Source organism: Malania oleifera, chromosome 6, assembly GCF_029873635.1.
Source record: "Malania oleifera isolate guangnan ecotype guangnan chromosome 6, ASM2987363v1, whole genome shotgun sequence".
Classification (NCBI taxonomy): domain Eukaryota; kingdom Viridiplantae; phylum Streptophyta; class Magnoliopsida; order Santalales; family Ximeniaceae; genus Malania; species Malania oleifera.
Genome location: NC_080422.1, coordinates 79518989 through 79591077, shown reverse-complemented (window position 1 = coordinate 79591077; position 72089 = coordinate 79518989). Strand labels below are relative to the sequence as shown.

The following is a 72089-nucleotide window of genomic DNA, read 5'->3' as shown; positions in this document are numbered from 1 at the left end:
AATGAGTGTTGAATGGATAACTATTGCTGCCTCTAGGAACAAATTTTGTCTCACATACAATGCCCCATTACTCATTGATTTTGAATGATTAAAGGGTATTGATGTTGAAGTGGGAGTCTTGACTTAATTTGCTTTAGCAAAATTGCTGGATGGTACCTATATGAAATTTGTATAAGATTTTTTTTTTTAAATCTTATTTGCAATATATGCATGCAACTATAATATGACATAATATGCATCATGCAATATATGTGTGCAACTATAATATAACATAATATGCATCATATGATGCATCCCTAACGGTTGATCTTTGTGGGTTTGATATGGATTATAGACAAATTTATAGTAAGCAAGCTACTCCATAAAGGGTTTTCTAAAATTTTTGGCCAAGATATGCAAAGGCCTTGTTGTTGTTGTAAGCTTATATCGTGCATTTTATGATTTATGCTTTTTTTGCTTACTGGTTAAATTATGCTTATCTTTATTTAAGGTTTGTTGTGTTTGGTTGCTAGAATTTTTTTTTCTTTCCTTGATTTGTGAACTTTACTTTGTTAAATTATTTGACACGGGGCTATGATCACTTGTGTTGATATGTTTGTTTGTTTCTCAATCTGCAGGGCAGCTGATGGTCAGGTATTGCAGGAAAAAACTCTACATTTTGTACCATGTTTGGGTTGCAAGCACAAGAGCTTTTTTTGTAATGTTGCTACACTGATATTTTAAGAAGTGCAGATTACACGTGTTGTCCTGGGACGTCAATTTGAATGGCCATTTATTCAAACTGCTTTTGATTGTCAAAATGAGCAAGTCATCTAATTTCTGTGTTGTGAATGATAAGTACCATATAGCTCAATTAAATTGGTGGAAGAGAGAGAGAGAGGAGGGGGGGATGGGGGACAATATTTCTCAGCACTTATTGTGCTGCTAAAGTCAATAAATCTTCTGAACTTAATATATAGTCTTCTGGGAAATGATTATGTTTTGGCTTTCAAAATGACCATTTTTATCTGTTATAGTGTAATCAATGTGTTATCAATAAAAGTACTTTCTCTTTCTCTCTAAACTCCTTCTAATGAAAGTTCCACATTGTTTGTTGGGGAAAATTGACAGTTGTACGTGGCAACATGTTCACCTGCACGAGATTCTGGCGCTGGTTATGTTGCTTGGGGACATTCTACCCTCGTTGGGCCTGTGAGTCTAACCAATGTCTTTGATGCTCCTTTTGTGTGTGTTGGATGTGTCTTTTTATTTTTCCAGTCACGGTCTAGATGATTTTAATTGCTGGTGTAGTTATTGTTTGCATTAATAAAAAAAAAAATAACATTCCAAAAGACAATTCTTTTTGGTTTAAAATTTTAGTTGTTTCTCCTTATTTCCGTATTGTGGAAGCTTCAGCTGCTTATCTTATATGGCTCAAGTGTGGAAGAACCGAAGAACTAACTAAATTGAGCATGGCAGTTTGGGGAAATACTTGCAACAACAGAGCATGACGAGACCATAGTCATAGCAGAGATTGATTATTCACTAATTGAGCTCCGAAGGTGACATGCTTACCACTTTATTAGAGAATTGATTTTGAGTGCTTTCAATTTGTCCTCAAAAGTTTTATTTGTTTCATGGAAGTGTCATTAAACTTGAAAGTCCATCTCTGTTCTTAACAATGTCGAACTGTTGTATCTGGTGCCGTGTGATTTTTACTTTTTATGCCTTTTCCCTCGCTTGTCATTCAAAACTTCTCATATTTCATGCGCGTTACCCTTTTTTAAGAAAAGGGGGCAGCATACTTGGTTGCACGGTTCTTTTGGTGCCCTGTAATAAGCAAATGCCTCCCGTAGGCTTTCAATTTGTAGCCACCCTCACATTGTGTTTGTTTCTTGGCTGGATTTGGTTAAAAAAAAAAATAAAGAAGACTTAATATTTGTATTTCTGTTTTTCTTAACACACCCTTTCTTAACTTGAATGTGCAGATCTAATCTCCCATTTCAGAAGCAAAGGCGAGGGGATTTGTACCAGTTGGTAGATGTTCAGAGGCTGGATTCTTAATTATTCGAGCGAGGATGATTTAGGAATTTGCCATAGAGTTTTGAAGGGTAAGTTGGAGGAGATCGATATTGCCAAAAACCTCAAATTCTTACTGCAAATGCTAGTCTGAAATCTTCACCCAATAAACAATGCTTGTTGGGGCGCTTGGATAATGTGATTAGAACAGTTGATACCATAAAGAAGTGTGCTTTGTTGGCATTGTCAGGTAACTGCTGCCCTAATTTAGCCTCCTAGACGAAGAACAATTTGGTTTCCTGCATGTGTGTGTTTGAGGAACATGTTTTGGTTTGGAATCCTCTTAATCAAAATATCTATTTAGTGCAAGGTGATGTTGAGCAGCGGTTTAGTAGGGCATGGACGGGGCATCACTCTAAAATTCACATAAAAATTAAATAAATAAAAAAAAATTATCTATTGAGGCACTTTGGAGCTTTCTTGCATTGTTAGCTATTTTTAGGATCCATTTGAAACTCAAGAAAATATCAAGAAATTTTCACGTTTAAAATAAATTTTTTATTTTTATTAATATTTAATAGAGAAAAAAAATATGAAAGAAAATATGTTTTTTTCTTATTTCTCTTTCCATTCATTTTCTCAAGTAAAATCTTTGATCCAAACATAGGCTCTGATTGGAATCTCGAAAATTTTAGAGAGGAAAGGAAAGGAAAATGTGCAGGAATTTACTTTTCATGTTTGGTTATGGACGAAAGTAAAAAAGTAAAAAATAAAAAATATATTAAATTAAGAAATGAAAATATAATTTTGCACACTATTGACATTGCTTTTTTTTTTAAAACAAAAAAAAAAAAATAATAATTATATTAAAATAAATTGCAAATTTTTAATAATATTTGATATAGAGGGAAAAAATAATGAAAAATTATTTTCCTTTCCTTTTCTTAACTAAACGCCTTGATTTAAAATTTTTAGGGTGGAATTGAATCAAGAAAAGGAAAGGGAAAATAAGAAGAAAATTTATTTTTCATTATATATATTTTTTATATGAAATACTACTAAATATAAAAATTTATTTTAATATGATTAAAATTTAGAAAAAATCAAATATTAATGATTTATAAAATTAATATTTCGGATTTGATATATTTTTTATTTATTTTTTATTTTTTTCAGTAATCAAACATGAAAATGTAGATTCTTTGTTATTTTCATTTCCTTTTTCTAATATATTTTAAATTCTAAGTGGGGCCTTAGTCAACAAGAATTTTCTTTGGGATTATGTTTACGTTGATGATTTCTTAATTTTCTATATAGATTTAAATAAAATTTAATATAATAGTAATAACAACAATTCAAGCCCAAAATCCTATTAGGTGAGGTGGATTATATCAATCTTTTCTTTGGGATTATGTTTATGTTGATGCTTTCCGAAATTTTCTATATAAATTTGAAAAAAAAATTAATATAACAATAATAATATCAAATCAAGCCCTTAATCTTATTAGGTGAGGGTGATTATATCGATCATGATAATTTCATTTAACAAATTCAAGATTATTAAATCCTTATTATCTAATTTCAAATTAGTTTACGAGTTTACTTTTATTGCCCTTGGCAATAACTATCTCACTTATCTTCACTGGTGTATTATTAGCCTTACGATACAAATGTCCAAACTATTTGAGTTGTTTATTATCTTCTATGGGTTTATGCTCGATTTACTACAAATATGTTCAATTTTGAGTTTATCTTTAAATGTTATACCACTCATTCACCTTAGCATCCCCATCTCGATAATTTGTATATTATGTATAAATAATTTAATACAACTTAATAAGTATTTTTTTTTAATTCATCCAAATTCAAATTTAAAGTCTGAATTACAAGCCTTTAAACAAGAGTTAAGATTGTATTTGGGGCATAAATATTTAATTTTTAATTTTTTTTATAAATTTAAAGATAATTTGGTATGATTTTGCATCGCATTATATTAAAATTTATACAAATTTAAATTTAAGGTACAAAGTTGGGGTAATGTTATGTTTGGAATAGATCTGGACAAGATTTCATATAAATTTGCATTGTATTTTTATTCAAACTCACATATTTAAAGTTTAGGTTAGAATTTCAATTTTTTTAATATGGGATAACAATGTTAAGCTTGAAATTCGAATTTGACTCCACTTGAAATTATCGACTTGGAAATTTGACCCGTACTCGATGGATCATAAAATTCTTGAACTTAAACTCAATTAGAAATTCTTAAAATTCAAGTTCATCTCGATTATGTGCGATTTGATTATAAAATAATATAAAATATGTTAAATAATATAATGTATGTATAATACTAACTATATGAAAATATATATGTATTATATGATTATAAAATACAGAACTAATAAAAAAATAAATTTAAAAAAAAAGTTTGATTACCCTTGATTACACTCACATTGTATCACAAAACTTGAAGTTGATTTATTTTTTTATTATGTTGTAAAATTTAATTAATTTATTTATTTTGATTATACATGTAGGTCAAGCTTGTCTCGAACTCAATTCTCAACTGTAATTGAATTGAGTCAAATTCAAGTAGAATTAAGTTGAGCTTCATGAGTGAACTTTCGCTCACACCTTAGATGCCAAGGATTATTATTATTATTTTTTTTGAAACAATGATGTTCTACACTCTTAAACGCTCGACTAATCTATTGAAATAAAGGTTTTTTAATTTTTTTTTTACTTCAAAAGTTTGGTCTCTTTTTATAGTAGGAAAAAAATGAAAATATGTCTACAATTTCACTCACTTTGAAAAAATAAAAATAAAAATTGCTTATTAATGTGGATTATTATAACTAATTTTTTTTTTTCACTTACCTAAAAGAGAGGGAAAGATAAGTCTACTTTTTATTTTCCTTCCTTGTATAATTTATTTTATCTCATATTAATTTGTTAATTTATTTTATCTCATATTGATTTGTTAAGTACATAAGAATCAAATGAAATAAAATAGAATTAATTGTTATATATTTTTATTTCATTGCACACCTCCATTTTAACGAATTAAATATTAGGTTTTTTTTTTTTTTTGATTACATAGGAACTCCAGCCACCAACGAGCCTTTCGGACCACCTAATGCGACACCAAACCAACATATTAGCGTCCTCCGCCCCCAAGTCTCACTGATCAGGGTAAAGTTCGGATGCGAACACGGTTTCTGTGCATCAGTTAGACGTTCAGCCAACCCGACTCTCGGGACACATCTCCATTACCATCCACGGTCCCCGCTGGCTCACAGAGAACTCTCACCATCCACGATCTCAGCTGACTCACAAAGCGAATTCTCCCCATCCATGGTCCCCGCTGGCTCATAGAGTAAACTCTCATCATCCGCAGGTACTGCTGACTCCGTGAGTATATCTACTTGGAATTGAACCCCCGATACTCCTTCTTACTTGCTTATATCTTTCCACCGCATCATGTTGTGAGGGAAAATTGAATGTAAGCAAGTTTTCAGTTTCATTTTTAGACCAATTAACTTGGAAAAATTACATATTTTACGAGATGATTGAAAAATACTTTTTAGAATGTAAAATGCCTTAATTTTCCTCCCCTTTCATTCATTATTATTTTAATTTTGATATGAAAAAAAAAATTAGTAACATATATTAACATCGACAATTCTCTAACTTAGCTCTTACTTGAAACGTTTTAAAAAATAAGCACTTTTTTTGAAAAAAATGTTTTTTGTAAATACTTGTTCAATAAATAGTATTTGATTTACATTAAATAAGTACTTAGTTGAAAAATTATTTTTTTATAATTACTTTTTTTAAAAGAAAACAAGTATTTTCTGGAAAAAAAAATATTTATCACAAAAAGTACTTATAGTAAGTAATTCTAAAGTATTGTTTAATAAGTCTTTTTTTTAATAAGTAATTTTTCCCAAAAAAAAAGCCTTTTTTATAAGTGGATGTAATAATTCACGTGCCATTAATAATAACAAGGACAAAAAATAAAAAAAGAAAAGACATTGAACAACTTCCAGGTTTGGTCAAAAAATATGAACATTTATTAAGATTTAAAAAATTTTATACATCTCTTATGGTTTGAATATTTTTTTTTAAAAAAAGTATTAATTTTTCTTAAAATTTTAAAAATCCTACTAACCTCCTTTGGGTGCTAAAGAGACTTGATGTTTAGGGGTGGTTAAACAGGTTAACAATTTGTGCAGGTTGTAAATGCATAGAGATTAAACAGATTTGGATTTGAATTGACCCGTTTACTAATGGATGACTAACATATAAATCTAAATCCAGACGTTTAATAAACAGATACCCCATTAAGAACCTGTTTAAAAATATAATTTATTTATTTATAATTAAAAGTGACCTAACTTTTTTTTTTTTTTAAAAAAAAAACAGCACTCTTTTTTAAATTTATTAATATCTTAACAATAAATATAAAATGTAAAAAATAGTACATCTCTTTAATTAATATATTTTTTTAAATATACTATATATATATATATGTATATATAGATATATCAAATTAAACGGGTCACCCAACGAATACCCAACCGAAACCTACCAACTCCATTTGTTAAATGGGTTGAGTTTAGGTTGACTCATTTATAAATGGATCATCTTGTATTAAATCCGAATCCGCTTTAAACAGACAGATCACGAATCACCCATCCATTTTGTAACCCCTATTAATGTCGGAGGAGAAGAAATTCGCCAAGGATTGCTTGCTTTTGCCCGAGCAATGCAAAGGGATACAATTTGTGAATGATGTTTTAAAATGTAAATGGTGTGTGTGTGTGTGTGAGAGAGAGAGAGAGAGAGAGAGAGAGAGCAATGCAAACTGAGAAAACTTGTGAGTGACGTTTATAAATGTCAAATTAAACTTATTACCCTTCTGCATGATAACAATAGCGACTTATTAATGGTTCTATGTATACTTATTTCTCCCCAAAAGTATATCCAGAATACTACTTAACTAAGAGAACTTCTTTTGCCTAAAAAAGAAAAAAGAAAGTAGTTTTCAAAAATACTTTTTATTGACACAGTTACTTATACTTTTTATAATAAATAATTAGTTTCAAATAAAAGATTAGTAGGTTTGGATGCATAATCTCACATGCTATCAATAATGATATAAATTAGCCCGTATGGCGCGGTGAAAAGGTATCAGCAAGTAAGAAGGAGCATCGGGGTTCAATTTCAGGTAGATACACTCCTGAAACTAGCGGTACCTGTGGATGGTGAAAGTTTACTCTGTGAACCAGCAGGGACCGTGGATGGTGATAGTTCTCTGTGAGCCAGCAAGGGTCGTGAATAGTAATGGAGATATGTCCCGGGGGTCGGGTTGGTCGAACGTCCAACTGATGCACAGAAGTCATGTCCGCATTCCAGACTTTACCTTAATCAGCAAGACTTGGGGGCGGAAGACGTTGATCCGTGAGTTTGGTGCCGCACTAGGGGGTCCCCGAAGGGCTCGATGGTGGCTAGAGTTCCTCTGTAATCAAATAATAATAATAGTAATAATAATAATAATAATAATAATAACAACAACAACAACAACATAAATAAAAGGCATTGAACTCCTTTTTAGGTCTAATAAAAAAGATATGGACTATTTTTTAAGTTTTAAAATTTTCAGATGTACCCCTTCTAGTTTAATAAAAAGAGATTATCATTTCTTAAAATTTCAAAAATATTATCAACCTCCCTTAGCATTTTATTTTTAAAATACTTACACCTCTCCCCTGATATATTTTATTTTCTCAAAATATCAAGATAGAATTTCTTATTAATTTTGAATTCCTAATAAAGATTCTTGTATTTTTGTCAAATCTTAAATAAAGACCATACAAATTTTAAAAACCCCAGAAAAAATCTATTTTTTTTTTTTTTTGATAATTCGGGAACTTTATCCACCATCGCACCACTTTAAACACTATGTTCCAAAATGCATATTTTATTTTAGCCATATAAATATATATTTTATTTAAAATTTAATGTTATTATATTATTTTATTTCTTGTATGAAACATATTTTTTAGATCCAAATCTTCATCTATTTAATGTAAAATTTTAAAATATAGATTTATCTAACGTTATTTAGACATATTAAATGTATGGGCATGGGTTGAGATTGGTAGGGTCATTAGTAGCCCATTTACCTATTTATGACCTATTTATATAAAATAGATTGACCAATTTATAATTTTATCATATTCAAATCAATTCGTATTATGTACATGTATTCATATCAATTGGTTTGGATAATCAAACAAACCAATTATATATATATATATATATATATATATGAATTAAGATGTCCATAATTACAAAATATGTATGGTATTGATTACGTAATTATGTAATTAATTTCAACGGATAGTTATGGTCAGTGATATAATTACATACCACATATTTAAATTAAAGCAAGTGCGTAATTACGTATTTGCATATGTATTAATTGGTATGATTCGGCTTCGACAAACGATAAAATAATTTTTATTATTTATATTTTTATATATTATATAGATTTAATAAAAAGTTAACGTTTTTGTTCTAATCACAATGCCTCTTTCAATTAATAGCATTGGCGAAAAATTCTTCTTTTCATTCTTTTCTTCTTCTTCTACTTCATTGTTTTTTTCTTTTTTCCCTGCTTGATTAGCGGCTTTTGTGAGGCAGTGAATGAGCAATGATGGCATTGCCTCGTGGGGCTTTCTAAGATATATGGTAGCTGAGCACCGCCTCCTCCTCCTCCTCCTCCTTCTTCTTTAATTTTTGAGTTCCATTGAAGTCCACTGGTATACCACAAATATTCAAAACTAGTTCATCTCCTGTCTATATTATTTTCTACTTCCTTAAAAATTGAATTTGAAACTTGGTCCAGCCAAAAAGAAATAAATTTTAGTCACTTCCAACTATTAGACGTTCTCTAGTTAAGAAACAAAAAATAATAATTCTCATTTTTATTTCTTTAATTTTGTTGTGAAATGTGCAACAATTATGATGGATAGTACAAAAAAAAAAAAAAAAAATGCAAATAAATCAACAAAAAATATACGAATTTAACGTGGTATGGCAATATTGTTAAAACTAAGAAACTCTGTATTATTCTTTTTGTGTGTGTAAAATTGTACAAGAACCATCATTTTATAGGTGAAGGAGGCATACTACAAGGGTAACTCAGTAAATACACAAATGTGCCTAAATGAGGGAGATATATAATTAGGGAGATATGCTAACATCCCCCCCTCAAACTCAAGATGGTATCGAAGATGTCAACTAGAGTTTGCAGACTAAAGCACGATGACGACTGAGTGGATGAGCTTTCATGAAGATATCAGCCAACTAATCAGTCGAAGGAACTGACAAGAGACGAAGTATCCCTTCCTGAAGATGATGATGCACAAAATAACAGTCGATCTCGATGTGTTTGGTGAGTTCATGAAAGACTTCGTTATGAGCGATTTAGACAGCACTATGATTGTCAAAATAAAGCAGAGTGCTCAAGGGCTGAGGAACACTCATATCTTGGAGAAGCCAACGAAGCCAAAGAAGCTCAAAAGTAGTATCAACAAGAGCCCGATACTCAGCCTCAGTGCTGGAACGAGCAACAATAGTCTGCTTTTTGCTCTGCCAAGAGATAAGAGAGTGACCAAGTAGAAAAAGAAAACCAGTGGTAGACCAACGATCAGTAGGGTCCCCTGCCCAATCAGCATCTGAATAAACTTACAACGTCAAGGATGAGTGAGAGGAAAAGAAAAACCCATGAAATAATGTTCCCTTCACATATCGTAAGATGTGAAGAACAACTGCAGAGTGAAAAAAACGAGGAGCCAACATAAACTGGCTAACAAGGTGCACTGCATAGGCAATGTCTGATCTAGTGACAGTGAAATAAATCAAGCTCCCAACAAGCTGTCGGTAACGAGTGGCATCGGGAAGGAGCTCCCCATCAGTAGGACAGAGTTTGATTTTGGGCTCCAATGGACTATTAGTTATCTTACAATCTGTGAGACCAGCACGTGTGAGAAGATCATAAGCATATTTGGCTTGGGTCAAAGAGTAGCCATCAAAGGTAAGACACACTTCTAAGCCGAGGAAGTAGCAAAGAGAACCGAGGTCTTTCTGTAAGGACCCAACCCTCTACGTGAGCCCGGAGTGCCACTAATCCATTCATTTACTTGATAATCCACATTCTAATATCACATACGTAGCGAAAAACATAAATATAACATCCACAAATATAATACCAGAATTTACTATTTCTATCTATAATCCAAAATAACTATTCATCGCATGTATTCTCATATATACACATATCTCCAAAAACATTTAGTATTCACAAATACTAGTATATTTCACAACCATCCATATCTCAGAAAACTTAAAACTTAAAACATAAAACATAACTTACATACAACCCAAAATATCAGCTAAATATATATCCTTTCTTTTCTATATCCCAAAAATACTAGAAACGCCTCGAGCTCTCTAAGCTTGATCTCGTGGAGGTCCTGAAAAAGATAAGTTCATATTCGGGTGAGACACATCTCAGTAAAGGAAGAAACAATATATTAAAACAGTGTGTGGTTAACATGAGGTTTGTAAATAACATAAGTATACATTTTCATCATTTGCAAATCATTAGCATAATTTCTGAAATCATTTCTTGTTTCTAATCAAACACATACAAGACATTTTACCCACAAGATTACCCATTACCCGCCCATACAAGTAATACCCCTCTGCTCTGATACTTTAGGTAACCCAAATGTCACAACTGAAGCATACCAAAGCACTCACCTTACTCAGTAAGCCCCTAGATAGTGATGTAATCTCGTACTCACATAATTCATATAAAGGTTTACCAACGAAGGCCCCGAGAATAAGGAAATCTATCCACCCATACAAATAGTTTCCCTCTGCCCTAGCACGTTATGCAGCCTTGTGCCACATCCGATACTTACCAGGGCACTAGCCTTTCTCAGCAAGCCCTCGGGCGAAAAGTTTGTCCCTCCCAAACATAACACGTTCTACTAGCATACATACAAATAATACCATAATACATTATTCTACTTGTCATTATCCTATAATTCTTAACTGTTCATGTTCTTAACTTAACCATTTCATAGCATTTCACTTTATATGGCTCATTCTATTTTACATTGTTCGCATTTCATATTTCCTTGTCATTCTCATTGTCTTTTAATTACAACAGCTCCCTTTTGGCTGTTATTTCTACATCTCCCTTTTGGCTATCATGAGCATAATCCACAACACCCTTTTGGCTTTCATAAATGTGATCCACAACTCCCTTTTGGCTATCATAAATGTGATCCATAGCTCCCTTTTGGCAGTTGTAAACATGGTTTACATTAACAAACACATGCAACATATTCCATATAACATTTCATTTTAGTGCATTTCCTACATAACATGCGTCTCATACATATAACATAGTCCCATACAAGGTTTAATTTACTCATACCACACTATTTAGTAGTAAAATTCATATATATGTATTCCCCATAAAATAAGTCAACCTGCATTTAACATTCATATACTCAAAATATACCTTTCTTATCTTACATAATTATCCTGAAAATATCTTTCACTTTCATCGGTTCATTTTTGCATATATGTATCTAATAAACACCCCTAAGCTTAGAAAACATAATTTAAATGGTCGGCATTTTAAACCCATACCGAAACATATACATGTATATATAACACAATTCATTTTCCATTAAATTCATAAAAAATCTGGTTTAACATATATTTTTCCCCTTAGTTGGTTTCTTGAACTACGCCAACAGGGACCCCGAAAAGTTACTTACGACGCTCACCCAAGTCCTGGATAAAAAATCTTAGTTCCATTAAATCAACCCTAAATAAAATACTATTTTAATATTTCCTAGGCTCATAAATTCCAAATAAATAATTATACCCTCAAATGTAACCAATTTACTTAATTCCCCAAATCCCACTCTTGCTTTGGAGTGGGGTTTAGGAAACCCAAATTGAAAATTTACTCCTGCCAAAATGACGACGATCGCGACTAGGACCTCTTGGTGGTGTCCGATCGTCGATTTAACTGCAGACTTAAGGAAAAATTGAGAAAATAGGGAAAAGTTATCTTTTCCCAGGAGTGGTGCCTAAACCACTCCCACGACAAATCCGCTCTAGTAGAACTGTCGGTGGCGGAGTTAGGACTCAACGGTACCTTCCGTTTCCTGATTGGCCAAATTTCCATCGAGAAATGATGGGAGGGAGAGACGGAGAATGGAGGAGAAAGGGGGCACAATTCTCTCTGTTAAAAAAAAAAAAATTCTTCCTTCTTCTTCCTGAAGAAGTTTACTTAACTATATATATATTCTTATATTATAATATAATATATTATATCATATAATTTAAAAAAAAATAATTATTTAATTAATTTAAATTTTTTATATTTTATTTATTTATTTTAGATCACTACACTTTCATCTCAAACTGCTGACATAAAAATTGTTTAAGCTCATGAATACCAGAAGCATCATCACTAGTAATGATCATATCATCAACATAAAGTAGTAGAATAGTGATGCCAATAGCACTAGGACGGGTAAAAAGGGTTGAATCATAGCGGCTAGAAGCAAACCCAAGTAGTGCAACAGCGGAGTTGAACTTGGCAAACCAAGCACGGGGAGCTTGCTTGAGCCCATATAAAGCACGACGGAGACGACAGACCTTACCAGGAGAATGAGGATACCCTGGAGGGGGTTGCATATATACCTTTTCAGCTAAATCACCATGTAAGAATGCATTCTTGACATCTATCTGAAATAAAGGTCATCGTCGGGCAAAGGCAATGGCAAAAAGGGAGCGAACAAAGGTAATACGAGCAATAGGGGAAAATGTCTCTTCATAATCAATGTCATATTCCTGAGTAAAGTCCTTTGCCACTGAACGAGCTTTATGTCTTACTTCAGAACCGTCGGGTTCGTTTTCTGTTTATACACACATTTGTTCCTAACTACAGTCTTTCCAGGAGGCAGGTCAACCAGGTACTAAGTATGAGTTTTGTGAAGTGCGTCAAGTTCTTCAGACATAGCTTGTCTCCAAATAGGAGCAGAACAAGCTTCACGATAATTGCAAGGCTCGGGAAGAGAGTCAAGAGTAGAAAAACAGTGATAATCACTAACATAGGTAGGAGGTGCCCTTACCCGACTAAAACGACAAACATCCAAATTAGAGGACTCAGGTGGAGTGGATGCGATGGCATGATCATCAGACGGTCTAGGTTCGGGAGAGGCAGATGTGGAGTGATCACCTGATGAGCTGTCATGACTTGCATTAGAGGAAAAGTTGGGAGAGGGATCTATGGCACGGTCAGTGAAAATGGGAGAGTATGAGGGATAATCAGAAGAAAATGGAAAGATACTAGTGAACATTTTGTGTTCCTAAAACTAAACATGCCGAGAGACTCAAAGATGCTTAGCTATGGGGTCGTAGCACCGATAACCCTTGTGTTCAATGTCATAACCCAGAAAGTAACAAAGACGAGAGTGAGGTTCAAGTTTTGTATGTTCATGAGATGGGAGTAAAACAAAGCAAGCATAACCAAATACTTTGAGAAGAGAATAATCAGGTACCTTACCATAGAGAGCCTCATATGGAGATTTATTGGAAAAAGTAGGGGTTGGAACCCAATTAATATTGTAAATAGTTGTAAGAGCAGCTTCACCCCAAAAGGATTTTGGGAGGGAAGTAGAGAAGAGTTGAGAGTGAACAGTGTCAAGAATGTGACGATGCTTACGTTTTGCACGACCATTCTGTTGGGAGGTGGATGGACAGGATCGATGGGATAAGGTGTTGGCCTCTTGAAGTTCTTCAATGAAAGGGGTAGAAGTATATTCCAAGGCATTATCGGACCGAAAGACTTTAATGGTGCGATCAAACTGAGTTTTAATCATCTGCTTAAAGTCACGAAAAACATTAAGTAACCCAGTGCAATCATGCAAAAGATAAATCCATGTATACCAAGAATAATCATTGATCAAAATGACAAAGTAACGAGACTCGCCCTTAGTAAGAACAAGAGCAGGTCCCCAAATACTAGAATGAACCAAATCAAAAGGTGCAGAAGATAAAAGAATTACTTTCATTAAAAGGTAAAGCTTTCTATTTCCTAAGTTGACAAGGCATACAATCAAAAGGTTCAAACTTAACATTTCCTAAGTAACCACTAAAAGCTAAAGACTGAACATGAGACAAAGAGGTATGATCGATATGAGAATGTCAAACACTGGAAGACACTGCAGCAAAAAGAGACAGAGGAGAACACGAACGAGGAAAATGTAGAGATGTAAGCTCGAAAAGTCGACTAACTTTACACCCGGTCCCAACAAGCTGGCCCGTCTTCGGATCCTGCACATCACAACCTTTGTAAGAAAAGGTTAAGATCAAGCCACTTTCAACAAGTTGGCCAATAGAAAGGAGATTGAGAGACAAGTTAGGCACAACATATGTGTTAGGTATAGAAAAAGTAGGAGTGTAGAAACATAACCAAGATGACTAAAAGACATATGTGAACCATCAGCAGTATAAATTAAGTAAACATGATTTAAATACTGCTTTTGTGTCACTAAAGAGGAATCAAAGGTAATATGATTGCAATAGGAAGAACCAATAAACCAAGGTGTAGAGGTACCTGTGGAGACTGATAAGGTAGTAGAAGTGCGGGATAGAACCTAGGTGATAATTGCATCAAGGTCAGTTGTAGAATATTATATTAATCAAAATCAAAAAGCTTTCTTTCAAATATTTAATCACAACCCGACCTTTTTAATATGTAAATATATATACGATATGTAATTCAATGATCAAAATACTGAGTATAAGGTTTTCCAAACAAAATATCCCTCAATAAAATAAATATTTATGAATACCAAGGATATATATTCAAGTGTTTTAATATATCTAAAATATGAATCCTTTAATTGAATACACACTTGAATCAAACTATTCAATCAATGACAAAACCTTAATCAAGTAGTGAGATTATCCAAATAACTATGTGAAAATATACTCACTATCAATCACCCAACTTATTTCAACAATAGATTTGGAATGAGAAGTTCTTTGAAAAATAGATATACTCTTGAATCAAACACTATTCAACCAATAGCTAAAACCTTTCTCGAGTAATGATTTTGTTAAAAAATTATTTATTTGTATATGCACACTCAAGATCAATCTCTCTAATGATTCTTAATAACAAGTGATGAGATGAGAAGCTCTTGAAAATAATAACTTGAATTACCAAACCTCAATACCAAGATGAAATAAAGATATATAATTGAGATCCCTTTTGGTTTTCTGAGTTGATTTGCCCAAGGAGATGAATGTAGGTTGGAGTGCAAGCAATCGTATAGCTTTACGCTTAGATTTCTCAATTCTCTTTCAAACAAAGTTCTCTTCTCTTCTCTTTTGTCTTAGCTTGTCTTGGCTTACGTACTAGGGTTTAGATATTCAGTATTTATTGTGTCTTACCCTTAGAATTGATCTCAACCATTGGATCAAGAAATAGCTTGCGAGTATTTTTCCCGCAAGGGGTGCAGGATTAGTCACGTGGACCGTAAAACGGACACATGGATACCCGGTGCGTAATCCAAAAAAAAGAAAAGAAATAGCTTGCGATTATTTTTAATAAAAATCATATTTTTAAGTTTTCCCGCAAGTTTAGGCAATCGAAGTTACTTTTAGGCTCCTAAAGTGGTGAGTTCAGGCGCCTAAAGTCCAAGTTCAGGCAACCAAAGTGCCTCAGCCTGATTCTGTGTTTCACTATTAAATCTTTAGGCTACCAAACTTAATCTTCAGGTTCCTAAAGAAATTCTTCAGGTGATTGAGGTTGAGTTCAGGCTACCGAAGTGCCCTTTTTCTGAATTTTTCTTTTCTAATTTAAAAATATGCTTTACTCTCTTTTTTGACTCTTTTATAAAAACATTTTCCAAGGTTTTAACAACATTTCTAAGTCCTTGAAAGTCCCCTAATGATGTTCATGAAATGCATGAATCTTAAAGTAATTCTAAGTTTTATGTTGAGCCTCAAATTAAATCATACGAAAATGTAAATACATGAGTTCTAAGTACCTATTCCCAAGATGTTCTTGAATTTTGCCGCTTGCATCGTGATTTTCGTACTCTTTGAGTTCCATGGATCTTACCAAGATATGTATGCTTTACTTTAAGGCTTCCATGACTCGTTATCCTTCTGTGCATGCTTAATATAGATCATGTTCACAAACTCAATGCACAGATCAAATACCAAGTGATTTGTCATTATCAAACCGGATTGGACTCGTAGAGTCAACAATCTCCCCCTTTTTGATGATGACAAATACACGAGCAAAAAATATATAATGGGTTACGCCTAACAAGACTCCCCTTCATTAATGCATCAAATATTCAATGAATGACAATATGCTCATGTTCATACACAAAGTGTTTAGCCTGAATCCAAATGAAATATGAAATATGCTCATAATGAATATGCTCATGATGTTTCAACCATGACATCAACAATAGTTTCTTCCCCTTTATATATCTCACCCTTTACATAACATCAATAACAAGTTTTTGCTCATTCTTTGCTTCTGATTTGTTTTTATTATTTTTGCTCCTGATTTTTCTCCCACTTTTGACATCAACAAAAAGGGTATAATAATAAGACATGAATGTACATACCTTTATGTTCTTCTCCCATTTGAAATCTTGAAGTTTTAATCTTGTTCAACCATTAAATTTTTAACAGACTTTACTTCTCCCCTTTTTACATCAACCATCCCCCTTGCTAATGCATAAGATTCAACGATTATGTGAGGATACCAAATATTGAATAATGTGATATCAAATGTGGGCTAATGTTAAATCAAATGAGAACAAATGTTAATTGATTTGATAGCAAATGTGAATTAATGTGAAACTAAAAGTTGATTGATTTGATACCAAGTGATTACATCTTAAGTGAAGTTGCTCCCCCTGAATTATGTTATCTAATATAATTCTAGGCAGCTATGTTTATTTTAGGTCAGAAAAGCTCTCCCCTATTTTATTTATTTAAGCTCATACACATTGTGGATTATGCAATGAAATATCTCTCCCACTTTAGTTCTCATCAAAGATTTACTCTAGTATATATCTCTCACCTTTTGGATCTTCAAACTAAATTGTGCTATAGATATTTGATTTAAGTACATTCTGAAAAGAATTATAACTAGAGAGACTAACCATACAGAGTCTAATTATCAATGCATTTTAAAACAAGATCATACGGTTAACTCAAGCAATTTTTGGCAAAGCAATATATTTTTCATTTTGCATATTCAATAGAATCATCATAATTGAGTACATGCTACAGAAAGTTCACTGCATATCTAAGAATAATGAGATAAGAAATCATTTCGAGATGCTTCCCCTATGAATTTTAATACTTGCGTAGATGAAATGAAATGCTTATACTTATCATAATCTTATGTCTTTTCCTTGTAATCATTCTTCATCAGTTTAGCTGAGTGTTCTAAGATTTTGAATGATTTATACTTGACTTTACCAACTTTAGCTTAGAGAACCAAAAAGTCATAAACCATTTCACTTCAGAGTCATAAGCCTATACTGCTTCTTTTCTTATGAATCTCAATGCACAAGTTTCCTAGTCATTTGCATTATCATATAGATTGAAACCTATATCATATAGCTTAGCCATTTGACACATTTAAACTCTTCTAATAGATTTGACTCGAAGTTTAAGAGCTTGTGAAGTGAGATTTTGCAAATACTCTTAACAGTTTAATTATCATTAAGTTCGGAAGAATATTCATTGTGTGTGGACTATTTGTGGGAGTGAATATATCTAACTACATAGACCAAAGAGCAAATTTGGGAGAATATTAACTTTTGAATATTACTCTTTAGGTATTTCGGATTTTCCAATTATTGAACAATACCTTATAAGTATGTCTTTAATTTTACGCAAGGGTACGAGCCTATAATAGATGAATATTTATCGAATCTGGGAATGGTATGATAAAGATATCTTGTGGAGGATACTGCTTAATCACATATCAAACTTAGGGATTTTTACGTTTTAAGCACAACTGAAATATTTATTAAAAATGTCTTGGTAAACGATTTGATTCCCTTAGAGAATGCCCCAGATTTGATTACAATAGGATGTTTTCTAATAAGCACTTGATAGATATGGAATTTATGATTATTAGTGCTTGCGGCTAGAATGATGACTGATTTAAATCCTTTGAGGCTCCAAGAGTGAGTCTAGGATTAGATGATTTTTAATATATGATTTATTCCTAAAGACTCAGTCTTATGCATTGGACATGATCTACTTAACTTAGGATTTTAATATTTAAGCATGGGTTGAGCAATAAGAATTATTTGTTCAACATCAATGCTTTAATCCATTTTTGGAAGTGGATTTATTTTTCAATGTTATGATTTTTGTTGCTCATTGCAAGGATATTAGGTTCTTGATAGTCTAACAATTAATCTCTCAACCTTCACCTTGAATACATCTAGATTTGCCTGCTATTTAATGTTTTAACATTTCACCCCAATCATTTTGATATAAAAGCATTAGGTAATTAGATTGGATATCTTGCTTAGAAAATCATATTGACTTAACTTTCTCGTAGGATTCTTAGTATAATAATAGTGCAGTAGATACACATACTAAGATTAACATTCTAAGCATATACCAATCCCAAGCCTATTAGTCATCACAACCCTCTTTTGGTTATGTGGCTGATTTCACTAAGATCTCAATCCTAAAGTCGAAAGAGGAGTTTTTGGGGTTTTTTTGGTACTCATTTTTCTTTGACTCGCCAAACCTATTTGAGTTTCACACATTTTATTTTAAATAGACAATCAAATTTAATGTGTCCTTTATTTTTACATAATACGCAGGTGATGTGTGCATACGGACCGGAGGAGGTACTAGCATAGAATTTTGACACTTTAACAAAGTACCCCATGTATAAGTTCTTTCTTCTCCTATTTTCAATTACATTATAACCTATACCTTCTTTGTCTAAGGTCATCTTTTGGGAACCTAAGAGCTTGTCAAAATTTTCTTTTGCCTTAGTAAATGTGTGAATGATCTTAGCTTGATCCTCTATCTTTCTTTCTAGGTCTTTAATTTTTGGATTCTTTAAGCCTTTGCAAACAACTTGTAATTTTACCAATTCGTCGGTCACTCTGTTTGCTTTACATTCAAGTTCAGAAATTCTAAGATCTTTTGCATTACCACTCAAAATCTTGGATGTTAACTCTTTTACCTCTTTTTCCATCATATCATTCTTGTTTTCTAATTTCATGATTTTCAAATTCTTTTCTTTTTCAGCACTAATTTTTGATTCCAAATCTTTCAGTGATGCCTCATTCTTGGTTACTAATCTTTTAATCTCTAATTCCTTTTCAATCTTTTCTTTTTCCCAAGAAGTATGTGACTCTCAAAACTCTTCTAACTGTTTTTCTAAGTCTTTATTTTCACTTTCCAACATAATTTTCTTTTTGGTCATCTTTGTTAACATTTTATAAGCCTTAACAAATTCCTTTTGTAATTCCTCATAAGATGGCATGCTATCATTATCAGATTCATCATAATATTCACTACCAGAACTATAAGAAGATGTATCATAATCATTGCATGAATCATTTTGAGAATTTGAATGAGAAGTAGAATGAGTAGAGTGTACCTCTTCATCAAATAAGGCAACTAGGCCACAATTTTCTACTACCTTATCATTTAAGTATGGATCTTCCCAAGTAGAGGACTTCTTTCCTTTGGTCTCTCCAAATCTCCTATCGAATTTTTCCCATATCTCCTTAGCATTTTGACATGACTTGATTTCATGAAAAACATTAGTATCTAAACCAAGCAATAGAATGTTCATAGTACCAAAATTTATTTGCATTAATTTCATGTCATTCTCATTCAACTCATATTCAGATTTAGGGATTTCAACATTATCAATAATTTTGATAGTTACTAGGTTTCCTTGATCAATTACTCTCCAAGTTCTCCAATCCATGGATTTGGTAAAAATAGTCATTCTCATTTTCCACTCGGTGAAATTTTCAGCATAAAACATTGGAGGTCTTGCAGAGATTTGTTTCACACCAAATGAGGATACACCACAAGAATCCATCGGGATCTTTTTACAAATTAACAATTACATCTATGTACACACGCTTTGATACCAAATGTTGATTAAGGTGTAATCCCAAGAAGGGGTGGGGGGGAGTGAATTGGGTATTTTAAAAAATCCTTTGAACCTATTTACCACTTAATCCCTATTTGTATATTTACCAAATCAATTACTAGGATTTGTAACTAAACATCCACATGCAATGCAAATAATATAATGTAATGCGGAAAGTAAAGAGTTAAGGGAAGAGAGAAGACAAATGCAGTTTTTACGAAGTTCAGCCAACTTGACCTACGTCCTCGCCTCGAGCAACCCACTCAAAGATTTCACTAAAATCCCTGCTCCTTAAATTGGGATGGAGCTTCCTTTACAATTCATTACTTACAAGAGGTACAACTTCCTCCTACTCCGCTGCTTACATGAGGTACAACTTCCTCATAATCCGCTGCTTACAAGAGGTATAACTTCCTCCTCACACTCGGTTCACAAACCGAATAGTGAAAACAATGAAAACTGTAAAACACTCAAAATTACTTTCAACAAAAGCTCATGAGTACAATTCAAATTCCTAATACATTAACATATGATGAAACTTGAAGCTCAGAATGTATGAAACGATAAAATCGTTTATCTATGATATGCTTCAACATACAAATCCCTTTTTATCAAAAACTCTCAAGTAAAGATATATTTGAAACGCTTTGGAGTATATTAGGGTTCTAGTTCACTTTACAAAGATGCACAAATATATCTAATGTGAACTTATTAAAAGCTTTATCTTGAATATTATATTAATCAAAATCAAAAAGCTTTCTTTCAAATATTTAATCACAACCCAATCTTTGTAATATGTAAATATATATACGATATGTAATTCAAAGATCAAAATACTGAGTATAAGGTTTTCTAAACAAAATACCCTTCAATAAAATAAATATTTATGAATACGAAGGATATATATTCAAGTGTTTTAATATATCTAAAATATGAATCCTTTAACTGAATACACACTTGAATCAAAGTATTCAATCAATGACAAAACCTTAATCAAGTAGTGAGATTATCCAAATAATCTATGTGAAAATATACCCACTATCAATCACCCAACTTATTTCAACAATAGATTTGGAATGAGAAGTTCTTTGAAAAATAGATATACTCTTGAATCAAACACCATTCAACCAATAGCTAAAACCTTTCTCAACTAATGATCTTGTTAAAAAAATATTTATATGTATATGCACACTCAAGATCAATCTCTCTAATGATTCTCAATAACAAGTGATGAGATGAGAAGCTCTTGAAAATAATAACTCGAATTACCAAACCTCAATACCAAGATGAAATAAAGATGTATAAGTGAGATCCCTTTTGGTTTTCTGAGTTGATTTGCCCAAGGAAAATGAATATAGGCTGGAGTGTAGGCAATCGTATAGCTTTACGCTCAGATTTCTCAATTCTCTTTCAAACAAAGTTCTCTTCTCTTCTCTTTTGTCTTAGCTTGTCTTGGCTTACGTACTAGGGTTTAGATATTCAGTATTTTATTGTGTCTTACCCTTAGAATTAATCTCAACCATTGGATCAAGAAATAGCTCGCGAGTCGTTTTAATAAAAATCATATTTTTAAGTTTTCCCGCAAGTTCAGGCAACCGAAGTTAAGGCTCCTAAAGTGGCGTGTTTAGGCGCTTGAAGCCCAAGTTCAGGCAACCAAAGTGCCTCGGCCTAATTCTGTGTTTCACGATTAAATCTTTAGGCTACCAAACTTAATCTTTGGGCTAATAAAGAAATTCTTTAGGCGACTGAGGTTGAGTTCAGGCTACTGAAGTGTCATTTTTCTGAATTTTTATTTTCTAATTTAAAAATCTACTTTGCTTTCTTTCTTGGCTCTTTTATAAAAACATTTTCTAAGGTTTTAACAAATTTCTAAGTCCATGAATGTCCCCTAATGATGTTCATGAAATGCATGAATCCTAAAGGCATTCTAAGGTATATGTTGAGCCTCAAATTAAATCATATGAAAATATAAATACATGAGTTCTAAGTACCCATTCCCAAGATGTTCTTGAACTTTGCCGCTTGGATCTTGATTTTCATACTCTTTGAGTTCAATGGATCTTGCCAAGATATGTATGCTTTACTTTAAGGCTTCCATGACTCGTTATCCTTCCGTGCATGCTTAATATAGATCCTGTTCACAAACTCAATGCACAGATCAAATACCAAATGATTTGTCATTATCAAAACTGAATTGGACTAGTAGAGTCAACAAAAACAATCTCTATAGGACGAGCAACATCAGTTAAAGACGCCATAAAAATCGATAATACTGACCGATGTAGAGCAAGGAGCAATTTAACGGAATCTGAGAGACGAATCTAGGAGATATGAGCACTTTGGGAGACTATTGTGAGAGATACCATGCCGAAAAACCGGTGCTTCTCCAGAGAAAGAACGCTACTAGAGAGAGCCGAATACGGAACTGAGAGGTAAGGTGGCTCGCTGTAGAGAGCTATCTATACCCTGCACGTGGTGGTCATGTAGAAAAAAAAGAGATGCAAGGACAATATTTAAAATTTGAATCACAGCCCGCTGGTCGTGCAGAGGCACTACCAGATGTTGCAGCAATGTAATCTTCAAAAGCAAACGGGTATGGGTTTAGTTATGGGCTCAGGGTGGGGTGAGTCGGAGACCAAGATGGGGTACTTGTAACAACCCGACCCTCTTTACGGACCCAAACTGCTACTTATCATACATAATACCTGTATATGATAAATAGACATAAACAACCCGTCCTAAATAGGGACATACGGGTGTAACTCATACATAATTGAAATGTAAATGTTGCGGAAAAATATAAACATTCATCGGGATTTCTGTTAGACATATACTAGAGTTTACTTGTCGTATTCTTAATTACATACTTAAGATATAACCAATTCTTACAAGCTCCCAAAAAGGTGCTCCAACTAAGTTTATTACACAAGTAAAACACTTACGTAAACTCAAAAAAAAAAAAAAAAAAAAACCACCTTTCTAGTCCCTCTAGCGACTAGGACCGACATCCTGAAGGACCTGAAAATCAAAGGTTGTATAATGGGGTGAGACACTTCTTAGTAAGGTGGAAGATATTACAACCAGTGTGTGACTACGTATGCTTATTTCAATTTAAAAATTGATACATATAATGAACATTTTCAATACTGTGATGCAACAGGTATATCAACATAAATACCATAAATTTTCCCATATTATCTTTTAAATCATGTATATGAATATTTAGAATGACGACCAGCTTGGTATGACATATTACGCCTATTTGCCCTGTGGCACGGGTTGTGCACCGATAACTCTAACAATGCCATGTTCGTGTAGGCGCTGACAAGTATCTATTATACAGTTCGACTGCCCCCACCTAGTCCATTATTTCACCACTAGTTTCATTATCTTTCAACCCCTTTAACTGAAGTGTGTTTCAACTCCTTTAAACTGAAGTATCTTTCATCTCCTTTGGTAGCAAGCTGTGGTTCCCTTTATCATATATAAAATTTACAATAAATAAATAATCTGTGCAATTCTAGTATTTTCACAAACTCATACAATCACATCTAGTATAAACCGGCACACATCATCTCGGTTTAACCCTTTTTATATATATAGCACGGTATATATTCGGCATCTATTTTCCACATTTTTAGTATAGCAAAATGGAACTCCAGTTCCCATAATTCATACAAATATTATAAGAGAATCTTACATTCCATTTCAATTCATATGTCACACTAGTTTAGTTAAAAGTCTGCTATATGGTATAAAATTCAATAAATATCATTTGAATGAGAAATAAGGGATTCAAGCATCTCCTACAATAATATTAGTGCAAATACAGAAGTTTATAAAGTTTGGAGATCATACGCCAAAATCCTCATTTTTACCAAAAATCGTAAAATCGTAAAACCGATATTTTTACCTAGTGAAATTTAGCAAATATGCAGTCATATTATACATATCAACATAAATGAACTTTTTAGCGGTTTAGTTTTACAAAAATACTGATGTAAACAAATTCCCCTTACCTTAAACTTGAAAATAGAAACACGTACGGATTGGTCCAAACCAACAACCTGGGATCCTCGAAACCGAAAAACCACAGAACATTACTTTACCACAATCTCGATAACTATCCAACTACCCAATCAAAAATGAAATTAGATCCTTACCTCGATCTTTGGGAAAACCCAAAAATCTTCAAAACGATGATCTGATCTGCTATATTTGTAGAGTTTCCTCCTCTGATCCACGTAGGAACCTTCGTTCATAGAAACGAACGACGAATGGCGAAGGATCGTAGAGAAAGAGAGAGGCAACCCATTAGTTCTAGAGAGAGAGAGAGAGAGAGAGAGATTTTTGTGTTTTCTTAACCTTTAAGCAACCAAAAAGGATATTTATAGGGTCTTTGACTGAGTCAAACTCGTTGACGAGGTGGCGCCTTCGTCAACGAGCCAGCCACGTAGTTCGTCAATGAAGCCATACCTTCGTCGACAAACCCACCTGGATATTTCTTTAGCTCGCTCGGCATTCCCTCATCGACGATGCTTTGAATTTTGTCGATGAGGTACTAAAGGAACTTCGTCGATGAACCTTCTGCCTTTGTTAACGAATCCTGAAGTAATACCCCTTTTTCTTATCTATTTTCCTTATTTATGGGTTCAGGTCTCTACAATACTAATATTGCAGAATGAGTAGAGCGCCAAAGAAAACCCACTGTTGCTGCTGCTACCGGAGAGACAAAGACGACACCATGAGATGAAGTAGAGAGACGACGCTGAGAGACAAGAGAAACAAAGTGGCAAAGTGAGACAATGATGCTGAATGATGAACGTCGGAGAATCAAGAACGTTGCCGGAGAATCAAGAAGGACGTCGCCAGAAAATCAAGAAGGCCACCATACCAAAAGTTACAGCAGCAGAGTCCACAATACGTATGAGAAGACAAGAATGCCAAAGAATCAAGAAGAGAGGATATCGAGACTTGCAGCAGCAGAGTCCACGATACGTCTGAGAAGACAAGAACGCCGGAAAATCAAAGAAGGACAGTATATGGCAGATGAGAGCAAGGGGTGGGCTGTGATCAAAGTTTTGCAACAGCGCTGGGATATTAGAAGACTCAAAACCTAGGTTTAGAAGGCCATGATACCATGTTAAAACTAAGACACTCTATATTATTCTTTTTGTGTGTGTAAAACTATACAAGGGTCATCCTTTTATAGGTGAATGAGGCAGACTACAAGGGTAACTCAGTAAATACACAGATGTGCCTAAATGAGGGAGATATATAATTAGGGAGATATGCTAACAACCTACATCCACAGGAGTGAGCGACGATTGGATTTCACTATATGAAATTAGGGTTACATCATATGTATTTATACTAACCCTAGTTATACAAAAGTATTAGAAAATTTTCTTAAATACCCTTGCACTATGCTGTGGGGGCACAACCCCAACCCATTAATAGTCCTAACCAATAAAATAAAAAATTATAAAGCCCAAAATGCTAATGTTGAAAGTAGAGCATAGCGGAACTTTGGGCATTAACCTACTTTCTCTTTACATATGTTCCACTCGATATGAGTCACATATTACAATAATTTTCTACAATTATTTTTATTTATCCATAAGTGTGCCTTGTCTATAAGACCTAAAAGAGTAAGGCTCATAATGCATGCTATCATTCCAAATTTTCAATTTTTTGATAAAAAAATTTATCCAATTCATCTCCTAGTTTGGTAGACAAGGAGATGAGGTTCGACTCTTCGGAGAATTAGGTGGAAATTATTTTGCTTTAAAATATATTTTTAAATTACGATTTACAAAAATTAAACTTATCTTATGCATTATAATTTTAATAATGAAATAATGAAAAAATTCATGTCAAAAATCCTACATTATTGAGATTATATAACTAAGTCAAGTGTCATTGTTGAATAACTTATTATCATATTGTGCGATCCAGTCTCTTTGCAACAAAGTCTCTCAATGATAGCAAAATTGTGTAAAGACTCTAAAAAGGTGAATGTGTAAAGAAAACAAAATAGAAAGTCTACACAAACAAGTTTGGGCGCACATATTTACTTATAAGAAAATATATATTATTGTATGTTTATGAGAAAAATAAAATTAATAATCATGTCTCACTCTACTCTATATTTAAGAAAAATTTAAATCTAAGTAAAAATCGTAAAATATGATAAAAAATAGAGTTAAGAATGACCTTATTAGTAATAATAATAATAACAGTAAAAATGAACTCTCTATTGCCCGTAGGGATGACAAAACGGGTTAGAACGGGTGACCTGTTACTCACCCGTTTAAATCGGGGTTTGGGTTTAGTAAAATGTGACTTATTTATAAACGAATCAACCCGAACCCCACATGTTTAATAAATCGGCTAGGCGGATTTGGGTTGGATACCCACCGGGTGACCCGCTTAATTTGACATAAAATATAGAAAATAGTATATCTCTTTAATTACTATTTTTTTAATATAATATACATATATATATATATATATGTGTGTGTGTGTGTGTGTGTGTGTGTGTGTGTGTATTACATTAAAAAAAAAATAGTAATTAAAGAGACATACTATTTTCTACATTTTATGTTTTTTTTATTGAGATATTAATAAATAAAATAAAAGAGTGATATTTTTTACAAAAAAAAAAAATGTCACTTTATATGAAATATTTTTAAAAAAATTAAAAATAAATAAATTATATTTTTAAACAGATTTTTAAGAGGTACCCATTTATTAAACAGACATGTTTGGATTTATATGTTAGCCACCTGTTAGTAAATGGATCAACCTGAACTCGAACTCATTTAACCTCTATCTGTTTATAACCCGTTTAAACTGAACCCGCTAACTTGTTTTGCCATCCCTAGTTGCCCACACGTAGCAAGGCATGGAAAACAATTTGTATCATGAGATTGCTTCTCAAAGGCTAAATTGAGTCATGCTTCTTTTCTCTATAGTTAAAAATGTAATACTCACTCCATAACATTAGCCCGACATAGAAATTTAGGAATAACAAAACCTAAAAATTAAATCTATTTACATTAATTATAACAATTTTCTAAAATACAATTGCAAAAAGAGATAAATTATTTTCTATTGGATAATAAATAAAAAAATTTAAAAATGTAATACTCAGTCCACAACATTAGCCCACCAATAGGGGTGGCAAAATGGATTAACGGGTCGGGATTCGGGCGGGTCATAAATGGGTCGGGGTTAAATGGATTTGGGTTCGAGTTGACTCGTTTATTAATAGGTGACTATTATGTAAACTCAAATCCACCCATTTAATAAGCGAGTCATAAACAGGTCACCCATTTAAAAAATATCACTTATTTATTTAAATTTTTTTAAATATTTCATGTAAATTGACATTTAAAAAAAACACTTTATTTTATTTTTAAACAGGTCATAAACAGGTCACTTGTCAGGTGACCTGACCTGAACCCGAGTGGGTTCTTACATATAAATTTTTCAACGGACGCACATAAATCTAAATTATTTTTATTACCAGAGCACTAATTAACTTTATTACAAATATATGTCTTAAATATTAAAATAAAAATTTCCGAAATTCTAAAATACACAAAAATATTCTAAATTATATTATGCTAAATTTTTATTCTACTCTGTTTTTTCTACTCCCGCTCATACGCTTGTTATGTCAGATTTCTAGTATACTCTTCAAAATTATCTGAAATATAAAATAACGATTGGGATGAGACGATGCTCAATAAGTAAATAAATTTATTTTTAGTATGTGGTTAAAATGAGCTTTCATAATATTATACTTTCATAAAATAATATTTAATATTATAACTTCAAAACTGCTTTTAAAATAAACGTGAATTTAAAAATTTTTACATAAAACTTTTACCATCAACTACAGCAGTAAAATTTTATAACCATATACTGTAATTATTAAATTAACCTTTTAACTTTAAAACTATAACTATAATATTTAATTATATACATATATACTTTTCCTTACACGTTTCTTTTAGATCATTATTTAGGCACAGAAATGGTCATAATCACATAAACATATACTTTTCCTTCAAATCATCAATAGCTCTATACACATAATTAAATATATATATATATATATATATATATATACATATATTGTAAAAATCACGCTTAGGCCTGTTAGCCGTAAGACATGTTTTTATTAGCCATAAGTCATGTTTCTATTAGCCGTAAGTCATGTTTACCCCATGATTGGGTTGTGCGGTTCGAAAATTGGACTTACCTGGCTGGCGAGCCAAACTAAATCAACATACATCATAATTAAGGCAGATTTTCCTTATTAAGTCCTGGTCTGGAACTAGGTATGCACTCATGAAAAATCCACTATCATATATAACCACTCTATAAACAGTGTGAGTACATTTTGATCCGTTTAAATTTTAAGTTACGGTACCGAATATTTGTAATTTTCTGTATCGTCTCAGCCATAAGGGGTTTTAAAAACATCTTATTATATAATTTATACAATTAAAATAATATCATGAAAATCTCATTTTTACTCATATTTTCTTGAAATACGTAACGTAAAAATTAACTCATGTCATCTTTACTCATATTTTTGTGAAATATGTAACGTAAAAATAAACTAATGCCACACAATTTTTATATTAAAAATATTTTCTTGAATAGAAATTAATCCTGTAAAATACCCGAGGGGTTTAGAACATTTTTTTAACTCAAAAATAAACGCAAGTATATTAAAGATAAAACTGGTGTAATTAAATATGCGTAAAAATAAACTCGAGAGAATTTTATGAAAACAACTAACATAATCAAAATTTACTTACAAATAAATTCGGGTATAAATTTTAAATAAAAATCTAACATAATCAAATTTACTTACTTCTTAGTTAACCTTGTGATACGATCAACGAATATCTCTAAAAAATGAGATCGAAAAAAGTGGGTGAGTGAGAATTTTAATTATAATAAAAATTATCTCTCCACCATTAATTCTTTCACTCACTAATACTTCTTTTCCTTTGGAGTTTTTTGTGAAAAATGAAAGTTGAGAGCTTCCTATTTATAGGAAAATTTTAGGGAAAAAAAAATTTGTAAAAATGTGGGGAGAGGGGTGAAATTATAATTTTTTTAAAATAAAAGAGTGGGCAAAGAATGAGCATAGGATGGACATTGGATGGGCTTGAGATGAGCTTTGGATGGGAGGTATGTGATGGGGATAGGGGTACATGTGGGGAAAATAGGAGTGCTTGCCTACACTCCCATTTAATTAATTTTTAATTAATTAATTAATTAATTAATTTTTTGAAATCATTATTATTATCATTGTTATTATTTTTAAGTTATGTTTTAATATTTTTTTTTTATGAAAAAGAATTAAGTTCAAATTTTAAAAACTCATATGAGGCCCATATGGTCTTGTGGGACCCACATAATTTTGAGACTCAAGTGGGTCCTACGTGTCGCAATGTCCTAGACCCGGCCTAGAATACCACTCTCTGGAGAAAAATGGGTATGACCGCGAACTGGGAAAAATGGATGTATATATTGAAAATGTAATTTTCGTGGAAAAGTAGTGTATAATGGAGTCGCCACTAACATTTTGAAGTGCGGTTAGAATACTTGATTGCTACCTCATTAGGGGTAGAATCAGTTTGCGTCACCAGAGTCGGGCTCGGGAATACGATTATGTGAGGGGAAGGTATTAGCACCCCCTATGCGCCTGTTCTTACGAACGGTACCAGATCAATCAAAAATTATCCCCTAAAATAAATCTAATAAGCCTATCAAAATTACTCCCCTTCGAAAATCAAAAGAAAGAAAATATTATATAGGTATTTCCTCATAACCGAGGCGATCCAGTGCTCCGAAGAGTTCATGCCCTTGGTTGTAATCATCGGGATGGAAAATCAAGAAAATAAGGTACAAAATATGCTCTCGGGGGTTTTGAAATCTGTATGTTTTTCTAAGTAAGAAAATATTATTCCGGGAGGTTTTTGAAGTTTGTTCGGGATGAAAATGATTTTCAAGGTTTGAAAATATTTTTGTGATTTTTCTAAGTGAAAATATTTTTTGTGATTTTCTGTGATTTTTTCCGAACTTCAGAAATAACACAAATGAAATCAATGGAAATCAAAGTACGAAAATATTTTTCAGATTTTCTGAGAATTTTATACTTTTTTTGTAAATTTTCTGGATATCTAGATAATAATATACAAATGAAATGGAGAAAACCGACGTGAACCGGTTCGGGAGAGGAGCTAGTTGAGCATTGATCGGTCTGGGGGAAAAACTAGTTTAAGGTCTTGGTTGATACCATGAGTCAACATGCGTTGCTGTACGCGTGGGTTGTGTGTGTTCAGGTGTATGTTAGCGTGCATGAACTATGCATAATGCATGTATGATCACGAATGCATGACCATGTATATGCATGGATGAGCATGTGTGTGAACGCACGTGCATGCATGAATGAGCATGTGCACGAATGTGCGTGCATGCATAAATGAGCACGTGCATGAATGTGTGCGCATGCGGAGATGTGCACGTGTATGGATGTATGGGCATGAATGCGTGTGCATGCATGAATTAGTATGTGCACGAATGTACATGCGTGCATGATGTGCACATGCATGAATGTGCACGTGTATGAATGAGTACCTGCATGAATGCGTGTGCATGCATGAATGAGGACGTGCACGAATGTGTGTGTGTGTGCTTGATGTGCACGTGTATGAATGTGTACATGCATGAATGTGCACGTGTATGAATGAGTACATGCATGACTTCTGTGCATGCATGAATAAGCACGTGCACGAATGTGTGTGCATGCATGATGTGCACGTGTGTGAATGTGTACGTGCATGAATGTGCACGTGTATGAATGAGTAGATGCATGAATGTGTGTGCATGCATGAATGAGCACGTGCACGAATGTGTGTGCGTTCATAATGTGCACGTGTGTGAATGTGTATGTGCATGAATGTGCACTTGTATGAATGAGTACATGCACGAATGTGTGCGCATGCACGAATGAGCACGTGCACGAATGTGTGTGCGTGCATGATGTGCACATGTATGAATGTGTACGTGCATGAATGTGCGCGTGTATGAATGAGTACATGCATGAATGTGTGTGCATGCACGAATGAGCACGTGCACGGAAGTGTGTGCGTGCATGATTGAGCACGTGCATGAATGCGTGTGCATGAATGCATGGATGTGTGAGCGTGCATGTATGTGCATGCATGCATGAATGAGCACGTGCATGAATGTGCGTGCGTGCATGGATGTGCACGTGTATGAATGCGTGTACGTGCATGAATGAACACATGCATAAATGTGCGCGCACGCGTGAATGAGCACGCGTATAAATGTATATGCATGAATGCGTGTGCATGCGCGAATGAGCACGTGCACGAGCATGTATGCGTGCATGACGTGCATGTGTATGAACGTTGAATGTGCACGCATATGAATGCATGTGCATGCATATGAACAATGACATTGACGTATAAATATGCGTATGCGTGTGAGGCATGAATGGTCATGCATGTATGCATGATATGTGATGGATGGGCGCACACATGGGCATGCATAAGCATGCATGCATGAATAGTGACATGATGTAAGGCCTGGACTAGAATACTTATGCCATGTATGCATGAATGGACAATGACCTACGTGATGATGTCATGGGTGACATCGGAACGCATGAGGTGGGTTGTAAGCACGTAGGTGTATGAGTATGTGATTATGTGCATTACATGCATGTACATGCGTGTGCATGTGAGTGTATATGAATGCGTGCATGCAAGTGTGTGTGAGTGTATATGAATGCTTGCATGCATGTGACTGTGTGAAATTGCATGCGTGTATATGCGTGCATGTGGACGTGGGTGCATGTGAATGCATGCATATATACAACATGTGTAACATGTGTGTGCATTAATGTGTGTAAATAACATGTGCAAAATGTGTGTGCATTAGTGTGTGTAAAGGAAATAATATACAAGTAAGTAAATGTTAGTATGCAAGTTAGCATGTGTTAGTATGCAAGTTAGAATACGAGAAATTAAATGTTAGTATACAAGAAAATAAATGTTAGTATATAGGAAATTAAATGTTAGTATACAGGAATTTAAATGTTAGTATACAAGAATTTAAATGTTAGTATACAGAAAATTAAGAGTCAGTGTGCAGGAAATTAAAATGTTAGCATGAGTTAGTAGATGCATGAGTTAGGGTTAGTATTAATGTAAACAAAAAAATAAAATGTTAGTTAAAGTTAGCAAATTTGCATGTGAGGGTGTGTGAAAAAGTGTGTGAACAGTGGGTGTATATGTGTGTGAACAATGTGTGTTAATATGTGTGAACAGTGTGAAATAATGTGTGAGCAGTGTGTGTCTTCACTCTGGCATTTTCACAAACACCTCACAGTCATGCCAACATAACCTAATGAGAGTAGTGTATGAATGTTGTGCATAGGTGTATGAAAGCATGTGTAATGTGTGTGTAAATGCATGTTAGCAATGCATATGAAAGTGTTCAAACAATGTGTGTATGTGGGTGTCCAAGTGTGTGTATAAAGATGTGCAGTGTGTATTGGTGTGTAGATAGGTGGATGAATGGGGTGTGAGAAGTGTGTATGGTGTGTGATGAACCAAGACATGGTGATGATGTTTGGTTGTAGTGGCACAACCATGGCATTAATTTAGCCCATATAAGCCTTTGAGAAGTCAAACCTTCTGTTGATAATGCAGAAAGCCAGTGGTGTCTTGGGCTTTAGTATCCACAATCGAAACACACTTCCTTTATTAAGACATTTTCACAAAAACCTCACATGCAAAAACAATCCAACAACACATTTTCTTCATTAAAACATTTTCACAAACACCTCACATGCAAACACAATCTACCTACGCACTCATTTCATTTAAACATTTTGACAAACACCTAACATGCAAGCACAATCCACCAACACAATCACTTCAAAAAAAAATTCCACAAGCACCTCACAGGTAAGCACAATCCAACAACACAAGAACTTCATGAAAATATTTTCACAAACATCCCAGATGCAAATATAATCCAACAACACCAGAATCAGAACCTCCCTGTAACCCTATGGAATGTAAGAGAGAGACGGGGAAAGTATACCAACAATGTTGTAATGGCCGTTTGGAGGTGCTGCTATGGGTTGGGAGAGATTCAGAGGGGGAGGCCAGGATGGAGAGAAGGGAGAGAGGTTTGAGAAGAGAGGAGGGCCTGAGGTTGGTGGTTGCAGGTGGTGTTGATGGTGGGTGGTTAAATGGGAGAGGGCAGAGAGTGGGGAGCTGAGGGTGGCCGAGAGTTGTGGTTGTGTGGTGGTTACGGGTGGTGTTGATGGTAGTTTGGGAGGCTGGATCTAGAGTTTCAGGCTGCTGGTTATGTGAGGCTGGTGGCCGTGAATGGAGAAATGAGGGAGAGAATCAGAGGGAGGGCTGGAGGTTGCGACGGCTAGGTTGCTAGATGGTGGTTATAGGCGGTGTTGATGATGGTTGCGGTGGTTCGAAGGGTGTTACAGCTAGGTTCGGAGCAGGGAGATGAGGGAGATGAAGGAGGTTTACAGAGGTTTTGGGCTGCTAGTAAAGATGAAGGAGAGTGAAATATATGGAGGCAGTGGGTCGCGGCTGAGGGCGGCTGTGCGGGAGCGGTTGAGGGTGGTCCGAGTGCTTGCAGGGTGAAGTTGAGAGAGGGGGAGTTGTTGATGGGGCAAAGGTTGTGGTTGTCTGATGAGAGGGAAGATCTGCGCTGGTATGGTGATGCCGGTGGTGGTGGCTCGCAGCCAGAGGACAATACCAGAGAGAGGGAGAGAGAGATATGAGGGATCTGGGCGAGAATGTACCGTGCGCTCCCCCTCCCCTGTGTGCGTGTAAAAGACCTAAATTGGCATTATATATATATATTTTTTTGGTTTTAATAATGAAAATAACAATAATAATACTAATAATCCTAGAACAAATAATAATAATAATAATAATAATAATAATAATAATATTAATAAAAGGAGTAATAATAATAATAATAATAATAATAAGACACTACATTAAGATACTAGTACTAAAAATGAAAGTAATAGTAATAATTATAATATACTAATATTTAGGATTTTTGTATTTTTTAACGACCCTTGTCTTTCCGAAAAGAGAGACCCGGGCGAAAGTTCAACTTGATTTCCCGAAAATCGAAGGACCTGGACTCCATTTCTTTAAGATGCTCGGAATTTAGTGAAAATGCACCGGGACTCGGTAAAAACAATCGGACTCGCTGAAAACGAATCGAAACTTGGTAAAAACAACGAGACTCACCGAAAACGAACCGAAACTCGGTAGAGGCACCGAGATTCGGTAAAAACAAATGAACTCACTGAAAACGAAACGAGACTTGGTAACGACACCGAGATTCGAAAAAAACGGATCAAGACTCATTGAAGACAAAACAGGACTCGATCAAGACAAACCAGGACTCGATAGACAAATTGTGATTTGATAGACAAACCGAGAGTTGGTAAAATATACCGAGACTCAACTGAAACTCCGAGACTCATGGAAGACAAATCGGGACTTGGTAGACAAACCGGAACTTGGTTAAAATTCTGAGATTCCAGGAAGACAACACAAGAATCGGTAGACACACTGGGACTCCATGGAAACAAACCAGATTTCGACAAAAACAACGAGACTTATTGAAAACAAAGCGGGACTCGGAAAGTATACCAGGACTCAATGAAAACAAACTGAGACTCGATCGGGTCTCTCAGGAGGCTCCTCCAATTTCCCAGGGCTGAAGTCAACTTTATGTGCCGGGTCTTCTCGGGGTAGCCTAGTTAAACTTGGGGTGTCGACATTATGTAACTCCAATAGTGTCCTCACATGGTCTTATGAGCTTTACACAACTTCGAAACTCATGTGGACCCCACATAGGATACCTATATTATTATTATTATTATTATTATTATTATTATTATTATTATTATTATTATTATTATTATATATTTCTACAAATTATGTCAATTAAAACATTATTTTATGTATATGTACTTATTTACGTGTACAAGCAGTGTCTACCTTGTTTATCTTATGAAATTTCATTTTGACTAGGTCGATCTCTAGGGAGCAACTGAGCCACAATGGTCTCTAAACACTTGCTAAAATAAGGTCTTTCTTAGACATCAAACATGAAATCAAAGATCCTACAAAAAAGTACATTTATATTGATATTAACTTAATGATCATTTTTATTATTATTATTATTATTATTATTATTATTATTATTATTATTATTATGTTTTAATCGTATATATATTTTTTGGGTCATTACATCCTCCCCTCATAAAAATTTTGTCCTCGAAATTTGTTAATTTAAAATGAGTACTATATTTGTGCTCTTGGTTTGAAAGATTTGGTTAAGTCTTATTATATGATCAATTTAGAAGAATATTTGTCTGGGAGACTGAAGTGAGAATTGTTGGTCTAATAGGGGTTGAAGGGGAAGAACTCAGAAAATATGGAAAATGATTGAACAAAATTATATATATATATATATATATAAAATACATATCTCATAAATTACAATAAAATAAAAATAAACTAAAATTCGGCTTTTAGAGCCTTAGCTTAATGTCAACATCTATTGAAGTGCTAGCGGTGTCACTACTATCTGCCTGGGTTCTTTCTTGCCGGCGTTGACCTCTTGTAATGTCGCCGGCTAGGATCGAAAAAAGGAAGAGAATGCTTGTTTTTTTGGCAAGGGAAGAACAGCTGCCTTTTCCCCTTATGGCCTTTGGTGGAGATGGTCGTAACGAGTCATCAATGGCTCGTACATGAGTCTCAACGCGTATTAGATCTCTTGGAAATGTTGGAGTAGGCCAGCATTATCAAAAACCCTTAGTTTGGTGACTGCGATGTTGCCAATTTAAGGGGTACGACTCATTGGTGTGATGTTAGTTGTCAGCTTCATAGATGGAATATTGTCGATAGGGATGAGGGTACAAGTGGTTGAGAAAATGACGGGAGCATTGCTCAGGGCGGTAGTGGTGGAGGAGGTGAGATAGATAATTGGTGGGCAGTAGTTGAAATGGTGGCCTCTTCATCTGTTCCCCGCCTACGCCTACGGTTCTCAAACCAAAAGAGTACATTTTTTGGCTTGATTGGACCATGTCGTCGGAGTCGTATTGCATGCAAGATAACCCGCTCCACAGAAGGGAGTTCCCCTTGACTATTGTGGAAGGGCTCCTCTAAAATCTCCAACTGTTTCTTACTGAGTTTCCACCTTTGAATTGGCGATCTAGTGCTGCTTTCAGCAAAATGGGGAGTTGGGTGATTTGGCAACATTTTCAGTTAAATGAAACGAGTAATGAGATAACCAAGAGAAAAGTTGGGAAGAGTTCATCTCTGCAAGCCAAAATATGGTTGTTCAAGATGGTAGAAAGTTGTGAGGCTTAGCATTCAAGGAGAGCAAACCCTTTTTATAGGGGAATGGCCACGAGTTGTGGAAATCGAGCAAGAGCGATGTGTGCCACGAGAATTGAGGAAAAATGGCCATGTCATGGATATCGAGCACGCAATGCGTTTTGCAAAAATTGAGGGAGAGCGACGTGTGTCGTGAGACTCGAGAGAGAGAGACACGTACTGCAAATATCAAGCACGCGTCGCATTTTGCAAAAAACGAGGGAAAGTGACATGTGTCGCGAGATTTAAGGGAGGGTGCCGCAGGAAGGGTGATGCATGCCGCAAGCGACATGTTTTGCAAAAATCGAGGGAGGGTGACGTGTGTAGTGGAAATCGAGAGAAAGCAACGCGTGTCGCGAAAATTGAGCGTCGTGTATTGCAAAATTCGCGGAATCAAAATTTTGTTCAAGTTTCTACATCTTTATTAATGTTTTAACAATAATTAGTCCCATCCTTAGATCACTACTTGGGAGGGTGGCCTAGTGGCAAGGAATCAGTCATGTATCCATGTGATTGCAGGTTCGAGTCCCCACTTCCCCCAAATGGTCTCATGCCCTGGCCTTGCTTCGGGGGTAAGTGAGTTATAACCGATGATTTCCACCCATGAGGCTATTTTATTTATTTATTATTATTAACTTACTTCGAGCTACTTATGTACTTTTTTGTATAAGGAGTTCTACTCTAATATATACTACTGTGGACAACCATGATCAGGGCTGGTTAATTTCCTTAACTATCTTGGAAGAAGAAGTCTACAATAATTGAATGATGAACTTGGATTTTATTTTAAATCATTTTTTTAATTTAAATATAATATAGTAACATTTAAATTGTATTAAATTCTTTATAAACTAATACAAAATTAACATTAAAGATTTTGTCAAGTCTATATTCCTAAATCAAGCTTGAATATTTTGATGAGTACTGAATATGCAATGTAAAAATACATATTCATATCCAACTTGCACACACAAAAGAATTTTGAGTAAAGGTAGATTTTAGAACAGAATGTTTGTTCATATCTACTTGTATGTGTAGTACCTCCAAACCTAGTAGTGTTTAATGTGCTACTTCTTATATTTTTAGTGAAAATAATAACAGCGACAAAAAATAAATCTCGAATATTATTATATTATTATGTTTATATATTGGATCATAAATATGAAATTTAAAGTTATTAATGTATCTGATCTAGAAATTAATTATAGATCATCAATATGTGTACGTGTTTCTACAAGCATAAATAACATATTTAAATTAATTAACTTGTCTTCAATAATACTACCATTTTTCTAAGAGAATATAGGATTGTTACCTATCCTTGGGAGCCTTCACATTAATCTCATTTCCTCCAATGTTACTATCTTTAGGATCCATTCTTAAACAATGATCAAACGTTATTTTAAAATCATAAATCTATTGTTAACGTATAATATAATTGTAGAGACCCGAACCCGCAAAATAAGGAAAATAAATAAGAAAAGGGTAAAATGGGAAATTCAAAGGGGTTCGTTGACGAAGGTGGTATATTTGCCGACGAAGTCCCTTAAATTCTTCATCGCCAAAATTCAGAGTGTCGTCGATGAAGAGATAGCGAGCTAACCAAAGAAAATATCCGGATGGGGTTCGTCGACGAAGGCGCCACTTCGTCGATGAAGTTGACTTAGTCAAAGGCTCTATAAATATCATTTTTGGTTGCTTAAGGGTTAAGAAAACCCAAAAGCTCTCTCTCTCTCTCTCTCTCTCTCTCTCTCTGATTCTTCGTTGTTCCTCATCCATGTCGACGATCGAAGGTTCTTGTGTAGATTAGAAGGAGAAACTCTACAGTTATAGCGGATCAGATCGTCGTTTTGAGGATTTTCGGGATTTTTCCTAAAATCAAGGTAAGGATCTAAATTTGTTTTCTATTCAGTAGATCTGTAGTAAATAGAATTATACTAAAGTATTGTTCTTTGGTTTTTAGGTTTAAGGATTCTGTGTCGTAATTTTGGATCAATAAGCTCGTGTTTCAATTTTCGGGAAAAAGGGAAGGGGATTTGTTTACATCAGTATTTTTAGAAAAAGAAACCATAGGATACGTAGCTTATATTTATATTTACTTATTGACTGATTATTTGCAAAGTTTTATTGGGTATAAATGCCAATTCTTACGGTTTTCACGATTTTACGATTTTGGAAAAAATGGGGTTTTCGGCATATGATCTCCAAATTTCTTAAACTAATTTATTTGCACTAAAATTAAAGTAGGAGATTCTTGAAACTCTAAAATAGTAGCAGAAATGATATTTTACGAACCAGATTATATGAAATGTATACTTTACTAAAAAAGTGTGACGTACGATATGAATTTAATCTATACTGATTTGAGATGTATATATACGAACTATTGGGACTAAGGTTCCAAGTGATTATCAGAAAATGCAGAAAATAGGTGTCGGTTAGATACTATGCCAAGTACGAGAAAAAGGTAAAATCAAGAGGTTACGAGCCAAATTTTACCACAGTTTGAATGAATATATGCGTGAATGAGATTGTGAAAATACTGGAATTTCACAGGTTATTATGTTTTAATGTAAATTGTATATATGATATTAAGACCGTAGCTTGTCTCAATAGTATATGAGGCCTTAAAAAGCTTATATTATATAGGCTCTATAATGTTGCCAAAACAGAGGTATAGTGCAACCACACGTAGTTATTGTTCAGTGTGGGTACCTAGTAGTAGGCTTGGTAAGAAGGGTCATTGGTTGAAAGGGATCAGAGTTGTGATGGGCAAGTTGGACAACCGTATGATAGGATGCCTGACGATGCCTATACATACAGGGCTCGATCAGTGTTTTTCTTAGGGCACAACCTTTGCCATGAGGAGTTACTAGCATAGTTATGATAGTTTCGAGCTAGATGGTGTTTTAAATATGCATATACATGATTTAAAGGCTTTACTAGGCAGAGTCACAGGTTCGAGTACTGGGCGGAGGGATTGTACAGTGTATGGGCCTGTACCCTACCCTAAACTCGGGAACTCTCATTTGTAATGATGCTGGGTTATATATATTATCAGGGATTTATATATGTACTATCTATACATTATGGTATTGAGAATGTGCAATCTATGTAATCATTTTCAAATAAGAATATAACTGTACAATTACACACTGATGTAATATCTTCCTCCTTACTGAGAAGTGTCTCACCCCAATCTTACAACTTTGTTTTCAGGAGTTATAGGACATCGGTCCTAGTCATCTAGAGAGGCTGTGGAGCGTAGGGTCCTATTAGTTAGCGTAAGATTTTGTATGAATATTGGGTTGTTAGCCTAGTTGGGTTTTGGGAATGTAATACAATTTATGTTTTAAATACAATTGAATACATGTAAGGAACATTTAGATTCTCTGGTATGTTTATTAGAATCCATATGAATGTTTATGTTTTTCGCAAAATATATGAGTACATATCATTATGAAATACCTGTATGTCCATGTTTAGGGCAAGTAGTTTAGGGCAGTTTATGTTTTAAGTACGGTTGAATACATGTAAGGAACATTTAGATTCTCTAGTATGTCTATTAGAATCCATATGTATGTTTATGTTTTCTACAAAATAGGTGAGTACATATCATTATGAAATACCTGTATGTCCCTGTTTAGGGCAGGTAGTTATGTATGCTATCATGATTTGTATAGGATATGTATATATAATAGAACTCTAGGGTTGTATTAAGGGTCGGGGCGTTACAGTTTGGTATCAGAGCCCATAGCCAGCCGGAAGGGTGATGTAAATTGCACTGTCTGGTTATGGATATGATTAGAGCTTAGGTTATTAGGTTTTGTAGATTCGACTATACCAGAGTTTGGGATGTGGGTACGATTTTCAAGTTTGGCTTAGTATACTTAGGGAAAGAAATCCATTGGCAAGTTTCTGTGTTTCTCTGGATCATTCGAAGGGTTCAGAAAATCACGACAATCTATTGACAAATTTTTTTTAAGTGGAAGGGCGAAACTTGAGTTAGAATGAGAATGTGAGTCATTAGAGTACGTTGGTACTAGGAATGTTATTATGGGAGGTGAGTTTATAGTGTTGCAGTATTAGTTGGTTAAGATTTTAATTGATTTCCTCAATTGCTTTTCAGGATGGAATCCAGGGATATTACAGCCAACATTGGAGGTAGTAGTAGTGAGGGTGCTGGCCATGAGGCTAGTAGTGACTTTACTAGTGTTCTACGAGACTTCGCTCAGTAGCTTATAATTGAGGTTTTCCAAATCAATAAGAGTTAGGATCATCCCCTAGCTGAGTTAGGATGCTCCATTGACCAGTTTACACGACTGAAACCTCATGTCTTCGTGAGGAGTGCGGATCCAATTCGGGCTAAGAATTGGATCGGGGAGATTGAGAAGATTTTAGACGTCCAGAACTGCACTAAGAAGCAGAAGGTAGCCTTTGCGACGTTTAAGCTGACAGGCGAAGTAGAGAGGTGGTGGAAGTCCGTTAAGATGCTTGAAGAGCACCAACCTATTCTTATAGTTGTGACGTGGGCTCGATTCAAAGATTTATTCTTTGAACGGTATTTTCCAGCCACGGTCAGAAATGCCAAGATGGAGGAATTCATGAGTTTGGAGCAGGGGCGGCTGTTGGTTCAGCAGTACGCTGCCAGGTTTCAGGAGCTATCTCGATTTGCTCCATTCATGATTCCAAACAAGGCAAAGAAGGCTTGGAAGTTTCATAGGGGCTTGAAGAAGGAGATCAGGAAGTAGACTGCGATATGGCAGATGTAGGACTTTGTCACTCTGGTTGACAAAGCCACTGTAGTGGAGGAAATTTTGTAGGAAGACCTTGAGGTTCAGGTTCTGAAGAAGAGACCTACGCCTTTCAGTTCTTATGGAGGGGCAAAGCAGGGCCACTGGAAGAAGAACAGTGGTGGTGCTTCTCAGAGTACCGTAACTACTCCTGCTTGTTCCAAGTGTGGGAGACCTCACTCAGGGAAGTGTTTGTAGGGTTCTTGAGCTTGTTTTCGTTGTGGTTGGATGGGACATCAGAAGAAAGATTGTCGCACGCCGATGAACAGCGAAGCTCCACGACAGTCATGTGGAGGAGGTGTTCAGGTACAACGGGGTGATCAGCAAGGGGGGACAGCCCAGGCTAGGGTGTACTCCCTAACTCCTGGTGATGCAGAGAATATAGGAGATGTTGTCATAGGTACCATTTACATGCCTTCCAATAAAGCTGTTATACTATTTGACTTGGGGGCAACACATTCCTTTATCTCCTGAGGATTTGTTAAACTGTGTGGAATTGAAACTCAACAGTTAGACTATGAACTGGTAGTGGCTATGCCTTCAGGGTCAGTAGTTGTATGTAGTAGGGTAATCCGTGACTTACCAGTAGAAATTCAAGAGAGAGTACTACCAGTTAGTCTCATTGTGTTTGATGTGCATAGCTGCGATATTATTCTGGGTATGGTCTGGTTGTCTGCTAGTTATGCCAATATCGATTGCTACAAGAGAGAAGTGGTTTTTAGACCTTCGGGGAAGCATGAATTCAGATTCTTTGGGTCGTGTGCGCACTCCACACCACAAATCCTTTCAGCTTTGTAGGTTAGGAGATTACTTTTGGAGGGATGACAAGGGTATCTGACATTTGTGAAAGACACGCTGGTAGGGGAACGTGAACTGGAAGAGGTCCTTATCGTGTGCGAGTTCCCAGATGTATTCCTAAAAGATTTGTCGTGATTACCTCCAGATTGTGAGGTGGAGTTTGGTATAGAGTTGGCTCTAGGTACAACACTGATATCAAAAGCCCCGTATCATTTGGCTCTAACTGAACTAAGAGAGTTGAAAGAACAACTTCAGGAGCTGCTAGATAAAGGGTATATTCTACTGAGTGTTTCGCCCTAGGGAACGCCGGTACTATTTGTAAAGAAGAAAGACAGGTTAATGAGGATGTGTATTGACTATAGAAAACTTAATAAGGTGATGATAAAGAACAAATACCCCTTACCTAGGATTGATGATCTATTTGACTAGCTTCAAGGCACGCCGATCTTTTCTAAGATTGATTTACGATCTGGGTATCACCAGCTGAAGGTGAAAACGGAGGATGTTCCGAAAATATCTTTCTGAACTCGGTATGGCCATTACAAATTTATGGTTATGCCATTCGGTTTGACAAATGCACCTGCAGCATTTATGAATTTGATGAATCGAGTCTTTCATGAATACTTAAACTAGTTCGTCGTGGTGTTTATAGATGACATCCTAGTATATTCTAGGAGTGTTGCAGAGCATGAAGTTCATCTGATACTGGTACTACAAATGCTTAAGGAGAAGAAGTTATATGCTAAACTGAAGAAGTGCGAGTTCTGGGTGGAATAGAATGCATTTCTAGGGCACGTAGTATCCAAAGAAGGATTATCAATGGATCAGAGTAAGATAGACGCAGTAGTGGACTGGGCGAGACCGAAGAATGTTTAGGAGATCAGAAGTTTTTTAGGTCTTGCAGGTTACTATCAACAGTTCGTTGAAGGGTTCTCCAGTTTAGCAGGTCCTTTGATGCGCTCATGAGGAAGAATGTGAGGTATAATTGGACTGATGAGTGCGAGCTGAGTTTCCAAGAGCTAAAATGACAACGGTTTACGACTCTAGTTCTGACCATTCCATATGGGGATGGTGGATTTGTTATCTACAGTGACACCTCTAAGAAGGGTCTTGGCTATGTTCTAGTACAATAGGGCGGGGTGGTTGCATACGCTTCTCGTCAACCCAAAGAGTATGAGAAGAACTACTCGACACATGATATGGAATTGGCAGCTGTAGTGTTTGCGCTGAAAATCTGGAGACACTACCTATATGGTGAAAGGTGCGAGATTTTTACTGATCACAAGAGTCTTAGGTACATTTTCACCCAGAAAGAACTAAACATGAGACAACGTAGGTGACTTGAGTTGATAAAGGACTACGATTGTACCATTAGCTATCACCCAAGAAAAGCAAATGTGGTAGTTGATGCTCTGAGTCGAAAGTCAGTTGATGCGTCGGTCTCAACAGTGGAAGTTCAACATCAAATTTGTATGGATTTGGAAAGGTTGGACTTGGAGGTAGTAGAAGGAAATCACCAGGCTGTTCTTGCTAGCTTAGTGGTACAACTGACCTTACAAAAGAGGATCCGAGTAGCGCAGAAGGAGTATCTAGAGCTTGTGGAGGTTATGGAAGGAGTTCGGAGTGGGTTAAACCTAGATTTTAGTATTTTTGGTGATGGGATTTTGTGATTCCATAATAGGGAATGTGTTTTAGATGACACCGGGATTAAAGGGGTCATTTTGGAGGAAGCACACTATTCACTCTACATTGTACATCCTGGCAATACGAAGATGCACCAAAATTTGAGGGAATCTTTCTAGTGGTCCAACATGAAAAGAGAGATCGCCCAATTCGTAGAGCAGTGCCTAACATGTCAGCAGGTCAAGGCAGAGCACCAGAGGCTAGGAGGACCACTTCAACCACTTGACATCCCCAAGTGGAAGTAGGCGCACATCTCGATGGATTTCGTGACGAGATTAGCTGCAGCAGTGCATGGGCAGAATTCTATATAGGTTGTAGTTGATCGGCTGACAAAGACTGCACATTTCATTCCAATTAAAGTCAACTATTCTCTAAATCGGCTTGCAGGTGTCCCTATTTCTGTTGTTTTGGATCGAGATCCCAGTTTTACGTCTCGTTTCTAGAAGAGTTTACAAGATGCCTTGGGCTCACAACTAATGTTTAGTACATCTTTTCACCTGCAGATGGATGGGCAGTCTAAGAGGACTATTTAGACGTTAGAGGATATGTTGTCAGCTTGTGTACTGGACTTTGGTGATAATTGGATACGGTATCTACCGCTTGTTGAGTTTGCGTATAACAACAGTTACCAGGCTAGCATAGAAATGGCACCTTACGAGGCTTCGTATGGTCGTCAATGTCGATCTCCCTTGTACTGGAATCAGGTAGGCGAGCGACACATACTAGGTCCAGAACTGATTCAGCAGGCCTCTTCAGAGGTCGAGTTGATCAGGGAGAGAATTAAGGCAACTCAGATTTGATAAAAGAGTTATGCTGATACTCACCGATGAGAGCTAGAGTTCAAGGTAGGAAGCATGGTATTCCTAAGGATCGCTCCGTTGCAAGGGGTGATGAGGTTCGGAAATAAGGGGAAGCTAAGCCCTCAGTATATTGGGCCTTTTGAGATCTTGGAAATGATAGTTTTGGTAGCTTATCGGGTGGCCTTACCCCCCACACTATGCAGAATCCATGACATGTTCCACGTGTCAGTGCTGAGGAAGTACGTGTCAGATCCATCACACGTGCTAAGTTACGAACCTCTAGAGATCAATGATGCTTTATCATATGAGGAGGTACCGGTACAGGTATTAGATAGGAAAGTTCAGTAGTTATGGACTGAGGAAATACCGTTAGTGAAGGTTATGGAGTAACCATGTAGTGGAGGAAGTTTCATAGGAACTAGAGTCAAAAATACGCCAAAAGTACCCGTATTTATTTTATGGTACGTAAGAATGTATAGTAATATAAATGGTTTAGATTAAATAGTATGGTCTTCGGGAGAGTTTTTTTATGTGTATTTAGTAAAGTATGTATGACTTCGAGGGAGTTTGTATGTATATTGTAATCTCCCGAAGTATTATGTTGTAACCATGGTATTCATCCGCCATAAGTGAGGGTATGTAATAAACTTGGGCTGGAACTGCTATGTGGGTTGCTGCCAATTTTTCGATAGGACTGAGCTGTAAGAATAGAATATGCATAGTATCGTTTAGAAAATTTCGAGGACGAAATTTTTATAAGGAGGGGAGATTGTAGAAACCCAAACCCGCAAAATAAGGAAAATAAATAAGAAAAAGGTAATGGGAAATTCACCAGGGTTCGTCGATGAAGGTGGTATATTTGTCGACGAAATCCCTTCAACTCTTCATCACTAAAATTCAGAGCGTCGTCAACGAAGAGATACCGAACTAACCAAATAAAATATCCAGATGGGGTTTGTCGACGAGGGAAGAGCTTTGTCCACGACTAGCCTGGCAAGTTTGTCGATGAAGGCGCCGCTTCGTCGATGAAGTTGACTCGGTCAAAGGCTCTATAAATATAATTTTTGGTTGCTTAAGGGCTAAGAAAACTCAAAAGCTCTCTCTGTCTCTCTCTCTCTCACTCTCTCTACGATTCTTCGTCGCTCGTCGTCCATTTCGACGATCGAAGGTTCCTGCGTAGATCAGAAGGAGAAACTCTACAGTTATAGTAGATCAGATCATTGTTTTAAGGATTTTCGGGATTTTCCCTAAAATCAAGGTAAAGATCTGAATTCATTTTCAATTTGGTAGATCTGTAGTAAATAGAATTATACTGAAGTATTGTTCTGCGGTTTTTAGGTTTTGAGGATTCCGTGTCGTAGTTTTGGATCAATAAGCTCGTGTTTCAGTTTTCGGGAAAAAGGTAAGGGGATTTGTTTACATCAGTATTTTTAGAAAAAGAAACCATAGGATATGTAGCTTATATTTATATGTACTTATTGACTGCTTATTTGCAAAGTTTTACCAGGTATAAATGCCGATTCTTACGGTTTTCACAATTTTATGGTTTTGGAAAAAATGAGGTTTTTGGCATATGATCTCCAAATTTCTTAAACTACTTTATTTGCACTAAACCTAAAGTAGGAGATGCTTGAAACTCTAAAATAGTAGCAGAAATGATATTTTACGAACTAGCTTATATGAAATGTATACTTGACTAAATAAATGTGACATACGATATGAATTTAATCTATACTGATTTGAGATGTATATATACGAACTATGGGGACTAAGGTTCCAAGTGATTATCAGAAAATGCAAAAAACAGGTGTCAGTTAGATACTATACCAAATACGAGAAAAAGGTAAAATCAAGAGGTTATGAGCCAGATTTTACCACAGTTTGAATGAATATATGCGTGAATGAGATTGTGAAAATACTGGAATTTCACAGGTTATTATGTTTTAATATAAATTGTATATATGATATTAAGACCGTAGCTTGTCTCAATAGTATATGAAGCCTTAAAAAGCTTATATTATATAGGCTTTGTAATGTTGCCAAAACAGAGGTATAGTGCAACCACACGTAGTTATTGTTCGGTGTGGGTACCTAGTAGTAGGCTTGGTAAGAAGGGCCACTGGTCCAAAGGGATCAGGGTGTTGATGGCCAAGTTGGACTACAGTATGATAGGATGCTTGATGATGCCTGTACGTACAGGGCTCGATCAGTGTTTTTCTTAGTGCACAACCCCTGCCACGGGGAGTTATTGGCATAGTTATGATAGTTTTGAGCTAGACGGTGTTCTAAATATGCATATACATGATTTAAAGGCTTTAATGGGTAGAGTCACAGGTTTGAGTACCGGGCAAAGGGATCGTACAGTGTATGGGTCTGTACCCTACCCTAACCTCGAGAACTCTCACTTGTAATGATGCTAGGTTATATATATTATTAGGAATTTATATATGTACTATGTATACATTACGGTATGGAGAATGTGCAATCTATGTAATTGTTTTCAAATAAGAATATAACTGTACAGTCACACACTGATGTAATATCTTCCTCCTTACTGAGAAGTGTCTCACCCCAATCTTACAACCTTTTTTTCGGGAGTTACAGGACATCGGTCCTAGTCATCTAGAGAGGCTGTGTAGCATAGGGTCTTGTTAGTTAGCGTAAGTTTTTGTATGAATACTGGGTTGTTAGCCTAGTTGGGTTTTGGGAATGTAATACAATTTATGTTTTAAGTACGGTTGAATACATGTAAGGAACATTTAGATTCTCTGGTATGTCTATTAGGATCCATATGAATGTTTATGTTTTCCAGAAAATATGTGAGTACAAATCATTATGAAATACCCGTCTATCCCTATTTAGTGTGGGTAGTTATGTATGTTATCAGGATTTGTACATGATATGTATGTATAGTAGCACTCTAGGGCCGTATTTAGGGCCAAGGTGTTACAATAATAATATAACAGACTAAAAGAAATATCCTAAACTACCCAATCCTACCCAAATCTTGTTTTATGCCTAAGTTCTAGTAAAATCTGTATGTTAGAGTATGCAAGGCTTATATCCTATACTTTGATACTAATTGTAAACTCGAGTGGGTTCCTACATATAAATTTTTCAGCGGACGCACGTAAATTTAAATTATTTTTATTACTAGAGCACTAATTAGCTTTATTATAAATAAATGTCTCAACTATTAAAATGAGAATTTCTAAAATTCTAAAATTCTAAAATATGCAAACATATTCTAAATTGTATTATGTTAAATTTTTATTCTACTATACTATTTCTACTCCCGCTCATGCACTTGCTATGCCAGATTTCTGGTATACTCTTCAAAATTATCTGAAATATAAAATAACGATTGGGGTGAGACGACGCTCAGTAAGTAAATAAGATTATCATTAGTGTGTAACCAAAATGAGCTTTCATAATATTATACTTTCGTAAAATAATATTTAATACTATAACTTCAAAACTGCTTTTAAAATAACATTGAATTTAAAAAATTTTACATAAAACTTTTATCATCAACTGCAACAGTAAAATTTTATAACCATATACTGTAATTGTTAATTTTAACTTTTAATTTTAAAACTATAACTATAATATTTAATTATATACATATATGATTTTCCTTACACGTTTCCTTTAGATCATCATTTAGGTACAAAAATGGTCATATTCACATAAACATATATTTTTCCTTCAAATCATCAACAACTCTATACACGTAATTAAATATGTATATACATATACTATAAAAACCACCCTTAGGCCTGTTAGCCGTAAGTCATGTTTTTGTTAGCCGTAAGTCATGTTTCTGTTAACCGTAAGTCATGTTTCTGTTAGTCGTAAGTCATGTTAGGAAGGAAGCTCGGAGAGAGCAGGGTCAGCCACTGGCAGTTGGGGGCTGCACTTTTCAGTAGTTCACCCGAACAAATCTGTTGGCTTTTGAAGGAGGTGCAAATTCGGTCATAGCTGAGGACTGGATTCAAGAGATGGAGGAACTCCTGATTGTTCTGTACTGTACTGAGGAGCAAAAGGTAGAGGTCGGCGAAACTGGTGGAGGAGCAGCGGCCAGGGTATACATCTATTACCTGGAGCTGTTTTAGGGAGGTTTTCTTTGATAGATACTTCTCAGTTGCCATCCGAGTGGCGAAAGCGTAAGAGTTTTACATTTGACACAGGGGTCCATGACGGTACAACAATATGCGGCCAAATTTGTGGAATTATCACGTTTTGCTCCACACATGGTTCCAAATGAACCGCTGAAATCCCGAATGTTTAAGAAAGGATTGAGGTCGGGGATACACGCTCAAATTGTGGCATTGATGACACAAAGTTTCTCTGAGCTGGTGGACAGAGTCATGGCAGTTGAGTTTAGTATACAGGAGTGTGAGGCAGAGACGAAATAGAAGAAGAGATCCATATCTTCCAACTCACATATTGATGTTCAACATGATTCTTGGAGGGGAGATCGTGATGCTGAGGGTTAGAGGTTGGATATAGCTGATCGAGATTACCAAGAGAATGCATTCCACCCCCTTTGTGCTAGATGTAATCGAGGGCATTGGAGAGAATGCCGGGGTGGGAATACCGTGTGCTATAACTGTGGCAAATCTGGCCACATAGCTCGTGATTGTCGTGCTCCACAAGGCAATGCACCTGCTCCTAATCAGAATAAGAGGAACAACCCGGTACCTCAAGGCAGCGGCACCCCGGCGCATGTTTACATGCTTGGTACGGCTGAGGGGGACAATGCTAAAGGTGCATGTAATATGTTTACGTTTGCATAAGTAATAGTCTTGTTTGACTTTAAGTGAATTGATGCTACATATATTTGAATTAATTAAAATGTATGAATGTGTTAGCTAGTTTCTAAGATTGTGAAAATATGAAATTAACGAATTTCAAGAATGAAATTCTTTTAAGGAGGGGAGAATGTAACGACCCAAAAAAATTTAACTATTAAAATAATAAGGAAGATAATAAATGGAATAGGGAAACTAGAAGAAAGGGAAAAGCAATTTAAAAAGGGTAACAAACAGGCACTCGTCGATGAACTTAATTTTCTCGTTGACGAGTGATCTTCTAAGTCTCGTCGATGAGTATGTGTGTTTCGTTGATGAAGATATACGGAGAGAGGTTTTAGATCTTCTGAATCTCGTTGACGAAGCACAAACTCTCAGCTTCGTCGACGAATGGTCTTTTTGGGCTTGTTGACGAGTCCACGTGTTTTGTCGATGAGGCCACGTGGCAAGTCACCTATAAATATGCCAAAGATGGGTTTCAGTGAGAGAATTTACTTTTCTCTCTTTTCTCTCTCTAAAATTCGGTCCTTCTATCTTCTCTCTATGATTTTGGCCCCATTTCTCCCCGTTTTTACGATCAGAAGCTACCATTATGATCCTGGGGAGATTCTCTACAATTTAGACGGAGCAGATTTTCAGTTTGGAGTACTTGGGAACCACTCCAAAACCTGGATAAGTAGGGTATTTTTAAGTTTCATTAATAAAATGGAGTATAAAGGGCCTATGAAATGATAAAATAGCATTTTATTGAAATTTGTGTTGATAAACTCGGGTTTTGAATTAGGGTTCAGGTAAGTGCCGCAGACGTATTGGGGTTTCTGCAGGCATAATCTAGGAAAACTAGGTAAGGGAAATTAATTATAGTATGGTTTTTATTAAAGTTTAAAATTGGTTAATTTGGGAATATAAAATATGTATATATATATATATATATATATATATATATATATTTAGGTATGATGTATTTGAACAAGTTGATCATTTGGGAAAAAAATATTGACCTTTGATGAAATATATATATATATATATATATATATATATATATATATGTGTGTGTGTGTGTGTGTGTGTGTGTGTGTGTGTACATGGAAAGGAAATTATGTGGCAGGAATATAACTTTTATAATTTTAAATGGCTATTGTGGGTATAAAACGATAGAATATAATGTTAGATTGTGATCACTGGTTGGTGATGGATACTAGTATGTTATAAATACTGATGTGTGATAAATTCTGATTGATTGTAAATACTGTTGTTGACATTATTGTGTGAAAAACATTGCGATGTATGCATATGGATTATTTTCTGTGGTTATTCGTGTGTATCACAACATAACATTGGCAGACCTGAGGAGTTTGTATATTGTCATTATATATTTGGGTAGAGCATTGGCAGCTCTAAGGAGGTTGTTCTACTGATATACTACGGGTAAGTCATGGAGCTTGGTATTGGTGGTTAGTGGTGCCTATGTGGGTCACGATATATTTCTGTGTGAAGTTAGTCCTATGTGGCCCAGTCCTGTGCGGAGCATGTATTGATATTTGTCCTATGTGGACCAGTCCTGTGTTGACCATGTGATTATGATAATTCTGTGTGGACCATGTGATGTTGATAGTCCTGTGTGGACTGTGTGTTTTGTATGAATGAGAGTGTTGTGTAGATAGTATGTTTTATGTGAAATGTGATTTGATAAGATGAATGATATAATAATTTAATTATATGTATATATATATGGCAAGGTAAAACTTTCTGCCAAGAGCTTGCTGAGAAAGAGGAGTGCCCTTATATTTTCAGTTTGATGTCAGAGCAGAGGGAAGTTACTTATATGGGCGGATAAACTGCCTTATTCTTGGAGACTTTGTCTATATACATAGCCTGAGGGCTTATTGAGTAAGGTGAATACCCTGATACTGGTATTAGAGTAGATGGAAGCCACTTGTATGGGCGGGTAATCTTCCTTATTCTCAAGTATTATTATTATCATTAAAAATAATTATGAATGTGAGTATGAAATAAGAAGCCAATCTTTATGCATTTTAGATGTGAGTAAAAAATCAGAGATTAATGTTGATATTAATGATGTGTTTCTTAGCTGCGGTTGATGGTGAATGGTAAAAGGATAAATATGTATTTTTTGTAATATTTAAACACTCTGCCATACACTATTATGATTAGTTCTTCTTTACTGAGATGTGTCTTACCCTAGTGGATAATCATGTTTTCAAGTCCATGGGAAGATCGAGTTTAGGGCTCTGGCAGGGTAGCGTTTTGGGTAATTTTGGAAAGTTTGTATAAACAACTTATGTATATTTTATGCTTTTAAGTACTTGTATGTAATAAATAATTATTAGCAATTGTTTATGAGGTACAAATATGTATATAAGTAGACTCTGGTATTTAAATTTGAGGTTGTATTTTTTAATTTCGCTACATGATTGTGGAGTATGGTATCAGTAACAGGTGAATGTAACACATGACCTCTGGGCCCCACTTTGCGGATTCGGGGCGTTAAAAAAAATTAATGTTGTAAAATACCTGAGGGGTTTAAAACATTTTTTAACTCAAAATTAAACACAAGTATATTAAAGATAAAACTGGTATAATTAAATATGCGTAAAAATAAACTCGAGAGAATTTTATGAAAATAACTAACATAATCAAAATTTATTTACAAATAAACTCGAGTATAAATTTTAAATAAAAATCTAACATAATCAAATTTACTTACTTCTTACTTAACTTTGTGATACGATTACAACGAATATCTCTAAAAAATGAAATCATAAAGAGTGGGTGATTGAGAATTTTAATTATAACAAAAATTCTCTCTCCACCACTAATTCTTTCACTCACTAATGCTTCTCTTCTTTTAGAAAATTTTTGTGAAAAATGAAGGTTGAGAGCTTCCTATTTATAGAAAAATTTTGGGGAAGAAAATGGAATTTGTAAAAGTATGGGGAGAGTAGTGAAATTATAATTTTTTTAAAATAAAAGAATAGGCAAAGAATAGGCATAGGATGGGCATGAGATGAGCTTGGGATGGGAGGTATGGGATGGGGATGGGGGTACAGATGGGGAAAATGGGAGTGATTGCCGATACTCCCATTTAATTAATTTTTAATTAATTTACTTAATTAATTTTTTGAAATCATTATTATTATCTTTTTTGTTATTTTTAAGCTATATTTTAGTTTTTTTTTTATGAAAAAGAATTAAGCTCAAATTTCGAAAACTCATGTGGGTCCCACACAACTTCGAGACCCAAGTAAGTCCTATATAACTCCAATAGTCCTCACACAATCTTATGGGTCCTACACAACTTCAGAACTTATGTGGACCCCACACGACTTCATGACTTATGTGGGCTCCACACAGTCATGTAGACTCTGCATATGATACTTATATTATTATTATTATTATTATTATTTCTACAAATTATGTCGGTCAAAAACATTATTTCATGTATATGTACTTATTTACGTGTACAAACAATGTCTACTCTATTTATCTTATGAAATTTCATTTTAACCAAGCTAACCTTTAGGGAGTGACTGAGTCACAATGGTCTATAAGTTACTCATTAAAACAAGGTCTTTCTTAGTCATTAAACATGGAATCAAAGATCCTTCAGAAAATCACCTCTGTATTGATATTAACTTAATGATTATTATTATTATTATTATACTTTAATCGTATGTGTGTGTGTGTGTGTGTGTATATATATATATATATATATATATATATATTTGGGGTTGTTACACATCTAACCCATTTAATAAATGACTCAGATTCGAGTTGATTCGTTTATAAACGAGTTAATTTGTATTAAATTCAAATTCGATTTAAACAGACGGATCACAAGTCATCTGTCGGGATTTGACCCGTTTTGCTATCCCTGCCCACCATAGTAATTTAGGCATAACAAAAATTGAAAAATTAAATTTGTTTATATTAATTATAACAATATCCTAAAAGAGAAAGGCAAAAGGAGATAAATTATTTTCTGTTGGATTAAAAAAGCCAGAGAGAGAGAGAGAGAGAGAGAATAATTGTAGATTTTGTAGGAAAGAGAAAGATGGGTGTGAAATGATGTGTGAAAATGAATGAATGGAGGAGTGTCACTTCATTTCGTTTTTTGTTCTGATTGATTGTGACTTATATAGTACTCCCTTCTACTTTTGTGTGACAATAGAAATTGCTCCTGCTTGGGTTTGGACCCTTGTCTGCCTCTGGACCTCCTAACTGTTTGAATCACCTCCCAATTTAATCCTTCGTATGTATTTGATTTTTTTTTTATAAAGAACGGCACTCGTTTAATCATTTATTATTTATTAATATATTAATAAATAACTTAAAATTTTAAAAATAGTATATCCCTTTAATTTTTTTTGAAAAATAGGAATTTAAAATTTGAAAAACAATGCCAATATAAATGTAGTCTATTGCTTATGTTGTGGATCATTTTTTTCTCTTCAAATTTTCAATAAGTTTAGTTACATAACTTGTAACTAGAAAATATCATTTATCTAAAAACCCAAAAGCAAAAATAAAAATTATAAAAAATATTATTTTTAATGTAAACGGATGACCCAACGAGTATCAAATCCAAACTCGTCTAACTCGTTTATTAAACGAGTTGAGTTCCGATGACTCATTTATAAATGAGTTACCTTCTCTTAAATCCAAACTCGAGCTGAATATACAAATAATGGGTCGCCCTTTGGGTCTTGACCTGTTTTACTAACCCTATTCATATGCCAACAATTTAAGGATATATTTGTTCCTTTAATGTGAGATATAAGATGACCTTATTGAGTCACTTCTTTTGTCTTTTTTTTTTTTGGAAAGGAGTCATATTGTTTTTTTAATTATTTATATTATGTTTGTCATGTTTACACACCAACCAATGCTTTTAGATATAAAAAAAATTAAAATTTTATTAAGGCAAATGAGTTAAAATTTGGAGTTTCCATAATACAAGTTTAAGGTTTCAAAAGGCAAACTTTCTATGAGCAGGTCAACCACGTGCAACTCATGTGGAGGGGAGACTTGTTCTAGGCAGGTCATCCACGTGCAAGTCACAGAGATAACAAATATGTTTTGGTAGGTCGGTCGATGCAAATTAAGTAAAGATCAAACCTACTTAGGTCAAGTTAGTCACGTGTAGATCACATGAAGAACAAACCTGCTCTAGCCAAGCCGGTCGCGTGCAAGTCTTCACATGAAGAGCAGACCTACTATAAGCAAGTCAGCTATGTGAAAGTCATCACAAGGAGAGTAGACCTATTTTGAGCAAGTTGGTTGTGCGTAGGTCATGTAGAGAGCAAACCTATTATGGGCAGGTTGCTCATGTGCAGCTCACATGGAAAGCATACATGCTCTGACCAAGTTGATAATGTACACGTCACGTGGAGAGCAAATATGCTCTATCCACATAAGTCGTGTGTAGGCTACATGAATAGTGAATTAGGTCCAAACCAAAACATGGTGAAACCAATCCCTAACCATGACTAGAAGATTCACACCCATATATAAGTTTGTAGTGCAAGCACATTAAATATAACCAGGCACCAAGACCTTTTAAGACCCTCTTCTCGCTTTTCAAATCATAGATGTGATGATTCATAAGATTTGTGAGTGGCAACCCATTGTTTGACATTAATATCTCCTAACTGAGTTTTAAAAATTAGTACAATTATTTCTTTTATTATATTCTTAATGAATATGACAAATTTAATCTCATTAAATAAGGGAATGATATTTAAGATCAAAATTGAGTAAAAATAACGAATCACTTCTTAAGGTCAACTAAATAATAAGATTACATTATTATTTTATGAAAATTTTTACCCCAAGCAACCAAACTTTTCATAATTCAAGAAAGTTTCGTGCATATAAATCAAGAGGGAGAATCTTTAGATGGCAAAACTTTCTAATTATTTGCAAAATTTCAAGTGGACCACTTTATAAATGTGTAACCACTCAACATATTTTTTTTTTTTAGAAAAAAATTAATTAACGCTGCATATGGGCGTATGAATTTTAAACCTTGGATTTAAATTTTGAGAAATTTGGATAAATTTAAAATAATTTTATATTATATTTAATTTAAATACAATACAAGCCTCTCCAAACATATAATAAATGAATTATTGATGAAATTGTATAACATTATCTCTCATCTAACAATAGTTTACTTTTAATATTACTAATATACTACATTAAATTGTCAACAACCAAACATTAACATGCTCTCCCACTTAGGTGACCTTAGCAAGAAAAAAAAAAAAAAGAGAATGTAAGAGACTCTCAAGACATTTAGGATTGATGTGATTCTCTAATCTTATCAATGTCCTAAAAAAGAACATAAATAATTAAAATTAATATATTTATGTACCATTTTATTCCAAAACAAAAAATCAATCTATTTTTGTGGTGAAATGACAAATCAATAATCTACAAAAAAAAAAAAACATAAATAATTAAAATTAATCTATTATTGTTTCATGTACCTTAATAATTGGAAAGCAAGAAAAAATAAATAAAAAATAAAAATATATATAATCATGAAGGAGGGTAAAACCAGGAAACTTTACCGACTCACCAGCAGTCAAATTAAATTAAAAATTTGCCAACCTGTCTGGGCTCCACCTTGGATTTCCCGCACGCGCGGCAGGCCCATTCAACTTTTCCCACTTTTTCTTTCTCATCAAACAGAAAACTCCCCCACCCCACCACTTTCTCTCTCTCCTTCCCCAGTTTTTTCCACACACATCCAACCCCAAGCTGCATACTAATTCCTCTCTCTCTCTCTCTCTCTCTCTCTCTGCAACCAAAGCATCTATGACGCTGTTGTCTCCTCCATGTTCCTGTCTCCTCACTCTAAATTCTCTAATAGACTCCATGACAACTGCTCTCCTCCTCCTTCGCTAAAATCCTCTCTCCGTCTCTCTGTCTCTCTCTGTCTCTCTCTCTCTCTCTCTCTCACACACACACACACATGATCCCCTCTCTCCTTCCATTAATGTGTTCCTGCAGCTTTTCGCATTCTCGAAGCATACACTAAACACAACATTGCAGACACCAGCCTTCAAATTAAATAAACTAACCAAACCCAACTTCCCCTGTTCCTCTATATAACACAACCCCTCCTTCCTCTGCTTCAAGCTCCATAACAGAGACGCCATGGATTCTTGGGAAAGGTCTCCCAGAGAGTTCGCAATTCCCAAATCCAGGAAAACACCTTCTTTCTCGTCCTCTCTCCTTGATTCCATTTACCGCTCCATCGACGATTCAGCCGCCGGCGACAAGCACCCCGTTCCCTCCGGCGAAAGGCGCAAACAGAGCCTCGACGGGTTCTTTGAGGCGCCGGAAGAATTAAAGGCGAATTCCCGGCGACCCGTTGCGGCGGAGAAGTGGGTTCGCAACCATCGCAGTGGCAGCGGCTCTAGTCTCTCCAATTCGGCTTCTTCGTCGTCGGATTCCAGCTGTAATGGAGGCGTTTTCTCCTCGTCGGAAACAGAGTCCCATGTTCGAAATCAGAAACCGAAGTCATCTGGGATTAGTCTGCACAGACCGAAACCCATCAGAATTGAGAGGTCGGAGAAGCCAATCCTCTCGGACCAGAAATCGAAATCGTCTATGTTCACTCCGCAGCAGAAGCCGAAGCACGAGGGTCGATTCACGAGGACGAAATCGAGAGCCCTGCAAATGTACGGCGACTTGAAGAGATCGAAGCACCCGATTTCCCCTGGCGGACGAATCGCCAGCTTTCTCAATAATTTGTTTTCGAACAATGCGAAGAAGGCGAAGCCGTGCTCGATTGACCCATCGGAGGAAATGGGTTTTCGATTGAAATCGAAGTCTGCAGAGCCCTCAACATGTTCCTCGGTTTCTTCATTCTCGAGATCATGTTTGAGCAAAACCCCTCCTCCGAGAAGCACCAAACTGAGCGACGGCGCGAAGAGGTGCGTGCGATTCTACCCCGTCAGCGTGATCGTCGGCGAGGACTGTCGTCCGTGCGGCCAGAAGAGCCTCTACGACGGCGACCCGAGCTTGACGCCGACTCCGACGCCGGCGGCAGGAATTGCAGGAAACAGGGACGTCAAGAACAGAGCACAGAACAGAGACCTTCTGAGAGGTTATCAGACGAAGAAGGTGGGAGAATTTAGATTTGAAGATGAAGATGAGGATGATGATGATGGTGAGAGCTGTACGAGCTCCGATCTGTTCGAGCTGGATTGTCTGATTGGGATCGGAAGGTACAGAGAGGAGCTGCCGGTGTACGAGACAACTAATGTGAAAACTAATCATGCCATTGCAAATGGTTTGATTCTCTAGTTCATTTTTATTATTATCGTGTTAGATGTTAATGTATGTAAGTAGTTTGGTGTGGGGGTCTTAAATAAATCACTTTGGTTGTGTTAGTTTTATCCAAATTTTCAATTTATTTTCCATCCTCCAAAACCATATATATTTTGAGTTCTACAAATTTGTGTAAATTTAAATAAGGGTTAAGTTAATTTTGTAATATGCATGTATAAATTCATACAAATTTAAATTAAAAAAAATTTAAAATTATATATTTTTGAAACAAATTTATTTTATATTTTCATTCTAAAGCAAAGGAATATTTAAGCAAAAGGTAGATATTTTCTGTAGCTATTCAAGTGAAACACGTGTACAGAAAAAGTTGACCGAAATATAATAAAAATTTATTTTTCTTTTCATTATTTTCTTTATACAAAATCTTAAATCCAAACAAACCTTTAACGTTTCAAAAATAGAGATTTTATACATTTGAAAAATCTCAACTAATTTTTGAGAATTTTATACCTCTATCTAGGTTTGTATTTTTATATCAAATATGATGATAGAGTATTTTTATCAAATCTTAAGGAAATATGTGAGACTTTTGAAACCTTTAAGAAAATTTTGTGTCTTTTTACTAAACTTGAAAGAAGATGTGATGAAAATTTTGAAATATCAATGAATATTTATGTCTTTCTATGAAACCTAGAGGTTAGTATCTTTCTTTTCTTATCAAATTTACTATTTTGAATAAATAATATGAAATTTTGCATGAGAAATATCTTAATGTATGAGTGAACATTGAAGTTGATTTTATGAACTAGTTTTGAATTGAACTTGAACCCGTCACTGCATTTAAAATCTGAATTATTTTGTTTGATATCTAATATCTGAATACGTGTTAAAATTTTAAATTTAACATAAATAATATTTTCTTGCCACATATTTAGTCAATAATGACAAATACAAATACAATTTATTAGTGTACAAAAATAAAATTTATTATTTTAATTTTAATCACCAAAGTATTGAATTGTTTTTTTCATTTTGATTTTCATAAGTGATAAAATTAGAAAAGAAACATTTGGATATAGATCAAATATTTTAGAAGCTCTAATGTCCAACAAGTTCACTTATTTAGTGAACTAGTTCAAACATAACTCTATTCAGGGATCATTCAGATCTAGCAAATACTTAAATATATTAGTTTGCATGGCTAAATGAGACAATTGAGATTAAGTACAATATATATATATAAATCACAAAAAAGGATCAGTGCATTTGATTCCACATTCACATATTAATTGATATATATAAATTTTCAGAAGACAAAAGATCGAGGCTTTATTGTGTTTATAACGCGTAAATAGCATAAAACACGAGGAAATTGGGAGAACAGATTTGACAAAAAGTGACTAAAATTAAAGAATAATGCTAGTCAATCATGAGCGAGGATTAGACAATATTTACCAAGAGAAAAATGAGACAAAAATAACTATTTAAATTTTTTTTTATAATAAAGACAAGACAACTATTACTTTTAAAAACTACGCTTTCCTATTTAGTCATCTATCTATTGCAGTAGTTATTAGCAATATTGTCATTTTGCGACAAATAATCTTGCAAACACACGTCATTTCTCCTTATGGGCATCTCTTTTCTTTTGGCCTATGATTAGTGCAAAGGAAAATTTTAATGTGTTAGTTATTGACAATAGCATAACCATGTGCAAATCCATAATAATTATAGGGCACATTGCAGATCAATATTCCCTTTTGAGCTCTCTACTCTTGCATGAAATGATTGTTTGGGGCCAGAGATCATGTCTAATTTGCTTCTAATCATCTGCAGATAGAGTTGATGTTTCTTAATAATTTGAATCTAAATTGATAAGTGGAGATTGAATAGAAGCACATTATAGTCTAACGTTAACCCATGTTTCCTATTTAATTAGGAAAAAAATAAAATAAGAATGGAGGGCACATGGGACTAAAGGGGGAGTTTGCCCCCACCAAGGTTGTAAAGATTTCTTTTATATTATAAGTTTGTATGTATGTATGTATGTATGATAATTTAAAGTTTTTCTAAACCTTGTGTTTTAGTTTGTTAAGTTAGTCCTAACTTCTGTAATCATATTTAATGTTTTTTATATACTTTTAGCAGAAGAATGCTTCATCGTCATAGTACATAAATCAATTTTAGTTTAATTAAGATTCACTTAATAAGAATTATTATGAACTTGATACAATTGTTTATTTTCATCGGTCCGTATGCTATAAGTATAGATAGAATCTGTTCTTACTTGATGTGTAAAAGGCATAAACAATTATTATAGTTAAATAACATTTTCCTCACAAGGTTCAATGCAATTGAATAAAGACCCATTTGGCTCACCCTTGATTACATTTCTTTTTGTGTGTTTTAGAATTTTTTTTTTTTTTTGAAATGTATTAAAGACTTGCTTCGATTTTTTTTTTTTTTATATGGGAAGATTTTTGTACAAGTCCGAGGAGAATAATTCTCCATTCAAATTGATCAAGATTAACACACCAAATTAAATAACTTTGAATTAAATACGATTTAGCATTGCAAAGTTAACATGGTAATTGAAAAGGAGTGATTTACCTTGAAGCTAGTTAAAATCACTTTTATGATAATTGGGTTGTTAAACTCTCTTTAAAATTGACTTTAATCAAAGTTTACTTCCCAATTAAGAGAAAAAAAATTAAAAATTACCTTAAAAAAGACTCTATGGATGAAGCCATGTTTGCTCCACAGCTGTTTCAAATAAACCTTAAACCAGTAATTATTGACATTAGATAAGCATCCTCCTATTCTTCTAGCTGCAAATGCAAAGTGAGTTAATGGTCAACTCTAAAGTGATTTGGAATGGGCCAAGCAAGGGAAAAAAGCTAAGTGAATGATGATAATGTGACATAGGTGTATGATATGGATGAACAATGTTGGAGAAAGGGGCATACATGTAGGAGCCCACATGTGGAATCTCCAAAGTCAAATTATAATAGGATCACACATCATAGCAAGCATCCAAATTAACTTTTTGCATCAAAGGGAAAAAAGTCCAATTTGTTCTTTGGGAGATACAATACACCTTTGAGTGGCATCTACCCCTTCATTTGAGCTGAGCACACCCTCAATGCCTATATATATATATATATATATATATATATATATATATATATATATATATATATATAGAGAGAGAGAGAGAGAGAGAGAGAGAGAGAGAGAGAATGCCTTTCATTATGAGAATAAAAATGTATTTGAGTACCAAGAGCAATCTAGTAACTCTATTTTAGGGTAGGTATATTTACCCATGGTGTAATTCTAGTGCTATGTACCTCACAACATTATTTTTTTCACATATGAAATAATCAAATTTATTTAGCATGTGGGTCTTACTTTAAAAATAAGACTAGGTCTTGAATTTGTCTTTGAAATGTGAATATTTGTTTATTATTATTATTATTATTATTATTATTATTATTTTGACTTACTAAACTAGGTCTGGACTATAGAATAACAGATAGTTAATCTTCCATCCTATATTCTTTATCTAGATTTGAAGTACAACAACAACAAAACCAAACCTTAAGTTCCATTAGGTAGGATCGGCTAATCATGGATCATTTCTTTTGACAGATTCAGGAATATTAAATTTTTACTTAGTATCTATTTTCAAGTTAATTTAGATCTATCCCTACCCTTTTCTATTGCCCCCTACAGTAACTTACTCACTCTTCCTCATTGGCGCATTATGTGACTTACGTTGCAAGTGTTCACACCATTTGAGTCGTCACTCCCTTATCTTTTATCCCAATTTGAAATACAAATAATTAATATAAATGTGCCAAATTTTAATTTGGAATTCTATAGGAGAACAAATAAACTTTTTGGTTTGTGATATCTTCCTTTAGTTGGTGGAGCTAAGTTACAAAATGAAAATGACTCCATTCTGATAGTCCATTCAAACCTCCTATTGTGATATGAAATTGTAACTCTCAATATAAAAATTCTAACCTTTAATTATTAAAATATTTCTTAAAAAGTTATTATAATCTTTTTTTTTTTTTTTAGATTATGCACCGGGTTTCCACGTGTCCGTTTTACGATCCACATGACTAGTCCCGCGCCCCTTGAAAGAACACATATATATTTGCCAAACAAAACATGGGAGCCTTGTCTCACAATAACTAAAGAGCAACTAAGACACCCCCCAACCCAAATCAACTTAAATCATGCCATTACATTCTGCAACAACCTGCCCTACTTTCATCCATAATTGGTCCCCAATGATTCCTTTTTGTTCATATATATTAATGTGTGTAAAGAAATGTGGTACTAACTGTATATTTATTATTTCACAAGTTTGACTTAACCACTATCTTAAAATAAAAGCATTAAATTCTTTCTTATTTTGAAATATGGAGATTTTAGTTAGTACTTAGAAGTTAGGTCTAACTACGCAATTAAATTGACTAAGTTGAGAATCGGACCGACACTTGAGTTAGTTGACCTGCAAAATTAGACTTTGACAAAAATAAAAAAATCTTAACTAATGCAGTCAAAACATAATTTGTACATGCAATGTTGTGATGGTGTGGCAGTAGTCCGAATTGTGAATTGGTCAATTCGCTTATTGTTGACCAATCCAATTGTAAAAGGATGCGCATCCTTTTTTTTTTTTTTAATAGGAGAGTAGAAAAAGATGATTTCAAGTATTTCATTCCATCAACTACTTGATGTTCTTGGCAACCTAAAGTTTTATTGCACTAACAGTGTAACATATTATCATTTTGAATACATGAAAGCTTTTTTCAAGACACTTTTACTTTTGATTTAAATTTTTGTTTTAATTTTAATTAATTAGAAAAGTCAATTAATACTCATAGTGCACAACAGAGGTCAATTGTCGAAGTTTCATAATCTTTCCCAAACCTTTATATCATTTTGAAGCTAAAATTTTGAATCATCAAATTCAAAATATTGGGTTGTTGGGGTCAAAACTCAAAATTTCACGTGTTTCTCCATTGCCCAGGAGAAAACGAGACAAAATCGAAAGGCTTGTTTAATTAGTTTTAGTTGCTAATTTTAATATTTTTTAAATTAATTTTTTTTAAAAAAATAAGAAAGTTCTATTCATCACAAGAAAAACATCATAAGAAAAAAAATTAGAAGTGATGTGTAAGCACATGATTTGTTTGAATTATGAGTGAGAAAAAAAAAAAAAAACTAATTCTAAAAAATGATGAATACCGCTTGTGAAATTTTGGTACGATGTGTTTCGTACAATGAATACCGCTTGTAAGCACATGATTTGTTACAAAAGCATGAATACCGCTTGTACAATTCTTGGAGGATTCGGGGTGTACTTCGAGGGAATACTTTGATATCTAAGTTAGAGGAGATAAGAAACTTTCAATTTGGCAATAATAACATATTAAAAAAATATTTGAATATCCAGCTAAGGTATCTCCTTCCTTTTTACATGTAGGGTCTCCTAGGAGAAATTATACCGGGGATCTCCCCTTCAATGTCCCTCCACATGTTTTTGTGCTAGTATTTTAAATATTAGACATATAACAAATTAGTATTACTTTTATTAATATCACACATATAAAGAGGGATATTCATTTTCAATATACTTAGAATTGAGGAAACAGATACAAAGATAAGTGGAGGGGAGATCCCCTATATAGTTTCTCACTTTCTAAAGATGAAAAGACCATTTAATTAAGGTCTCTCACTAAATCATGGACACCTTCCCCCAATGAATAAATAGTCTTTAGATTTTAGTTATCTTTATTGACCTTTTAGCTACCAAATAAAATATATATTTTATCCTCATCAAATATTCCCCACTCTTTAGCTTTCAAAATTATTTTCAAGTTTGGGAGTATAAATGAAAAAGACTTCGTTCGTCGTCAATTATATGCCAAGATGAGGTAATTGTCAATCAATGTGTGTATATATATATATATATATATATATATATATATATATATATATATATATATATATATTAAATAATTGATTCTATGAATTGAGTTCTTGACTTTAACTCCTAGGGCAGAGCCTGGATTTAATATACTGATATAAGTCATTTTTTTTTAATTAATGACTTCCTCTTAGCTCTTAATGTTAAGGCAATGGAGTGATCCTAGACTCTTTTTTTATTTTCCTTTCATTGAGGTGAAATATTGATCATCAAGGCCGCAGTAATCCTCATATGTTTTCCCATTTCTTCTTTTATTAAGGTGAGACCTTGATCTTTAAGGCTAGTCGAGGTGAACCCCAACTCTTTTTGTCCCCTTTACTAAGGTGAGACCTTAGTCTTTAGGGGCAAGGTGATCCTTGAACCCTCTAGTCAAAAGTAAGTTGCTCTTAGGTGCTTTAATCAAGGTAGACCCAAAGGTCATTTTTTTTTTTTTCTTTTTTCAAGGGCATTCATTGAGATTACTCTCTCATCTTAATCATTGTGAAGACCTACTCATCAAGGGTATCTATCAAAGTTACCAACTCAAACCTAATGGTTAAGATGACCTTTTTTCTCAGATATTTCCTAGGGAACCATCACTTGCCTTAACGACCGCAATGACCTGCTCTTTAAGGCATTTTTCCAAGGTTATCTCCTAGGTTCTTTGACCAGGATTTCTCTTCCGATGTTGATTTTTGCTTTTAATATCTATACCATTTTTTTACTTCATCATTTGGTCAAGTAAGCCTATTTTCCTATTTAGTTTGATCATTTTGCCAAGTAGGTATGTTTGTGTTGTGAAAAACGAATTGCACAATGGAATATATATAGGATCAAACACACGAAGCACTTAATGATGAATATATAGAAACAATCTACAACCACAACAAATATATGAAAGTAATAAAAACACAATACACAAGTAATTATGTGGTTCGGCAATGCCTACATTTACAGGAGTAAATGGAAATGATTCATTATCTTCTTGTCCAAATGACATGAACAATACATCAACCATGTACAACCATCCTATACAAATACATCACAAATGCCATATAAATAGGGTTCCCAGAGGTCTTAACGTGTCACGCCCTGAACCCGCAAGTGGGTCCCAGGTGTGAATTAAAGTAACATAATCTGTCTCTGTATCAATTTAAACATACATGATACAATACAAATAAGAGGGTCCGACCCCATGGGGTACACGATTGCCCTATATAGATACTCATACGAATCCATACTCATAAGATACACAGCGAAATACGGTCTTTTATACATAAACAAGATCATACCAAAGTCTATACAAACTAGGACATACATTCCCATAATTACAACACATATCCCAGGTGTCTACAAAACTATTTTGACAACCTGGATACAAAAACTCATACCTAAAAGGTACTAGCAGTAGCTATGACACCATTTGCTTCCGGACACTAGGATGTTACTTACTGCTACTTGAAGGACCTGAAAAACATTGTACGTATATTTGGGGTGAGACATCTCTCAGTAAGGAAGAAAACAGTTTATACCAGTGTGTGGCATACCAGTGTCATTTTACATACTTCATAACACTATACATACGATACAGTTTGAAACAATTCGTACAGTTTCATACAATTCCATATAGTTCCAGTATTTTCAGAAAACCATTCCAGTTCATACGATACCAAAACATACATACATACATACATACATACATACATACGGTCAGTGTCATCACACTAGTTCACAACTACACAAGGTCACCTCGTCTCACAGCGATTACATTACTACATACGCAACTACGCTGCGACGATCAAGGCCCAATAGTGATTACATTGTTCCATACGCAACTACACAAGGTCACCTAATCTCACATTGATTACATTGCTACACACTCAACTACAATGCGACAACTCAGGCCCAATAGTGATTACATTGCTCCACACGCAACTACACAAGGTCACCTAGTCTCACAACGATTACATTGCTACACACACAACTATGAAGCGACGACCCAAGCCCAATAGTGATTACATTGCTACATATGCAACTACATAAGGTCACCTAGTCTCACAACGATTACATTGTCGTGTGCCCAACTACACTGCGACGACCTAGGCCCATAGTGATTATATTACTACATACGGTGTAGAACACACCTTTCGGTGACCAGTTGAATCATACTGGTGATATTTCACACCCCGGATATAGAGCCGGCCACTCTCGCCCACGGTAGTTAACCGATACATGGCTGTTTTATAAATCCCTGGAATCATTTTGGAAACTCACGTTCCTATACATTTCAGTGTACGGTAATAAGCCGCCACATAGCTATTTTACAAATATATGGAACAATTACATACAACCATACATACCACACTTATTTAGTTTATGGCAAATTATATTATTTACAATTTCAATTATACAGTTTATGCAAATATGGATTACAGTCACCTCAATAATACAGTTTTAACACAACCAACAATTTTCCAACCAAAATAGAGATGATACCTGAAATCCCCAATTTTTGCAAAAAACTATAACCCGAAAATTCCGTATTTTTACCCAATAGATTTCCCCAAATAAGTAGTCAAAACATACATATGATCGTAGCCTACAAGTTTACCGATCTCGATTTCGAAAAATAAACTGATATAAACTGAATCCCCTTATCTTAACCCGAATTCCAACTATGAACTCTACAGTCCTTAAAACTATGAACCGAGACTCCAAAACCTACAAACCACAGTACAGTACATGCTTACAATCCGTACTACTACACATATACCGAATGAAAAATGAAAATCGAGCCTTACCTCAATTTTAGCCCGAAACCCGAAATCCTCTGAAACGAGATTCCGATTCGCTAGAAACGTAGAGAATCCTTCACTGATCCTCGCAGTATCGTTGGATTTACGAACCGGGCAACGATCGGCAAACAAAACTAGAGAGAGAGAGTGTAGGGAGAGTTCTAGAGAGAGAGAGAGAGAGAGAGAGAGAGAGGGAGAGAGAGAGAGAGAGGAGAGAGAGAGAGAGAGGAGAGAGAGAGAGAGAGAGAGAGAGAGTTTAGGAAACTTAATCCCAAAGCAAACAAAATATCCCTTTATAGGACCTTTGACCCGAGTAGATTTGTCGACAAATTGTGTCCTCGTCGATGAATTCTTCACTAGCCTCATCGACGAATCGGCAGCCTCGTCGACGAGCCAGATATTTCAACTTTTTCCTGAACCCCTCGGCATCTTCTCGTCAACGAGCTTCTGAATTTCGTCGACAAGAAACCTTCACCCTTCGTCGACGAATTTTGGCCTGATCGATGAAATCTGTGAAATTCCATTTTCTTACCCTTCTTTTACACAATTACCCATATATCACGGTTCAGGTTCTTACAATCTCCCCTCCTTACAAAAATTTCGTCCTCGAAATTTGCCATCTCTCATTCACATACTCATACATACCATCACACATACGTACCACTATAGAGCGAAATTGGTGGCCATTACAGCATAGCCCCATCACAATCCATACATACATACTCTGGAGAATATGACAACCATTTATATGCAGTCCCGTTACAAGACATACATACATTCTCTAGAGAATACGACGGTCATTTATACGCAGTCCCGTTACGATACATACATACATTCCCTCACTTATGGTAAAGGAATACCGTGGTTACATACATACACGGTCTCGGGAGCTTACAATACCACAGGACCCTCCCAGAAACTAACCACTAAATACAAGACGATAACAGAGGGTTACATACATACATACTTATACCACCGTGCTATCCTAGTACTACTCAGAACAACTACGGATACTTTCGGCGTATTTTCGCTTCCAGTTCACAAGAAGCTTCCTCAACCTCGTGGTTTCGCCACAATACCTTCACCAACGGTATTTCCTTGGTACAAAGCTTCTGAACTTTACGGTCCAGAACCTGAACAGGTATCTCCTTATACGCTAAAGTATCCCCGACTTCCAACTCATCATAACTGATAACATGAGATGGATCCAACACGTACCTTCTCAGCATGGATACATGAAATACATCGTGGACCCTCGAGAGTGTTGGGGGTAGCGCTACTCTGTAGGCTACTGGACCCACTCGCTTAATGACCTCGAATGGTCCGATATACCCCGGGCTCAACTACCCTTTCTTCCGAATCTCATCACTCCCTTCATCGGAGCGATTCTAAGGAATACTTTACCCCCTACCTCAAACTCCAACTCACAATGGCGAACATCCGCGTAACTCTTCTGCCGACTCTGAGCCGATCTAATCCTCTTCCGGATCAAACCTACCTTCTCAGACGCCTGCTGCACTAGTTCAGGTCCTAAAACCTAACGTTCACCAACCTCATCCCAATACAAAGGAGATCGACACCTCCGACCATACAAAGCCTTGAATGGTGTCATCCCTATACTAGCATGGAAGCTATTGTTATACGCGAACTCCACTAGTGGCAAAAACTAAATCCAACTACCACCGAAGTCCAATACACAAGCTCGTAACATGTCCTCCAAAATCTGTATCGTCCTCTCTGACTGTCCATCAGTCTGGGAGTGGAACGCTGTACTAAAAGTAAGCTTTGTCCCAGTGCTTCCTGCAAGCTCTTCCAAAATCGAGAAGTAAACCTCGGATCTCGATCTGAAACAATGGACATTGGAACTCTGTGCATTCTCATTATCTCATGCACATACAACTCTGCTAGCCTACTTAAAGGATGGCTAACTTTCATCGACTTGAAATAAGCAGATTTCGTCAATCTATCCATGATCACCCAGATAGCATTCTGCCCGTGAAGCGCTGGTGGCAAACCGGTAACAAAGTCAATGGAAATATGCTCCTATTTCCATACTGGAATAGGCAAAGGCTGCAACGGCCCTGTCGGCCTTTGATGTTCAGCTTTCACCTGCTGACACGTCAGACACTGCTCTACAAACCGGACAATATCCCTCTTCATACAACTCCACCAGAAGGACTCGCGCAAATCCCGATACATCTTTGTACTACCCGGATGTACCATATACAAAGAACGATGCGCTTCCTCCAAAATTGTCCTTCTGATCTCATCATCATTTGGAACACACAGCTTAGTCCCAAACCTCAACACACCTCTGTAAGAGATGTTAAAACCCACAGCCAAACCCTGCTGCACTTTCTCCACAATCTCAGCTAACTCTGCATCATTAGCCTGCTCGGCTTTAATATGCTCAAACAAGGTTGGCTGAATCACCAAACTAGCAATAAAAGCCTAATGATCACCGAATACCAACTCCACGCTAAGGCTTTCCAGATCCCGTCTGACATGATGCTGAGCTACAACTGCAGTTACTGCTGGATGCTCTGACTTCCGACTCAACGCATCTGCTACCACATTAGCCTTTCCTGGGTGATAACTGATTGTGTAATCGTAGTCCTTAATCAACTCTAGCCACTTCCTCTGTCTCATATTCATCTCCTTTTACGTGAAAAAGTACCTAAGGCTTTTGTGGTCAGTGAAAATCTCACACTGAACACCATACAGGTAGTGTCGCTAGATCTTTAATGCATAAACAACAGCATCTAACTCTAAATCATGCGTAGGGTAATTTTTCTCATCCTCCTTAAGTTGCTGAGAAGCATAAGCTACCACCTTACCCTGTTGCATAAGCTACCACCTTTCAGAGACGCGTCGCTATAAATCACAAAATCCCCATTCCCCGAAGGAATGGTCAATATTGGAGCAGTAATCAGCTGGTGCTTCAACTCGAGAAAACACTGCTGGCAATCACTAGTCCAGTCAAACTTCACTCCCTTCTTAGTCAATCGTGTCAGAGGTCCAGAAAATTTAGAGAAACCCTCTACGAACCGACGATAGTAACCCGCTAATCCCAGAAAACTCCGAACCTCCTGCACACTCTTCGATCTAGCCCAGTCGACCACAACTTCAATCTTACTGGGATCAACAGAGATACCACCCTCAGACACCACATGGCCTAAGAACGCGACCTGATTCAACCAAAACTCACACTTCTTCAGTTTAGCATACAACTTCTTCTCCCGCAGAATTTGTAACACTAACCTCAAATGTTCTACATACTCTTCCGGACTCCTCGAGTATACCATAATGTCATCGATGAACACCACTACGAACTGGTCTAGGTACTCATGAAACACCCTGTTCATCAGATCCATAAATACTTCTAGCGCATTGGTCAACCCAAACGACATAACCAAGAATTCATAGTGACCGTATCTGGTTCGAAAAGCAATCTTCGCTACATCCTCAGACCTAACCCTCACCTGATGATATCCTGACCGTAGGTCGATCTTCAAAAAGACCTGCGTTCCCTGCAGCTGGTCAAAGAGAACATCTATACGAGGCAAAGGGTAATGGTTCTTCATCGTCACTTTGTTGATCTCATGGTAGTCAATGCACATACGCATCAACCCGCCCTTCTTCTTCACAAATAATATTGGAGCTCCCCAGGACGAAACACTCGGTCGAATAAAACCCTGGTCCAGTAATTCCTACAATTGCTCCTTCAACTCTCGAAATTCTACTGGAGCCATCCGGTACAGAGCTTTAGAGATCGGTGCCTTACCAGGAAGCAACTCTATTGCAAACTCCACCTCACGATCTGGAGGTAAACCGAGTAAATCTTTTGGAAACACATCTGGAAACTCGTTGACCACCCGAATATCCTCTAGTCTCAACTTATTCTGCGGCGGCTCCTTCACGCAAGCTAGGTACCCCTGACAATCGTCCAAGAGTAACCTCCTCGCTTGTAAAGCCGATACAATTTGTGGCATCGAACGCATTCACGATCCTAAAAACTCATACTCCTGCGTCCCAGGAGGTTTGAACACTACTACCTTCTTACGACAATCAATCACCGCATAGCTAGAGAACAACCAATCCATTTCCAGTATAACGTCGAAACCCGACATGTCGTATACTACAAGATTCGCCGGTTGTAGTCTCTTCTGAATTACAACTGGGCAGTTTTCTAACATCTTACTACAAATCGTTACACTCCCAGTCGGCGTAATCACAGACAACATCTCATTCATCACACAGGTTTCCACCCCATATAATTTCACAAAACTAGCAGATATGAACGAATGGGTTACCCCCGAATCAAATAACATTGCAGTTTTATTCGAAAGCAGTAACATAGTACCTGTCACCACGTTTCCAGCGTGTTCCGCATCTACTGGAGTAAGTGAATATACTCTCGCCGGAGACGTGGTTGCCTGGTAATCCACCTGAGGCACCTGATTACTCCCACTGTTCTGGCTTTGTGCAAGCATATCCTTCCTCGGTTCCCGGCAGCTCTTCACCATGTGGCCCAACTTGCCATAGTTGTAGCAAACACCCCAGAATGGCTGACACTCGCCCTTATGCCATTTACGGCACTTAGTGCACGGTGTAGAGGATGGATCCCCCTGAGCATTTGGCCGCACAGTGTTCTGCCAATAACCAGAGCTGTAATTTTTCCTATTCTTCCACTGACTCTGTCGAGGACCACTCTGAGGACCAGAAGATACTGGCCTCTTCCCCTAAACTTGCACTATCTCATCTTCTCGAAGGTCAGTCTCAACTATGGTGGTTTTATCCACCAGGACAGAGAACTCATGGATCTGCAACATCCCCACAAGACAACAGATGTCTTTCCTCAGACCCTTCTCGAACCTCCGAGCCTTCTCGTGCTCATTCAGAACCAAGTACGGTGAAAATCGAGATAACTCGATGTATCTGGAAGCATACCTCTGCACCGTCAAAGTTCCCTGCATCAGGCCCGAAAACTCATCAGCCTTTGCATCCTAAGTGGAGACTGGAAAGTATCTCAATACCTCCTTAAAGCGGCCCGACGTCATACCAGATCGACCAGCTCTCTACCTCTTCAGTAGGTTCACTGTTGTCCACCATCGCCCTGCCTCCCTTGTCAACTGGAAGGTAGCGTACAAAACCTTCTGCTTCTCAGTGCAGTGGAGGACTCCCAAAATCCTCTCGATCTTCTCAATCCAGTCCTCCGCAACTATCAAATCAGGTCCTCCCGTAAATGTCGGAGGGTGCATACGTGTGAACCTCTCGATGGTACACCCCGTATTAGTAGGAGAGCCCTAACA

At 35.5% G+C, this 72089-nt stretch overlaps 2 protein-coding genes across 3 annotated transcripts in view; both read left to right on the top strand.

Annotated features, from left to right (window-relative positions):
• Nucleotides 1-2367, top strand: part of LOC131157304 (omega-amidase, chloroplastic) — a 15803-nt gene extending 13436 nt beyond the window's left edge. Inside the window, exons 7-10 of one of the 2 annotated variants that reach the window (XR_009137247.1) lie at nucleotides 618-697; nucleotides 1111-1191; nucleotides 1459-1541; nucleotides 1968-2030. Coding sequence is in view for 1 of the 2 variants with exons in the window: in XM_058111358.1 (XP_057967341.1) it covers nucleotides 618-633; nucleotides 1111-1191; nucleotides 1459-1541; nucleotides 1968-2043 (256 nt within the window). In the remaining variant the exon portion in view is untranslated. Of the gene's footprint in view, nucleotides 1-617; nucleotides 698-1110; nucleotides 1192-1458; nucleotides 1542-1967 lie in introns of both variants that reach the window. The other variant, XM_058111358.1, reaches the window with a different exon arrangement.
• A 54063-nt stretch (nucleotides 2368-56430) lies between these two features.
• LOC131157639 (protein BIG GRAIN 1-like A) lies at nucleotides 56431-58106 on the top strand. Its single transcript, XM_058111941.1, has one exon. The coding sequence runs from the start codon at nucleotides 56860-56862 to the stop codon at nucleotides 58012-58014; it is 1155 nt and encodes a 384-aa protein (XP_057967924.1). The 5' UTR covers nucleotides 56431-56859; the 3' UTR covers nucleotides 58015-58106.
• The last annotated feature ends 13983 nt before the right edge of the window (nucleotides 58107-72089 follow it).

What these genes read in the sequence shown, in the direction of transcription:
- LOC131157639 (XM_058111941.1), top strand. Translation starts at nt 56,860, where the DNA reads ATGGATTCTTGGGAAAGGTCTCCCAGAGAGTTCGCAATTCCCAAATCC.